The following is a 72,089-nucleotide window of genomic DNA, read 5'->3' on the forward strand; positions in this document are numbered from 1 at the left end:
CCTTTTTCTCCCATTTTTTACGTCTATTCTGTTATTTCAGGATTTTAAATGGCACGACATAAAGTTTTCTATGTTATAAATTAATGAGAATAAATGAAATTATAAGAATTTTGCATGCATTGAGGATTGTCCTTACCATTGTGGTACGTCATTACCATTGAGAATTGTCCTTACCATCATGGTACGTCATTACCACTTCCTACAACACCACCACTATCTCAAATACAGCCATTCTCACACTCACTACTCGTATAATACATCCCCAAAAATTCTCCTATAAAATTTTGATCCCTTCTGTTTTTTACTTATTTCCTCAGCTACTCTCTTCTTTTTTTTTTCATCACTGTGTTACTATATATTGAATACAAAAACCTACAAAAAATATTGGGAACGATTTTGATTTTCACAAAAGTTAATTTAAAATTAAAAATTATTATTAAAAAATTTTCTATTTAACTCAAATTTTTATGTGTAGAACAGCAGAAGAAATTTATATAATTTTTATTTTATTTTTGTCTTTGAAGGATTGTATTTATCCTTTTATTGGCGGCTACAAGATAAAAAGTGATAATACATATAAAAGATTGGAATTGCATAAACGTAGAACGTGCCCTTACTTCCTCGTTCCCCCTCCACTTTTTCTCCCCTTTTGTACGTCTATTCTGTTATTTCAGGATTTTAAATGGTACGACATAAAGTTTGCTATGTTATAAAGTAATAAGAATAATAAAAATTATAAGAATTTTGCATGTATTGAAGATTGTCCTTACCACCGTAGTACGTCATTACCATTGAGGATTGTCCTTACCACCGTAGTATGTCATTACCACTTCCTACAACAGCACCACTATCTCAAATACAGCCACACTCACATACTCATACAATACATCCCCAAAAATTTTCCTATAAAATTTTGATCCCTTCTATATATTTAAAACGTTGGAATTCCATAAACGTAGAACGTGCCCTTGCTTCCTCATTTCCTTCCCCTTTTTCTCCCCTTTTTTACGTCTATTCTGTTTTTTCAGGATTTTAAATGGCACGACATAAAGTTTGCTATGTTATAAATTAATAAGAATAAATGTAATTATAAGAATTTTGCATGCATTAAGGATTGTCCTTACCATCGTGGTACGTCATTACCATTGAGAATTGTCCTTACAATCATGGTACGTCATTATCACTTCCTACAACACCACCACTATCTCAAATACAGCCACTCTCACACTCACTACTCGTACAATACATCCCCAAAAATTCCCCTATAAAATTTTGATCCCTTCTATTTTTTACTTATTTCCTCAGCTACTCTCTTCTTTATTTTTCTCATCACTGTGTTACTACATATTGAATATAAAAACCTACAAAAAATCTTGGGAACAATTTTGATTTTTAGAAAAATCAATTTAAAATTAAAAATTAATATTAATAGATTTTCTATTTAACTCAAATTTTTATGTGTTGAACAGTAGAAAGAATTTATATAATTTTTATTTTATTTTTGTCTTTGAAGGATTGTATTTATCCTTTTATTGGCGGCTACAAGATAAAAAGTAATAGTACATCTAAAACATTAGAATTCCATAAACGTGGAACGTGCCCTTACTTCCTCATTCTCTCTCCCCTTTTTATTCCCTTTTGTACGTCTATTCTGTTATTTCAGAATTTTAAATGGCACGACATAAAGTTTGCTATGTTATAAAGTAATAAGAATAACAGAAATTATAAGAATTTTGCATGCGTTGAGGATTGTCCTTACCACCGTGGTACGACACTACCATTGAGAATTATCCTTACCACTGTGGTACGTCATTACCACTTCCTACAACACCACCACTATCTCAAATACAGCCACTCTCACACTCACTACTCGTACAATACATCCCCAAAAATTCCCCTATAAAATTTTGATCTCTTTTATTTTTTACTTATTTCCTCAGCTACTCTCTTCTTTATTTTTCTCATCACTGTGTTACTATATATTGAATACAAAAACCTACAAAAAAAATCTTGGAAACGATTTTGATTTTCACAAAAATTCATTTAAAATTAAAAATTATTATTAAAAGATTTTCTTTTTAACTCAAATTTTTATGTGTAGAACAGTAGAAGGAATTTATATAATTTTTATTTTATTTTTGTCTTTCAGAGATTGTATTTATCCTTTTATTGGCGGCTACAAGATAAAAAGTAATAGTACATATAAAACATTGGAATTCCATAAACGTTGAACATGGCCTTGCTTCCTCATTCCCCCTCCTCTTTTTCTCCCCTTTTGTACGTCTATTCTGTTATTTCAGGATTTTAAATGGCAATACATAAAGTTTGCTATGTTATAAAGTAATAAGAATAACAGAAATTATAAGAATTCTGCATGCATTGAGGATTGTCCTTACCACCGTGGTACGTCATTACCACTTCCTACAACACCACCACTATCTCAAATACAGCCACACTCACATACTCGTATAATATATCCCCAAAAATTCTTCTATAAAATTTTGATCCCTTCTGTACATATAAAACATTGAAATTCTGTAAACGTAGAGCGTGCCCTTGCTTTCTCATTCTCCCTCCCCTTTTTCTCCCCCTTTGTACGTCTATTCTGTTATTTCAGGATTTTAAATGGCACGACATAAAGTTTGCTATGTTATAAAGTAATAAGAATAACAGAAATTATAACAATTTTGCATGCATTGAGGATTGTCCTTACCATCGTGGTACGTCATTACCATTGAGAATTGTCCTTATCACCGTGGTACGTCATTACCACTTCCTACAACACCACCATTATTTCAAATACAGTCACTCTCACACTCACTACTAGGGGTGTAAGTTACCGAATCAAACCGAAATTTATCGCAAAACCGAACCGAAATTTACAACAACCGAATAAAAACCGAAAAAAATCGGTTTTTTTGGTTTTTTTCGATGTAAACCGATCGGTTCGGTTCGGTTTTCGGTTGGCTCGGCAAAAACCGAACCGAACCGCATAAGTGGTTTAGTAATACATTGAATGGAAATTTTAGACTTAATAAATGTGTTTGTTTTATGTTTAGTTGTTGGAATGAGTTGAAATTGTGTTGAATTTGAATGTAATATAATATTATTTCAGTTTATTGATTGTTTTGAACATCATTTTACTAAAATTAATTTTTTATTAGTTAGAATTTAAAAACCGAAAAAACCGACCGAACCAAACTGCTTTTGGTTCGGTTCGGTTCGGTTCGGTTGTTGCGCAGATAGCAAACCGATTGGTTGGTATTATGTAAAAACCGAACAGATCGGTTCGGTTGGTTTTTGGTCCAAAACCGAACAAAACCGAACCGATAACACCCCTACTCACTACTCGTACAATATATCCTCAAAAATTCCCCTATAAAATTTTGATCCCTTCTGTTTTTTACTTATTTCCTCAGCTACTCTCTTCTTTATTTTTCTCATCACTGTGTTACTACATATTGAATACAAAAATCTACAAAAAAAATCTTGGGAACAATTTTGATTTTCACAAAAATTAATTTAAAATTAAAAATTATTATTAAAAGATTTTCTATTTAACTCAAATTTTTATGTGTAGAACAGTAGAAGGAATTTATATAATTTTTATTTTAATTTTGTCTTAGAAAGATTGTATTTATCCTTTTATTGGCGGCTACAAGATAAAAAGTAATAGTACATATAAAACATTAGAATTCTATAAACGTAGAACGTGCCCTTACTTTCTCAATCCCCCTTCCCCTTTTTCTCCCTTTTGTACGTCTATTCTGTTATTTCATGATTTTAAATGGCACGACATAAAGTTTGCTATGTTATAAAGTAATAAGAATAACAGAAATTATAAGAATTTTGCTTGTATTGAGAATTGTCCTTACCATCGTGGTAAGTCATTACCACTTCCTACAACACCGTCACTATCTCAAATACAGCCACACTCACATACTCGTACAATACATCCCTAAAAATTTTTCGATAAAATTTTGATCCCTTCTGTACGTATAAAACATTGAAATTCCATAAATGTAGAACGTGCCCTTGCTTCCTCGTTTCCCCTTCCCTTTTTCTCCCCTTTTATACGTCTATTCTGTTATTTCAGGATTTTAAATGGCACGACCTAAAGTTTGCTATGTTATAAAGTAATAAGAATAACAGAAGTTATAAGAATTTTGCATGCATTGAGGATTGTCCTTACCATCGTGGTACGTCATTACCATTGAGAATTGTCCTTACCACCGTGGTACGTCATTACCACTTCCTACAACACCACCACTATCTCAAATACAGCCACTCTCACACTCACTACTCGTACAATACATCTCCAAAAATTTTCCTATAAAATTTTGATCCCTTCTGTTTTTTACTTATTTCCTCAGCTACTCTCTTCTTTATTTTTCTTATCATTGTGTTACTACATATTGAATACAAAAATTTACAAAAAAATCTTGGGAACGATTTTGATTTTCACAAAAATTAATTTAAAATTAAAAATTATTATTAAAAAATTTTTTATTTAACTCAAATTTTTATGTGTAGAACAGTAGAAGGAATTTATATAATTTTTATTTTATTTTTGTCTATGAATGATTGTATTTATCCTTTTATTGGCGACTACAAGATAAAAAATAATAGTACATATAAAACATTGGAATTCCATAAACGTAGAACGTATCCTTGCTTCTTCCTTTTTCCTCCCCTTTTTCTCCCCTTTTGTACGTCTATTCTGTTATTTCAGGATTTTAAATGGCACGACATAAAGTTTGCTATATTATAAAGTAATAAGAATAGCAGAAATTATAAGAATTTTGCATGCATTGAGGATTGTCCTTACCACCGTGGTACGTCATTACCACTTCCTACAACACCACCATTATCTCAAATACAGCCACACTCACACTCACTACTCGTACAATACATCCCCAAAAATTTCTCTATAAAATTTTGATCCCTTCTATACATATAAAATATTGGAATTTCATAAACGTAGAACGTGCCCTTGCTTCCTCATTCCTCCCTTTTTTTTCTCCCCTTTTGTACGTCTATTCTGTTATTTCAGGATTTTAAATGGCACGACATAAAATTTGCTATGTTATAAAGTAATAAGAATAACAGAAATTATAAGAATTTTGCATGCATTGAGGATTGTCCTTACCACCGTGGTACGTTATTACCATTGAGGATTGTCCTTACTACCGTGGTACATCATTACCACTTCCTACAACACCACCACTATCTCAAATACAGCCACACTCACACTCACTACTCGTACAATACATTTCCAAAAATTCTCCTATCAAATGCGTCTGAAACTTTGCCACTGAGATAAACAATCTTCTTTGTAAATTATAGGCTAATAATAAAATATATAATAACAAAGTTCACATGAGAATGCTTAAACCTACGACCATACACTAGTTCATATGTGTAAGATTAATTTTATTTATATGTAACTTTTTTTTAGATTAAACCCATTAAATTAAAGACTAATAATTTATATGATATATATATATATATATATATATATATATAAATTTATATATAATTTATTTAAATTTAAATAATATTTTATTTTTTAAAAATATTGTATTATAATTTTATATATTTATTTAATTATTACCGAGTTAAACGGTTTGATCACTGACCTATCGGTTGAACCACTAATCCAGTGACCCAGTAACTTCACCGGGTCAATTACCGATTCGGTTTTGATAACTATGCCTAAAAATAACAATTAACAAAAGAATTATAATATACAATATATATGTTCATCTAGCATTTTTTATTGTGTTTATGTAATTTAAACTAGTAGCCAATAAGTCAAAATTATAAGAATTTTGCATGCTAATTTCACAAATTTTATGCAAAATTAATTATTTTATTTTATAATTATATACTTTTTTAGGAAGGATTTTATTCTAGCACTAAAAAAAATTAACTATGATCCACGAACACAGGACACGACATGACACGAGACACGCTGACACACCATATTAAAAATCTTATGTGACATGGGGATACGATATATATAAAAAATATAAAGTATTTTTTAGATAAATTATAATGATATTTTGATATTTTATTGATATTAACATATATATAAATTAATTTTTTAACTATTTTTAATATGTTTTTTCAATTGTATAAAGTATTTAAATAATTTTGTTTTAATAAATAATAATAGATAATATTTTTAAACTCATTTCAAGAAAACATATTAAAAATAAGACTGGATACGCTGACATGTGATAATATTTAGGTGTGTTCAAGTATGTTTGAAAAATATTTTTTTATTTTTTATTAATACATGTTGGACATAACAAACACGTGTGTTGAACGAGTATCGATAAGTGTCGTGTTCGAAATGTGTCTGACACGAGAACTCAGCAACTCAACGAAATGTCTGTTTCATAAATAGGATGTACATAGAATCATAGATAACAAATAAAAAAATGAGACAATTGAATACATAAAAAATACATGTAGAAACGAAAATAATACACAACATACTAGAGTCTAAGAATAGTAACGGTAAAAATAAACAAAAATGTTTGGGAGCATATATTGAAAAATATAAAAAGTTATAACTTGTCTTTTTTAATCTTTTTTTTAATATATTTGATTTTTTATTTTTGTATTACTTAAATATTATTGAAATAAATAGATTATTTTAAATATAATAAATATATAATTATAAATATTAAATATATAAAATTACACATATTAAATTAAATAAGATAATTTTATCCTATTATCTCTCTAGTATTATTCTAAATAAAATCTCTCTTAATCCAACTAAGAATCAAGGTTACGAGAACTGGACCCGTCAATGAACTGATAAGATAATTGGTTTATTGGTTTAATAGTTCGATCGGAGTTTAACCGGTTCAATGGTAAAGGTACCAGACATGTGAAGATACCATACTCAAGATAATGGTGAACAAGGAGCTCAGTGATCAGTGAACAAGAAGGTCAGTGACTACAATAGATTAGGCTAAGCTAATTGAGCAAGGGATAACTAATATCTTAAAATTCAGTTTTGTAGTGCAGGGTATTCACATCATTTATAATTTTACTTAAAGAAACTTAGGTGAATGTTCACCTCATTGATTATTTTGTTATGGTATTGGTGTAGTTTATATGGATTTTTTTTATTTTTGTTCTCTTCGAGTTTGACATAATACCTGAAAATTTTGAGGCCATCTCTAAAGTTGAGAGTCTTGCTTCTAACGGTGTTAATCTCTATTTAGTTTTTATGTTATCTCTTAATGTGATTGCTTCATATATAAGATAGAATTCGAACTTTCTACAGTTATTTAAGTAGATGAGTGATTTAACCATTCGATCAATCTGAGTTGGTTAATTTGTTTCTTTGAAAATTATAATGAGATGAATTTGTTATGGAAAGAATAAATTTAAATATAGTTTTTAATTTGTTAATCATGAGAGAAATATTGGTCAAATTTCAAATTTATCCTATAAAGATGTAGTCATGTAGATGCTGACTTTAAAATTACCTCTTTAGAGTAATTTGTTCTGAATATTATACATATGGTTCAAAATCTATTTATAATTCTTAAGTTTGATATTTGCAATTATTCAATCTGCTTAATTAAGCGATTTGACCCGTAATTTACCGATTGAACCAATGATCCAGTAGATTAACCGATTCAATCACTGATTCAGCTTGTGCCATCCATTACGAATCCTAATTAAAAAATCCGGCGTCCACTTTCCCGCTGCCCACTTTCCAGGAAAGTTAGTGATCTAGCAGTAATAATCCGAACAAAAATACAATCAACCATCTATATGTTATGCTTTGTCACAGTATTATTTTATATTAATTGCTGTGTGTAAAGGGCCATTTTTTAGGTGCCACATAATTTCCATGGTGCTGCTGACAATTGGCCAAAAGGCTAAACAATAGATAGCGGCTGGTGCAAACAATATTCGCCTCACTACCTCAACCTGTGAGAAACAAGAAAAGTAAACGAAAACAGAGGAAAAAAAGAAAACGTTGTTGTTGCCGCAGGACGCAGAGAGCCAAAGGAAAAGAGTCCTCTTATCCTGGATGAAACTACAGAAGACAATACAATCAATAGCCATTCTTGGGGGGAAAAATCAATAAATTAATAATCAATGTCTAAATGAAATTTCATGTTACAGAAATTACAAATTGTATAAACATCAGATGGGTCATGAATTACAACGTGAATTATACAAAATTCCATTGTTAAGCTTCATCAGTAAGGCTTACTCTGCTTGTTGTCCCTCTTAAGCTGGACCTTTAATTTCTTACCTCCTAATTGGCACCCATTCATCATACTAATGGCTGATTGAGCAGCTTCTGGGGAATCATAACTAACAAACCCTGCAGGAAATGGAGCTCATCAGGCACAAGCTCCATAGGAAACTACCTATCAAATTCATCAGTAAATGGGGCAAGGGCTTACCAAAACATTTGCTAACACCGGTTGCTTTATCGACAAAAACTTTAGCACTCAAAACTCTACCAAATGGTTGAAAAGCAGTGGCAAGCTCTTGATCTCCAAATTCTTGAGGTATGTGATAAATAAACAGGTTGGCACCGGGTGGTCCTAATACATTAATTAAAACGATACCAAAATAGTCACCACCTAAACTCTCTATAATGAAGAGACGTAAGAAACCAGCAACATAAATATGCATGTACCAACATTTATAAGATATAGATATAACAACCTTCAACTTGACCCCCAGAACTCTTGCTAGCACTTGAAGATGATGTACCAGAGTTGCCATTACCACCTGCAGGTGAAATAGAACCAGGAGAACTACTCATAGGCCTTGGACTAATCATGCCTCCTGCGTATGCGATTGGATGTTGTAGGCCTGGAACAGCAGGATAAGAGCCAACATAACTTGCAGGAGGCACATGATAATTCCTTGGGTTCATATTGGGGCCAAGTTCGGGCCGTAGTGCATTTGCTTGATTCATGTGCGGCATCATGTTATGGTAACCAGGTTGATTCTGCATCGGTGGCATCCGGTATGGCATGATCCCATAACCTCCAGGAGCCTAAGAAGAAACAGAATTATCATCAAATATATCAAAATGCTATTAAATATTAGTATACGGTATAAAGAAATATTAACCTGGTAACCGTATCCATTATACGGAGGAACATAACCCATTGGCAAGGCTCCAAACAATGATGGGTGCTGAGAATCAGCATGTGGCGCATTGGAAGCTTGGGACTGTGCTCTCTGAGCTCGTCGGGCTTGTCTTTCCTTTTCAGTATCAGCCCATTTGACTACCAAAGGAACACTCGAACCCTATAGAAAGCAAAACAAATCAGGTCGTGGATGTCCAAACTAGTGTAGTTCTCAAATTTGCAATATCACCAACAGTTTTTATCATGAGTTGACAACATATCAGCCAAACAAAAGTTGAGGTATGCAAACATATCAATATGTTTAGATTAGCTGCCACTGGTATTTGATGAGTCATACTCATCCCACTGGTAGATTAGCTGCCAAAAGAAAATGTAATATTTTGGTGAATGCCAATCTAATTGGACAATTGGTTATGAATGTATGACATGGAATAGTAAGGCACCATTTTTAATCTGCTTTCATTTATAGTTATTATATAATAATTATGATGACTAATACAGTGCATGAGCAACAATCCCAAGCACGAACTGTTCAACTTTCTTTTGGCACAACATAAGATAAGCCTCACAGGCCAGAGACAGAGTTTCCGTTTGAAAGCATGGATCCAATTTGATCCTGTCAAAACTGATAGATTCTGAGCCTGTAATATTATCTTATGCCATCCAGTGTAGGAATTAGGAAACAAAAAGCTAATCTTAGATTTCTAAAGCATCACATGAATAGGAAGTCAGAATAACAAGTATTTGTGCATCTACATTGAATCCAAGGCACATGGTTAAATGTTCATGTCTCTCACCACCTGGATTTTGTGGCTGAATGCCGCTTGAAGGTCCAAAATACTGCAAACACCATTTACAACTAAAATTGTAATTGAGTTTAAAAGCATTCACTTTTCATTCTACCACAGACTAGGAACCAAAAACATTTTATACAATTTAAAACAGTCCATATGTGCTTGAATGACTAATCATGCCATCTAAATCGGTCTGGGTTTCAGTCTGCATCAGAAAAAATATCACATCACAACTGAATTGGCAAATAGTATCAATCAGCTAACCACATGTTATTTGTATCCTTCCTCCATCAATAACATACGAAAAAAATTGATTATATCACACATCCAGATCCATTACTAGCAGATTTAAATTAGTGGGATAAAATGAGGTGCAATTTTAATAACCACCAACCTCCATTTTATGCTTTCCATTGATTGCCTCTAAAGCAGCAAGGGCTTGTTCTTTGGTTTCATACTTCAAAAATGCACAGCCTACCACGAAAGAGAACTATGAATAATGTTTTGCGGTTAAAAAATCCAAAGCCCTACTAAAAGAATAAAGGATGCAGTAAGCTGTAAAAAAAAAGTACCTTTACTTGTTTGCTGAGAACCTCTTAAAATTTGTAAATCTTTTATAGTTCCGAACTTGGAGAAAAGTGCAGAGACCTCAACTTCAGAAACATTCTTTGGAAGCATTCCGATGAAGAGTTTGTGTTCTGGAATCATGGGGGGGAAATTTGTCAATACAACAAAGTAACCCTGCTACATGAATGAAAATCAACCAGAACCGCAGATATATTTAACTAAATTAAACATATGCACACCTAATCTTTCCAACTCGCCATCAGCATACTTTACTTGCAATGGACTAGAAGCCTGGATTGGATACAGAAAACACATGATGCTTTCCAATTAAAATGAGAAAAAATTATCAAATTGTACAGCTATTAAAACAATAATATTCATACAATAATCACTTCAGTGCTCTGTGAAAAGCTCTGGATTATCAAGAAATCCAAATTTTCAACAAACCACGTGTATAGTGTGTTTGATTACAGGGCAAAACTAATGGTATGTCTGGTTGAAGGTTTATGGGGAATAAATTCTCATAAATGAGCTCTATGCACAAAATTTCATGAATGATCTCCCATGAAAATTGATCTCCTAGCCAAACACATCACAACGTTGAAAAAAAGATGATAATACACAAACAAAAAGGGCCCCCCGCAGAGAGAGAGGGGGGGGGGGGGGGGATCACACGATGCATGAGTATTCAAGCTGTCTGTGAAATTATAGCCACAGAAACAATTAGATATATCAGAATTATAAAAAATTAAAGAATAAAACCTATACTATACTTGTCCTTTAACTTACATTTCTGCTATATTTCTTAATGCTAATAAAGGTTCAGGGATAATAATTAAATTTTAAAGAGATATTAGAGATTAAGATTTGGAATTAACTAAAAATCAAATCATATTATATATCTTAAAATATATTATCCCAAACCCGTGATGCCTAAGAAGCTGGGCATCTAACAGAATTTTTAAGCATGGTCGTACTTATAATATGCTATTAGCCACAAACTCCGTCTTAGAGGAAATGATAGCAAGAAAATTCTGTCCAGCTTGAACAAGAAATAGAAACCCATTATACATAATATTTCCCACCCAGCATATTGGTGCTAATATCATGAAGCTGATCGCATTCATGCATACTAAAATTACTAAGTTCATTAGACACTTCCCAATGACCAACATTAATAGTTTAAGATAAAGACCGAACAAAACACAACACAGTATGGAACACGACGTAGTGGGACAAAAGACACACTCGAAGAGAGTTGCGTCCGTTACCTAAATATGGTAAACACCATCACATAAATTCCTAAAATTAGACACATGTTCTTGCCCAATTAAGACCCTCATCATCATTACTACTAGGTAGTCGTCAGCATCCCCAAACTATATATTAGCCCCCATTTATAGCGTTATACGCCTATCATATCATTCAATCAAGACGGATCACCTTTAACGGTATCATGTACAGTAGAAAACAATAAATCAACCACCAAAAAAAAAAAAAAATACAGCGCAGTGCATAGTGTAGCATTAAAAAATTTGACCAACCCCTGGCAGCGTTTTCTTATTGTGACACGCATTGACGGCCTTATCAGCCTCTTCCCTCGACGGACAAATCACGAAGCAACAACCTGTGGCGAAAAAAAAAACGGTAAAAAAAAGCCGCGAAATTAGGGTTGGAAGTTACTGCAACGTGACTGAAAACGAATCTGAGGAATCTTGGAAACGAAGTGAAGAGAGAAAGCGGGGAATGCGAGATTCGGAATCGGAGGGAGTGAAGGAGCGTAGGAAGCGCGTAAGAGAGAGAAAGAGAAATGAGAAGTTAGGCACTGACCTCGAGAGGAGCGCGTGGCTTTGTCCTTGATGATGTTGACCTCGTCGACCAACGCGAACTCCTTGAACATTGCCAGCAGTTCCGATTCCGTCATGTGCTTCGGAACTTGACCTACGAACAGCTTCACACTCTCCTCGCTAGATTTGCTCTCTTCCTTCGCTTCCGCCATTAATGCCTCAGATTAAGCGCTCTCTCTCTCTCTCTCTAAAATCTCGCGCTGTTTCTTCTTCTGTTATGTCTGCGTGTTCTTCTCTCTCCTTCTTCTTGTTGTTGTTCTTCTTCTGCTGCTGCTTCTGCTTCTGTTTCTGTGAGATTTGGATTTGGAGTCGTCGGAGTGGGAAATTGGGGATGGCGAAAACTTTTGGATCTTCAATTCAATGCCTAAATATAAAATTTGGCAGATAATTTTTTAATTATTAAAGTGTTAGAAATAGGGAAGGGTTTTGGGGTTTAATTACGAGAGGGCCACTGCGGTACAGCTGGTAGTGGCGCCCTCCGTGTGCTGGCTGGATTTGCACTTTCGTCTTCTCACTCACTGCGCTAACTACTCATTAGCCAGTTTGGCAGTTATGTTTTCTTTTTCTTTTAATAATTCTCTAATTTTTTTTAAAGAATAATTTCTATTTCTACTAATCATTGGGATGGATAATCATACAGCATAATTGGATTGGATATTTTATTATTTTCTGAATCTTTATTGGCTGCTACAATATTAACTTTTTTTTAATTCTTGGTGTTTAAAAACTAATTAATAGTCCTATGACCTATCATCAATGACAATCAATATTTGACACTATATTTAACATTTATTATCAAAGTATATCAAATCTTAAGATCAAAGTTTATACGTTACCACCAATATATCAAAAGAAAACCATTAAAATAAGATAGTAAGGATAAATTAACTAGAACGTTGACAAAATTCATAGAAATAGTTGGATAATACGAACTGATGGTTTAGGCTTTTTTTTTTTTTTTTTAAAGAAAAGAAATTAGTGGGGATGATTGGTTAGCGAGGAATTTATAATGTAACGCTGACTCTTTAAATGGTATGATGGTATCCCTAAGATGCTACTTTTTACTGCTTGTTGTAATGTGTTGTGGTTTAAAAAAAATAAGGTGACATTTGAATATGAGATAAGTCATGATAATTTGTTTCAAAAATTTGTTGGAAGTTTGTAACTTGGAGATCCTGTGATATGAATTTGTATCAACTCAATATAACCTAATTCAGGATAGGAGAGAGAGCTCATAAAAATAATTACGTTTAATTTTTTTTTTATCATATGAATTTTTTTCTTAAAAATTTACGTTAATTGAAAAAAACATATAGATTATTATATTTCTAGGCCAGTTTAGATAAATAATGTAATTAAGCTCTTTTAATAAAAAAATTTAAAATATAAGGACCTATATTAAAAAAAGAGAAAGTCTATGGGCCAGCAATTTTTGTGTTTTGCGGTCAGTACTTAACCATCAAAAGAAGAGTGAGTGATCTCCCACCAAATCTCACACAATTAAAAACACTATTGATAGTATGGTTACAAAACACAAAAGTTGCTAGCCACTAGCACTCTTCTTAAAAATAACATACAAATAAATTATTTTGTATTTGATTTTTTAATTTTAAAAGTATTTATTTTAAAAGAAAAATAATAAAAAATTTATTATAAAAAAAGTTTTTTTTATTTTCTATAAATACTTAAATAATTTTTTAAAAGGTTATAAGTTGGTCTTAAAATTTGCACCAAATATTAGTACTATAACATTTTATAAATTAAAAGTGTAAAAAAAATAACTTACAAACAGGGACGGACCCAAGTATTAGATGAGGGGGGCACTTGCCCCCACTAGGTTTAAGAAAAAAAAATAATTTTATATAAATTAATATATTTGTTTCAATATATTTTATTTTGTCCCACAAAAATTTATAAAATTTTATTTTGAGATTCATGTTAAAAATAATTTTTTATTAAATTTAACGTATAATAATATTTATTTTGTTAAATTTAATTTAATATCAAAATTAAAAATAAGTAAATAAATTAACTTAAAAAAATTAATAAACAGTGATAATATAATTTTTTAAATTCAATCAACTCGTTAATTACCAAACTAAATCTTTGTTTTTTAAATATAAGTAAAATTATCAGTAATTTTTTTTGTCTTAAAAAATTAGTTGAGATAAAATAAATAATATTTATCTATTAATTAATATCCTTTATTTTAAAATGATATAATATTTTTTAATTTTATCTTTTAAATAATCTTGCTTGTAATAACTATTTTAGATTAAAAAGTATCTTATGTCATAAGTATTATAAAAAATAAACTTCCTAATTCAATGTGAGGTCATTAATATTTAAAAATTATAATGAGTAGTAGAACAATTATTTAAAAGTATGAAAGTTAATTTTGATATATTAAAATATGTATATTTTTTTACATAGTTATTTGATTATATTTATTCTTTTAGATAATTATTTACGTGATAAATGTAAAAAATATTTTTAAATTACAATACATAATTAAATATATAATTAAATATATGTATAAATGTTTTAATCTAACAGTATATCAAAATTAAATTAAAAAATATATAAAAAATAATTATTTCAAAAAGAAAAAAAATAATTGTAAATTAAGTTTTTATTATTTGATATAAACATATTTTTCATATATAGTTTTATTTTTTTATGGTATTTATATACAATTATAGTTTCAAATTATAAATGCTAGTGTATTAATAGGCGCTAACGTGGCAATTGATTCAGTCTTTTATTAGTAAATATATATAAAAATACATAAGAATAAAATTAGTTATGATGAAAAATTATTTATAATTTAATTAAAATATTTTAAGTTTAAATTTTAGAAATAAAAACATATTTTTTATAAATTATATATAATAAATAGTATTTTAAGAATAAAAGTGTTCATTAAGTCTTTTTAAATTTTATATCTCTATTATATTTTTAATATAATTAACAATGTTCAACGAAATTTATTTTAAGATACATTTTTGCCCCCACTTTTAAAATTTTCTGGGTCCGTCACTGCTTACAAACCTATTAAATTGATTCATTTTTTGTTTACCAAACTCTTTTAAGTTAAAGGTAAATGATTCTGTGCTTGATTATTCTAATTAGAAGCGATAATGTCAGATTTCTCAACATGAATATCAAAACTACTAATAATACCGAATTGTAGATTATTATTGTAGGTCTAAAGGTGACTTTGAAAATATTAGATATTTTTGGGTAGAAACTAATTCTACATGTTTGCGAGGAGAATTATTTTTTATTTGGAGAAGCTTTTTTTAGTATGAAATTTAGGACAAAAATATATTATATGTGAGATAAATAGTGTAGAGATTTTTATTATTGTCAATAATTTATAGAATTGTTCTGATTTTATTGATTGTTTGATGTTAAAAATTTGAGATATAATGTCTTAAAAATGGTGTGTTGATCTTCAGTTGATCTTAAAAAAAATAAGTATAGTAACAGACATCATAACAAAGACTACAATAAAAACTCTTTCTCCTCAAATGGAACTTTCTTTGCCCTTAAAAGAAGTTTGAAAATAATATTCAAAGAAACTACTTTTTTTTAAGCAATTTTTTATTTATTTTTATTTCTTTTTTTGTTGTTTGTTTTTTTTTTTAAATTGCCAAAAAAATTCTACATGTACTTTTACTACCATCATCTACTAGAGTGCTCCTAGAAGTCATGTCTCATTTTTTTTTGGTGGACTAGACTCTTTAGGAGGATGCATAACTTTGATTTTATAAATTTCTCTCACATTTACGGGAGCAGATCCGCTGGCTAAGCTAGGTCACTTTGCCTTACTTAATTAGCATCTTTGTGCTAATTCTCGAGGTATTACTGATCCTAGATTTCTGTCATTTTTTCCTTTCACTCTAAGACTTAGTTTAGACGGAAGAAAATAATAGTAGAGAAGTACATGAAAATAAGAAAGAGAAAATAAACGAAGTGAAATTTTAATTCTTTATAGTTATTTAGATGAAAAAAAAATATATACAACCAAAAAAATATATACGTGGAAAAGAAATTCTTATTTAGGTGGGTCTCCTTATTTTTTTTTTCTTCTATACTTCTCTTCTATTTTTCCTCTTTAGCTAATTTTCTTCCTACTTCACCTCAAATAAACAAAGTTTAAGACCCATTGCTTATTAAAAAAGAAAAACAAAAAACGAAGTGATGATCCCATTTATTCATCTAAGAATCAATAATATTATCATATCATTCTAACAAGCAAAGTCTTGCAAAAATTTTAATCGATAATAATTTTCTTCAAAATAATTTGTTTCATTAGTGAGAAAATGTGATAGCAGACAATACTTAACTTTCTTTCAAGACCACGAGATTCCAATAAAATACTTATTTGGGGGTTATTAAATCAATAAAATATATTTTTTTTAGTGTGTTTGACAAATTTTTAATAGTAAAAATAAAAACATTAGAAAAAAATATCTTTTTTAAAAAACTATAATTTATATCTTTTTTTTAAAAGATTTTTTTTTCTAAAAAGAAAAAGATGTTTTTCACCTAATAAATGAATAAAAAAATATTTTTATCTTATTTTACCAAAACATAATTGATAGATAAAAAAAATTCTTTTTAAATGAGTTATCCAAACATAAAATCACCTTTACTTTTATAAAAGATCTTTTAAAAAATTATCATTAAAATTTTTTTTTCGAAAATGGCGCCCAAACAAGCAAAAAAAAAAAATATTTTGGATCTTTGATATTTAACTCCATAAAATTGATTAGTCTATTTATTAATGATCTCTCTTGAATTAAAGGAATATGTCTATGTAGCATGTTAATAAGAATAACTGTTCCTTAAGTATCATTTAGATTTGACAGATTTTGTTATTAGGAGATTTCGTTGTCTTTTAGAATAATTGTTAGGAGTCATTTAAATTTTTCTATTTTTTGTTTTTTTTTTTATATACATTGACTAAATTTATTACGTAAAAATTGAAAAATATTAGTAATTTTAATTTTTTTTTTTGCATTCAATAGAGGTTATACATATTAATAAAAATAATATTGTTAATTATTATTATCATTCTTATCTATTTGTTAATTGTTACTAATTATTTTAAAATATTAAAATTTAAATCTTTGATGTTATATCTATGTAAATAGTTGACATAAACATTCTTATTTCTTATATTTATTTTAGATAAAATATTGTGTTAATTTTTTATTATTTATTATAAAATAGAATATACACTTCTTCTGATAATAATGAATTTATGTGAATTATGATGATTAATTTAAATTGAGTACACCCCAAACTTAATATAATTATAATAATATAATATCTTAATAATTTTTTCAAACAACAATGAAAATATTAAAAAAATTATATGATCTATTAATTTTTATAAGTTAAAAAATTAAAAATTATTAATATTTTTTAGTTCTTTTATAATAAATTTAACAAATATATATGAAAAAGGTAACCAAAAAAAAAACTCTCAATAATTTAGACAATTATCTCTAGAAAACAACAAGATCTCCACTAAAAAAATTTATTAATCCTAGTTGGTACTTAACGAACAAATCATTAGTTTAATGCGTCATATAAAATTTTTTGATAATCCAAAAAAAATATTGATAAATTATCAGTCTCATAAAAATAAAAATTAATAATAAAAAAATTATTAAAATAATTATCAAAGACTATTTAAGTATTTATGATTTTTTCTTCTTAATTTTTAGATATGGAAGTTTTTGCAATTTTGTAATTTGCTGAATTTCTAAAAGGCAGAAAAGTAAATAATTAAATGTTTACGTTAAATACGAAATAAAATAGCAATTAAATAAGAAAAAGTCTAGGGAGTCAACAAATTTGTTAAAATTTGGCCAGTACTTAGCCAGCAAAATAAAAATGAGTAATTTTTTACTATTAGATAAAATTTCACACCATTAAATACACTATTAATAACTAATTAATGACTACAACTCATAAAATTTGCTGCCCCTAACTCTCACCATAACCAGAAAATGTAACTTGCAGAACGTAGCTTGTTATTTGACCTTTGCTATTCAGACATTATTGTTTGACCATAATTAAAAAAAATTGTGCTATTAATTTAATGTAGCTTGAAAAAAAAAAATATTCAAAACCAGTTATGATGTCTGTCCAGTGTCCAATCTGATCTTTCATATGAGCATACACGAAGCTCCACAAATCACTATTTTATTTTATTTTAGCATTTGCCAACCACGGTGATCGATTTTCACCAATTTTCACGAGCAGTTGTTTTCTATATTCCAAGTCTAAGTTTCTAACCATGAAAGTGAAAATAAACATTTGTATTTGTTCAGTAAGGATGAGTTAGGCACCTTAGCAATAGCTACTGCCGCGTTTTTTTCCATTTTTTTAAAGAAGAAAATTAATTCAAGTTCAGCTGCTTAAGGATAACTGTGAATTTCTGATACCTTAAATAGTTAAATTCAAATTTGGTCGCACTTTCTTTTTCCTTCCTATTATAATATTGATTAAAATAAAAATATTAAAAAATTACTATTTTTTATCAATATTAATTAATATTTTATTTTTAAACTATTAAGATTTAAAATTTATAATTTAATACTTAAAAAAATATTAACAAAATATTGGCTAAAATTGTTGGTCATATTCTTTAAATTTTTTTATATTCGCTTGAATTTTTTCAAAAGGGTATTTTGACCCGATTATAATATATTATTGTTTATGTTTAAACTTTAAAGATTAATCTCTCTTTTTGTCTTGTAGTTTGGTTTACACTTAGTATAGTTTACAAAAATTAAAATTCTATATCTTCACTAAAATTTAAGGATCAAGATTCTTTAAAAATGAGAAGTTTGATAAAATAGTAAAATAAAAAAAAATTGAACACTTTTAAATTAAGATAATAAAATACACATTTCATAAAAAATATAAAATTAATGATAATTAATATTTTATTTTATTATTTTATCAACTTTCTCATTTTAAAGATCTAAATTTAAAATTTAACTACTAAAAATTATTATATATATTTATATATTATTTTATATATTTTTAATATACAATTTATATTACTAATTTTTAATGTACATATTATATGTTAATTTGTTTATTATATATATTACATATATATAAAAAATAATTACTGAATTAATCATATATATAAAATATATATTAAAATGTAAAATAAATATTAAAAATATAAAATAACATATATATTTATATATAACTAATAAATAATTTGTTTTTACTATATATAAAATATTTTTTTATTATTTATTCTTTACACAACTCCTTCTACTTATGAAAACGGAACTGGTGTCAATTCAGCCGTTATTATCTGACATTCTTAAATTCTCTTCAATCTAAAAAAAAAAAATAAAAATAGATTTTCTGAGAAAGGTGAAGAAAAGACCAAACAGAATCGGTGAAAAATTAAAGAATGTCCATTGTCCCATCATTGCCTTGCTGATCATAGTTAGCTTCTTCAGCTATTACAATTTATTAGTAGTTGAATTCAACACTTCTAATATTCACTTAAATATTTAAGCTGAGTTTTATGGTATTTTTGTTATGGTATTTAAATTATTTTTTTTAAAATAAAAAATAAAATATTTAAAATAAAAAATAAATTATATAAAATTTATTAAATATTATTTATTTTTTTTTTAAATAACTTAAATATAAAGTGATAAGCACCATAACATCTACCAATATTTAAATAATAGAGGACTATATAAGAAAACTTTAAAAATGAAAACATAAAATAAACTATACCTTACCAATCAAAACACATGGCTTTGCGTGCATGTTACCTTATTATGAAAGTAAACAATGCAGTGCTAGTACATACTCCACAATGTGATAAAAATGGTGTTCTAGTAACTTATAGCTACAAGCAATGTGAATGAAATTATAAATGTGTGAATGTGGTTGCTTATTGTATTTAAAATTTTAAATAAACTAAAATAAAATTGGAGAAAAATTAAGGAGGAGGGTAGGGAAGTAAATAAACAGAAAAGGGTAGAATGGTAGTAAGCGAGAAAAACGAGGTACAAAGATAAGTACGCCAGACTGTCCCGCCAAGACAGCGCAAATGGTTGATGGATGTTGCCATCTTCCTCTCTCTACCAAGTGCCAAATCAAGACAACGAACACACCATTCAAATTTCTTTTACCCTAGTTTATTTATTTACTCTCTTTTTTTCCTCTGATTAATCATAGTGCTTTTTGAGTTGGTTCATTGTAAGATAATAAAGCTTTTAGCATTATTTTGTATTTTCAAATTGAACTTTATATTTATTAAATATCTCCAATCTCCAAATCGAATACTATCAAATTGATATTTATCTATTCAAAAATATTACTTGTAAATAAAAATTAATTATCACTAAATTAATTATTATATACTTGTATATGAATATAAAATTAAATTTTGATATATTATTAGTATAAAATAATTTTATACATATATCTAATTATGTAATATCATATTAATATAAATAATTATATTTTATATTTATTATGTAATTGATCATCTAAAAAAAAATATGATTGGATAATTGTGTAAAATATTTTAATCAATGTATTAAAACTAAATTTTTTCTAATTCATATTCAATGTATATATTTTGATATATATTCTATAGTTTTAAACGATTTAGTAATTAATTTTTAAGGTAATTGTTATCCATTTTACTGTTCCCATAACAACGGCACCAATCCAGGCCACTTATTTTATTTTATTTTATTCTCTCCACAATCTAGTTTTGCTTTTGACAATTATACGACACAACTTCATGCAATGACTAATGGCTTTAATAGTCATTGGCCTCAATTTGGTTTCTTATTAATGTTGTTTTTGGGTCGTAATCTTTCTTGCATGTTAGTTAATTTTCATTTGTAGTAATCTTTTATTAAAATACCACAAGCGACAATATTATATTATTTTTATATACAAAAAGTAAATTACTTCCACTAACACGAATGTTTTTTTCCCGCTTTATCTTTTTAGATTTTGGAATCTACACTGCTCATAGGCTCATTAGGTGTGTGAATATATAGTATGAATAGTAAATTTCCTAACATGTGAGATTTGTATTAATTGTCTACATATGTCGAAAGTAAATTCCTCGTATGGTCAAAGATGCATGCATTCTAGATTTAAATTAGAAATGTCATTGTGTCACGAATTGATTAATTGAACAATCAAACAAAGAACATTCGTTATCCGTTAAGTTTAATTGTATATTTCTTTAGTCAATAATATTAATAATTTGTCTATAAGATGAATAAGTGGAAGAAGACCCTAATCAAAATCAATCACACTAAAACTAAAGATAGGTGACAGCTCCTTTTCACTTTATTTTAATTTCACTATCAAGTCAAATATAAAGATTGTCAAATGGTTGTGTAAAGGACGCTTACCTTTTTGGTGGTGAGGGATGGAAGAATGAGATTGGATATTTATCGAGTCTCGTGGCCGCATGATAACAAGGGATATATATAAATGATATTAAAAACTAAAAAGGACAGTGAGTGAGTGAGTATTGAGTAAACTGCAAATTAAAAGGGCCATTGCTTTCAACTTTGAAGCAAAAAGAGCAACTACAGCCATCGACCCAATATTGCAATATGGAAGCTGCATTCATCATTCACCAAAAGGTAAATAAAATTGCTACCAAGTCCAATTGGACCAACCAAGCTAGCTCAAATCAACATCTAGTAGGCACCTTTTTTCATTCATTTATTTTTAGCTCACAAGCACACATATTATACATATATATAAGTGCATGCTATGTGTATAATACAAAAAAGTGCATGCTATGTTATCTATATATATATATATATATCTTCGTGGGGAATGAAATCTCATGGAGTTTATAAACGATAGTGACGGTTGAGATACATGCAAAGAGATGAGTGTGATGGAACATCATTCTTGGGTTGGGCCACTTCCTAAACAAGAAACAACAAAAATAAAATTCAGATTTTTCGTGCGCCTCTCTTTTGGGATCTTGCTGTATGATGCAGTTTGATACTTGAATAATATTGTTGGACCGAAAAAAGTACTTCAACATATTTATGAAAATTGAAAAAATAAAGCTTAAATATTCAATTGTTTTTCAAACTTGTTTCTTGTCCTTTTTTTTTTTTTCCCATGGACGGCTGGAAAGTGGAAACCCCAATCACTACAATGAAATATTACAATTACATAATTAACTGATAGCTAGTAGCTACTTAGCTCTAAAATTTGTCATATCCAAAAATAATAATAATAATAAAAAAGCAATGTTTCATGATGTGTAACTTTACACAAATGTTTACCTATTTTTTACACCTATCAAACATATACTCAGCTATTTTTACACCAAACAAACATTTCACCCTATATCCTATACAACCAAACATAGCCTTGGTATAGTCTATTTAGACATAGAAAAGAAATTAAATCTCATTGATATATATCAATGAATTTTACTTACGAAGAAAAAGATCAAACAAAATAAAAAACGAGTCAAGCAAAGTTTTTGAATTGCCAATATATTCAAAGTTGAGGAAGAAAAAAACTTTTCACCATTAAAAATCTTAAGTATTATGCAGAGTATCGGTTAGCACAAACCCAAAACTAAATCTTTCTCATTTCCAGATTAATTATACCTCCTTTATAAAAATTAAAAAAAAAAGAGTTACGAATTGAAGAAAGTCCGCAGCTTGGTTGAGGCATTAATGACAAAAGCCATAGCAGGAAGCAAGCAACTTCTAATATTTGTTCTGTGGTGAATGAATCCCCTACGGTTTGTTTTAACTCTCTTTTTCACCTCTTCAACGACATCGACACATAACCACCAAAAGAAAATACATATACTTTATTTACATAGGAATAGGATAGGCCAATTTGTTAGAATCATTGTACACTATTGCCTCAGCAAACTTACATTGTCCCTCCCCTACACTAACCTTAACCTATGCATGCAGGATGCAGCTATGCTTTGTCTGTCATCAGTTGGATTCTCTAAGTAGAACATGCCCAAAATGGAGAGACAGAATAAGCGTTAGTACCCAACAAAAGAACATGTCCATTGGTTAATGTGAGTCTTACTTTGGAACATAATAGCACTATCTCAATTATCAACTATGATGCAGATATGGGTCTCGAATGCCTTCTGTAATATACCTTCCCAAATCGATTAGACATACCTGGCCTTTTTCCTGTAGCTTGATTCACAAAGAGTTGATGTCTGTCAAAGTTCAAAAATTAATGTTAGAATGTTGCAGGAGCTATTGAGATGATGCATCATCACTAAATATTGGGAAGGAAATTGTTTTCCCCCTTAAGTATATGCTTGAGGTTATGTAAAATAAGAAAACCAGGGGAAAAAGAGGGAATAAGGTTGAAGTTGAGGAAGAATGACTTCCAAATTTTATCATACCTCTCAGGTTCCAATTTCTGGATAATAATGCCATTCAGAAGAAGCTCTGAACTGTAGACAGCAGTTCCTGCAAGTTGAAGTAATTCCATAGGACGAATGAATGAAAATTCGATAAATAATAACTGCCTCATCAAGGAACGGAAGGAGCCAATACCTCTACTAAGGAAATGGTGGCATATTGCATAGTCCTCTTCACAAGAAAGAATCAACAGATCATCTAAGAATTTATCATCCTTCTCTGCACATACCTGACTTTCATCAACTACCTAAAGAGTTGAGACATTTTACAAGTGAACCAATTTATCAAATTATACTCAGAAAGAAGCATAACCCATTAAATTAGTAGAAAACACCAAATATTGGAACCACAAGTGTGCTGCAGTTCTAGAGCATTAAACAAAGGTGAATATGCATACCTGGCCTTGAACAGCTTTGACCAAGGTTGCAACCACTTTCTTATCAGGTTTAACTTGAGGTGTGATGTAGACTCTTTTACCCTGTGGAGGCATGCAACATTACAACCACATTTTAAGGCAGAAAGTGATGAGTACACAAATTTGAGCACAGGAACATTTGCATCAATACCTTCAGGAGTGGTGTTTGTCTTGCTTGAGCCAGAGACACAGGCATGCTAAAGCCTATCTCCTTTTCTTTTTTCACATCCCTCAGAATGTAATTTTTCTCATCAATAAAACAGTTTGCTTGCCCACAACTCTCAAGCCATAAGTGTGTCACCACTAATTTACCAAGAGCCATAATTTCCAACATATTCTTTGTGCGTATAAATTTGTCTGCTATGAAATGTGTGGCATCCATTGAGCTTGATGCAGTAGATATATTGAGCCTTGCCACGACCTGTCAGAGAAAGATGAAACAATCACCACTAGGAACTGGTTATATTTCACATCCGTGACAAGCATAAATCAACAGCTACCTTTTTTTGCCTCTTGACAACATTGTTATCCAAATGCTGGCTAAACAGAACTCGAACAAATGTCATATCTCTTCGCTGTCTTGGATCTTTCCCTATTGAAGCTGATGTGGGCTCAGAAACTCCTAATCTAATAAGCTCCTTCAGAAGGGGAGACTTTCGAAGGCATTTGTTGCATGGCTTGTTGTGCTGCTCATCGCATGTGCGTTTGTTATTTGACATTATTAAGTCTTTACTGGAGGAGACTGTTGTTGGAATTTCTGGACTGGATTGTGCACTGCTCTTATTAGCTGATATTTCAACACGTGCCAACGAGGATCGCTTATCAAGTGAGCTTTCAAATTTCATCGTATCGTCAGCTGAACCAGGTTGAACAGAATTCCCCTGTGACAAGCATCTGCTATTGTCAACGCATGACTTATCCTCATCATTTTGGCGTTCTATACTGTTAATGGACCAGACATTGCTTTCATTTCCATCAATGCACAAAATAGTAGGTGCATCAAGATTGTCTTGCACATTAGCCTTCTTTCTTTTCCCCCTTGCTCTTTTAGGATAAAGCCAAGAAGGAGAATCATTTATTAAAAAACTGCTGGATCCAGATAGCTGTGGACTAACTTCAACCTGGTGATTCAGGCTGTTTTTCACAGTCTTTCGAGACAAATTGGTAGGTAAATTGAGACGTTTTGTCCTAATTCCCAACTTCAATGGATCAGCCTCTATATCAGCCCCCTTCCTCTTGCACCTAATAGTGTCATCCGCCTTGACATTATTGTTCCTCTCTGTATGATGGATTGATTGATTTTTCTTTCTTGGCCTTCTGCTCTTGTTCTTATTTTTGGATTCTGTGGTGGCTGGTTGAAAACTAGTATACTCTCCTGTTGAGCAAACCTCTTCAATTGAGACAAGTTCACTGTGTATTGGTGAAGTGGTATTATTTTCAGACTGTCCCTTAATAGTTGACTTGCTTTTCATCATTTTTCGTGTTTCCACCAACACAGTATTTGGCTCCTGATTCTCAGTGTGCTTTCTCTTCTTTGATTTCTTTGTTATGGACTGTAAACCAGAATTCTGTTTATGCAACAAGTTTTTCAAGTGACCTTTATTCTCTATCAAATCACTCAAAGAGCCATCAGGTGCTTTCTCAGGTTGGTGAGCATCATGGAAATGGCAGCCAGTTGTGGGCATAAATGCTAATGCCTCCATAGCTTCAGCAGCTATTTGAGTATCTAAACCAATACCAAACATGTCTTCTGTATGTATCACACTGGAATAAGGAGTCTCGTTCTCTCTCATTAAACTTGACTGAACATCCAACTCCTTGAGAGAGTTACTTTCATTTTTTGTTTCAATTCCATGTCTTTGGACCATGTTCTCAATCTCATCATCACATCTAACACCTGCACACCGTATTCCTTGGCTCTGAAGATGTCCACCTTCTTTCTGGTTTTCACTTCCAATATTTGAAGCTGTGTTAACCTTTCTACACCAGATACCAGCTCCTTTGTCATCTTGATCACCGCCATCCCATCTGAAGGGTTCTTTTTCTCTATTCTGGGTTTGAGTTTTAATTTTTCTAGCCAAACTTAGTGATCCTCTTGCACTCAGGACATGAAGTGATTTCTCTCTAGTGGGTTTTATGTGATAAATTCCTTGAAGCAAGTCCATATCACTAGATGACAAGTACTCATCCACAAACCCAAGAGCAGCTTGGGTTGAATCCCCAGGCTCTGGTGAGTGAATGTTATTTAACATCTTGGTATCAACTGAAATTCCTTTCTCCCCTGCAAGCATGTGGTGTTTGTTCTTTACTTCAGTATACCATTATCAACAATAACTTTGACATTTAATAGGAAGAACTATACATATAAAAAAGAAACGTTGAACTCATTCTTATATTGTTCATAACAAAAACATACCAATAGCAGCTTTACTAAAAGCAGTGCCATTTGAATCTGCTTGTTTGAAAGGTGGCTTTACAGGTCTCTTCTGGAAGTGCATTGAAGGAATTCTTGCAGCTGGACTGGTTCCATCATCAGCCAACCCTCTCACAGCAGATGCTGCCCTTCCATTGTCCATTTCATCATCTTCGCTATCAAGCACAACTTCTTGTCCATTCTCGCATGTTGGACCACTTTCCACATTCTCCGAAGGGTCAGAATCCTCCACAAGCTCAGTGTTCAGATTGAGATTTTCCAGTTGGGGTTCAGTGAAGGGGCTATTGAGCACTAAGGTGTCATTGACGAGTTCAGTTTCTTGAAACTGAGCATCTTCATCAGCATCTTTGAATTTACCTCCTAATTATAAACATAACAACACAATCATCAGGCTAAGATACTTTTATCTATAATATTCTTTACACTTACAATCAGAAGTGACAACTTCCACAAATGCTTTTTAATTCCTACAAGAACACTCATAAGCAGTCCCACTATCGAAGATCACGAATGAGATTTGTTTGCGTTATTTTCACTACAATCAGCTTTAATCCGTACACAGCTTGCATAGTTTGGTATAAAATTTCATGTGCATGGAAAACTCATTATGATCAGTGAATTTCTTTTGTTATTTTTCCATTTCAACGAGAAGCGGAATGATCAACGTAAATGACAAACAAGTTAACAACAAAATCAGAACAAAAATAAGCACTAATGAGGAATGAAAAGGTACCAGGTGGTGACGAAGAACAAATGACGTAGGAGGCATCAGCCATTGGAGTATTTTGAACAGTGTTAGCGTTGATCAAGGGTTAGGCACATGTAAATGAGAAATTTGATTAGCGTCAAACTGAACTGAAACCCTAAAACAATGATCATAGAAGAATGTAGCTGAAGAAGAAGAAGAAGAACATGATGATGATGATGATGATGAGTTTCGGAAATCAGCGCAACGAGTTCATGAAGGAACCCCTTAATCTGTGGATTTTGGAGCGGAAATGAGAGAGAAACAAAAATGAAGCATAAATTTTTCATTTCAATCTTTTGGAGGGAAACAACTACAATTTTCTTTTTTATATAAATTAATTTTGACAGTAAGTGACAAATGGGCATTTGGTCTAGTGGTATGATTCTCGCTTAGGGTGCGAGAGGTCCCGAGTTCAATTCTCGGAATGCCCCTAAATTTTCTTTGGATTTAGCATAATGCACATATTTTTCTGTGTGTTTTTTATTATGAGTCCATGTGATTTGACCTTTTTATATCAATAGATCTTACATGTACCAATGATATATTCAGATTCATGTTATTTATGTCAGAGTCTTGGAGCTGATTCCGCCATGCATTTAGAAAAGGTAATTCAACCTTCAATCATATGCATATTATAAGATATAGATAGATTCGTTATCCACATTTACCATATTACCCTTGACTCGGTTTGTATGATGCTTAGAAAGTTCCACATATCATAATCTCTCTCTAGCTGGAAACAAAGCAAGGTTCTCCTACAAAGCTAAAGGTCAAACTAGAACACTAGCCTTTCTGTGAATTGCATCACAGCCATCTATTTTTAGCAAAAAAATCATGCTGAGAATTGGTTTAAGGTTTGTTTTATTTCAAACTTCACCTTACTGCCTTCACTTGCCTTTGTGTTTTTATTCATAGAAATTTTATCTGTTTTTGCCGTTTGATGATTTGAAAACATAAAGCATCTCTCTTGACTTGCCACTTTCATCTACTATTGAATCTCTTTAATTACTCAGCTTAATTTCTGTTACTAGAAGCATCTTGAACTACGAAAATGGCTATGAGACACATATTTTCTTTATTTAATTGTTTACCTTTGATCTTACATGTGGATTTTCCTTTCAGTTCTTTCTTTGATTAAAGTAACCTTAAACCATAGCTTACTGTGTTTATTAATAATTTGTGGTGATTATTGAAACAGTGAAAACGGTTCCTATTCAAGGGCTTTGTTTGGAGAGAGTTTCCACAGGTTGTTGTCTACTCACACTGGAAGGTACTAAGGCAACTTACCTTTCAGCTAATTTTCTCTCTGTTTTACTTTTCTTTGCCATAGTTAGGGATGGAAGGTAGAGAAGAAGCAAAGGGAATAAATAAATGAAGAAATGAATGTTCATAATGTATCAATATCTAGACACAATACAACTATTCAACTAGGCATGCTTCATGAATTCCATATCTTTAGTTCATTTCATTTCCACCTTTGTCCTTCCAATTTCACTGTAAATAATTAGACACTGAATTTTGATCTATATTTTAATAACATAGGTTGTTGAGATATCAAGTATGAGAGATGATACATCGGTAGACTGGCTGTATACTTTTTTTTTTTCCTTGAAGATTTGGATTAGGATGTGACATTTAACCTCTTATTATGGTTTGTCACTTAGTTTGGATTCCTCTCCAAAAGTTGTTTACTTCTAAACAGAATATATATTTGGAAGCCTTTTAAATATTTCAAAAATATTGGTGTTTCAATGGTTTTAGCCTATATATATTTTATGATTGAGATCAATGGCTAAAACTAGTATTTTTGAAAATTTTCCTATTTTTTTTGCTTTGTGTTAGAGTAAGATTAGGATAAATTAGATCAATTAGTATTATTTAGCATATTTGAATATTTATGATAGGATATTACGTCTTTATTATGTCAAAAAAAAATATATATTGTGGTTAACCTTATGTACTCTTAATTATCATCAACATTAAACTAATAAAAAATAATCTAAGTAAATTCAAATGAATGAAAACAGAAAACTTAAAAAAATGTTTTGTAGTTAACTTTATGTACTCCTTATCATAATTAATTACTATCAATATTAAACTAATAAAAAGTAATTTAAGTAACACTTTGAGTTGGTGCACTTGCTTTCTTAATGAGAAGTGGATTTGCTTCTTTACAGCACTTTCAGACTTTCTCCTTGAAATGAACGATAAAAAGTCACATAAGCCGACGTACACTCTACAATAAACTTTAATATCATTTAATAAGCGCCTAAATAGACGCCAAAATTTTGTTGGCAAATAATGTTATTGTACAGAAGATGCCATGTAACTTTTACTGGTTGCTTTCAATTCAAATTTGTTGTGGTGGTCCAGGAAACTACAAGATAAGGTAGCACTGATAACTGGGGCAGCTAGTGGAATAGGAAAAGCTACAGCAACCAAATTTATCAATAATGGTGCCAGAGTTATTATTGCAGATATCCAACAAAAACTTGGTCAAGAAACCGCAAATAAACTAGGGCCTAATGCCAGTTTTATAACATGTGATGTCACAAAAGAATCAGACATATCCAATGCTGTTGATTTTGCAATTTCTGAACACAAACAGCTTGATATCATGTTCAACAATGCAGGGATAGCATGTAGAACTCCTCCAAGTATTGTGGACTTAGACATGACAGTGTTTGACAAAGTCATGAAGATAAATGTTGGCGGGCTTGTGGCTGGTATCAAGCATGCAGCACGAGTTATGATCCCGCATGGAACGGGATCGATTCTCTGCACAGCAAGTATCACTGGTGTGATGGGAGGGATGTCACAACACACATATTCAATATCGAAGTGTGCTGTTATAGGCACTGTTAAATCCATGGCTTCAGAACTATGCAGGCATGGAATAAGAGTGAACTGCATATCACCTTTTGCAATTCCTACTACTTTTGTTATGGAAGAGATGAGTCTGTTGTATCCAAATGTTGATGCTCAGAGACATATGAAAATTGTTCATAATGCTGGTGTTCTGAAGGGAGCAAATTGTGAACCAAATGATATTGCTAATGCTGCCCTTTTTCTTGTATCTGATGATGCTAAGTATGTTAGTGGTCATAATTTGGTTGTGGATGGAGGTTTTACATCCTTCAAGAATTTGGATTTTCCTGCACCAGATCAAGTGCAGTAGAAGTTTGTGCAATTTATATTTATAGAGAAAAAAGTCATCACAATGATGAAAAGAACCTGCCAATTTCAAATTTTAGATTATTTTTCAGAAAGCCAAATTCACTTTCTCATTACTTATCTCACTATGATTACAGAGAGAATGACTTTTCAAAAAGCATGTATAGAAACTAGGCAGTGATAGTACTATCATAGAATATGATCAGAAAACAAGATCATAGACTTTCCATAACCTAAACTTTTAGCCCACATATGATGAATTTTACGGGATAATCTACTTTATTTGGAGAATGCATACAACATTTACGGGAGTAATGCACTTTTTGTTGGATCAAATATCATTGTGAGCAACTCATCAAGTCATTCCTTTCCGTCCATTCTCTCCAATACCACAATTCACAAACTCAACCTTAGAATTTTGAATATATAGCTGCAGTTAAAAACAACAACTCAACTTGCTTTTTGCATGGAAGGGAAGTTCTCCCTTCTGACATCTTTTGCTTCAACAAACAGAACTATTCACCCTGCAACTTATCTCCCTATTTAGTTCAGCCAAACAGATGTTACTTTTTCACTATCAAGAACATTGAAGTTCAAGATATTTTTTTCTAATTACTTTTCCTACGGTTCTGTTTGAACAATTTCATAGAATGAGAAATCAGCAATCACTTTTCAATTGGAATGAGCCAGAAAAGTTTCCCCACTTTCTGAATAGACATTTGATAATCTTCTCTAGACCACAGTCATTTCGTGTCATTCATTACCTTCTCTTTGATACAATAATTGGATCCTCTTGTTTACTTTATAATGTATAGAAAAAATACTTATATGCTTAGAGTCTACTCACCCATGAAAAGATGTAAAATAACTTTGACAGAAATCTCACTATCAATAATGAAACCAATCAACTTTTCATCAGTAGGCCTCCTCATGATAACACTTACAGCTGCCTCCCATAAATTACTTGACGAAGGGAACCACACTTAAAAAAGATTCATATACAAATATAGCTTACATTACCCCGAACTTTGTCTAATGATTGGAAGTTAAAACTTGAAACTTGAACCTAATTGTTTGTTTATGAAGTGTTGTTCTTGAGGGGAAAGGGAGGGAGAAAAGAATTTTGAAGAGTAAAAAATAAACTTTAAGGCCCCATTTGGTAACTATTGTAGGATAAAATTTGCACAATTTTCGGTCCATCCAAAATATATTTGATTTATATACATCATGAACTTAATTCACTTGAGCTTGTAAGGAAAATCTATGCAACAACTTTGGCTTCAATGGATTTTGTCATATTAGTCTTTTTTTTTTTTTTTTTCTCAACTAACCTAGCTGAGTATGCAGACAAAGATTTCTTTGCATAATTTTGGTTCATTTATTGGCTGCTATAAGAAATAAGCATCATAATATTCCTAAAACAGTAGTCTAAGATCACAAGATCACATATAGAAATTAGCAAGACCAGATTTATATCATCATTTAACTACAAATTAACAAAAACAAGTTGAGCAAAAACAAATTCAAGTAATTTCAAAGTTGCTCTATTCTTTCTGCAATCAAGTTAACAGCAGCATTAGCTGAAGAGAAAGCCCCATGAAAACTTTCTTTATAAGAGATAGATTCTAATTGAAGAGCCATCTTCAATAAAATCTCACCAAGATCTGTTTGTTTTTGTAGTAAAGAGTTGTAGTATGATTGTGCAGCAACCCGGCTAATCTCAACATTTGTTTCCTCTGGACAGTACTCATCATCCAACCATTTATGCAAAGTAATCCTAAGCCATTCTGATTCCTAACCAAATTCAAAGAAAAAAAAGGTAAAAATCTCAACTAACTTTTCGGTCCATTAGCCATAATTATTTAAAAAAGAGTACCTGCAAGGCCATGGTTGGCTCTAACCAATGATCTGGAATACATAGGTCTTCAACTTGGTCATCAGATTCAGGTATTGGATGAGAATAGGACTTCACAAGTGTTGAGGAATGAATATGAGTACGATGAAACGCTGCTAAAAAAGGTAGAGGATGTTGGTGACTGACGGTAAGATAGGAGGGCGAGAATGAGATGAACCGGGTGACATTGGAAAACAGAATCATGAACTGACCGGAATTTGGTTTCAAAGTTGTCATGGTTTTCATCGTAGAATGGTGGTTGTGCTGTATTGTCTAGTTTTTACCGAGTCCCTGACTGCACATGCAACGGCTACCAATATGGACCACACAGAATGCAAGCTTTTAGGATAAGGTCGGCACCATAGAGCTAGGGGCAGTGCAACTATCCTCGTTAACTATATCTTTTTGGGGTTTAAAAGTCCCTTCTTAGGCTTTGGATCTTTATAAAATTACCAAAGAATCAATTGTTATACACTTTGATGATTTTTTACATTAAAATAGTTACGATGGATCACTGATTAAATCCATAAAAATTACTTAGTTAATTAGATTATAAATAAAAACTATTACTATTGGCCAATGAGTTATAACTCAAATGGCATGGTCTTCCCATACTCACCTAAGAGACTGCAAATTCAAGTCTTCCTATCTTTAGTAAAAAAAAAAACTATTACTATTGAAAAAAATTAATAAATTAAATATTAAATTTGGTTCAATTTAGAGTTTTTTTAGGGAGTACTCCTTCTTCAAGTCAAGAAAAAAAATAAATTAAATATAAAATTGAGTTTAATTTAAAGGTTTTTTTTAACTTGAAGAGGAATGCTTGCACTTATTTAGGGAGTGCTCTCTCTTCAAGTCAAGAAGAAAAATTTTAAATTAAACCAAGTTTAATATTCAATTAATTAATTTCTTTTCCAATGCAATAATAATAATTTCTATTTATAATTCTAACTAATTTTCATTGGTTTAAGGTTTAACCAACGGGGTCGTAACAAAATCACTGTATCACCAAGAAATTTGCTTTGATTTTTAAAGCACTGGAAAATCTGGCCATTGCTATGACTATATCACCAAAAAATTTGCTTTGATTTTTAAAGCACTGGAAATTCTGGCCATTGCTATGACTATAAATAGAAAGGCCATAGAGATATATGGTCATACATTCAATATTATAACAACACAACCATGATTTCTAACAAGTTTCCACAAGTATCTGGAAAATTTTATTTCTTAAAATACAAGCAAAATTTTCAGCTTTTAACACTGAATTTTGCTATTATTGCAAAGTTTTTGCTATATATCAATAAAGCCAGCATTCACATAATTTTGAGAGAGAACAAGCATAGATGCACAACTACCGCAGCATAGGACTTTCCTGGTGCCCGCAAAGTCAGGGAATGAGAGATCAGACACCCACTAAATGCTTGCAGGATATGCAGAGGAGCTTGGACTAGGATTGTTAATTGCATCCTTTGGACGTATTATCATCTTTTGCACCATGGATCGAAAGTCCCTACACATGTTAAGATTAAGATTAAAACACAATAGTTAGGGGCAAACCAAATTACTTTACCAAACCAAGACATTTAATTTTTCCAAGACTTGCTGAACTAGCTAATAAGTAAATTAAAATTCGAAGAGAGTTTATTTTTGCCTTTTGGTAATTTTCAAATATATTTGTCTCGGAAAGAAAGAAAACAGTGGTTTCTTTCCAGGTTCATAGTTTAGTGATGACAATATATATTTGTTATTCATAATGTGTAGAAACATCTGCAAAGAAATAACATTGAACTGCATAATATTTGTTGTTTTCATATGATATATTACTTTTGATAAATTATTACTTAACTGCCATGGGAAATCTCCCAGGAGCATAATATCTCCATCCTCGTCTATGCAGGTCACATGCCATCCACTGCTTCCATTAATTAAGCCTCCGCCAAAATCAAACATCCAGTCAAGTTCAGAAATGAGTTCGTCATATCCAGCAAAACGAGTGAGATCAATTGCTCTGCCAAGAGCAGTTCCTTGCTTAAGAACCTGAAATAAATGAATGGTCGCCTTAGCTCAGATTTCCAAAAGCCTATAGATTGTTCCAGCTTCAGCTAAGCATTACATTATTTCAGTCACAATGTAGTAAAACAGGTTGAATGAATCAGTCCGTCAAACTAACAAAATGCTTTGACAGTTAGGCATGAAGGTCCCCCTTTGGAGAGATTTAGATCCTGCCATGCAGTTTTTTCACATGACAGGGTCATCTGGAAAGTATACAATGAAACAAAGACCATGCACAGTGCTGTACGTATTTTTTCACATGGCCTTGCCAAGTGGAAAAAAGTTTCACATGAAAGTTATCCCATCCTTTTCCAAGCACCCAAGGAAAAAGGGGATCCTACCCATATTTTAGTTAGAAGCCTAGAAACAATAAATAAGTGCACTTCAATGAGTAAAATTCTATAATATTCATTATAAACAAATCATTCATGGAATCATGGTTAGATCATAAATGTGACTCTCTACCTTTGTGCAACTTCTACTATTATCAGAGCGACACTTCTTGCATCTTTTCTCTGAGGAAACACCTTGAATATTTCCGCACTGTTTTGCTGCCTGGATTGTTGCATAAATACTTGAGTGAGACATTGGAGGAATAGAAATGGTACTTGGAATCTTGCTGTAAGCAGAAAATTGTGGTGAAGGGAGCTCCGATTGGCAATCAGTTAAGTAAATCCCAAAAAGCTTGTATGTAGTACAACTGCTATGTGGGCCAAAAGGAACATCATTTTCATCTTTAGATTCAGAAGAAGGCCATCCTTGGGATTCAGATCCCGGACAGTACGCATTTGAACTGGAAGTTGACAAGTCTTCATGTGGAAACGACATTGAGCTTCCAGTACACTGGTGAACAGGGTCTTGAATCGGAATTAGAAGCTGATTCTCAATCCCAAGGTTTGAGTTACAAATAACCTTTGATGATGGTTGTTTTAGCACAGCCTGTGGAGAAGCTACATCATTGTAGTCTTGACCTTGCAAGTCCCTTTCCAGTCTCTGAGCTGCAGGCTTAGCGGAATACCGAATTATCTCTGATGACAAGAAGAGGATTTAATTAGTCACATTCTCATTGGGAAAGCTACACATTGTAACAAAAACATGAAAATTTAGAGAATTTTATAGCTTCATTGAAAAATTGCATTTGAGGGGGAGAAAAAAAAATGGTTAAGAGCTGACCATCCTTGACAAAGCCACTTGATTCAGGCAACGGCAGGTTATTTGGACGGGCTTTCTTTGGTGCGGGGAGAATAGGAATGTGTTTCTGCTTGGCACAGTCCAAGGCCTCAATCCACCAAGGACAAACTCTTTCTGGATGCATATCTGCATGCGGTGTAGCATCCCATTGGACCTAACAGGAGAAACAAAATAAATTGAATCAGGGTAAAATAAAACAAAATATGTATTATAATCTCTCAAGGAAATAAATTTATAGATTCGGAAAGGATCTGATCTGATTACCTTGAGGCTTCTCCATTCAGAACCAGGCCACCTAATGCCATCAAAATCTTCAATACTGATTACTGTACCTGCATATCTGGATAATCAAACAAACAAAAGGACATGTTTATACATCGTTTTCTCGTAGATACCATTATTACAAACTTTGAGACCAGCACCTTTTTCTAGGTTCTTCAACATCAAGCAGCAATTGTACTCTCATACCAGTTGCATAGCTCATTTGAGTTGACTTCATGTAGCGTTGCAAAGGAACGATAAATTCAAAGGGATTCGTCCTGCAAGAGATGTGTATATCAGGCTAACGGCTCTTTCTAGGAATTCATAGAAAAACTTTATACAAGAAAAGTAGGCAGTATGTGCATTTGAGTTTCAATGAAATCCAAAGCACTCACCGAGGGTAGTGGTATACAGTAAACATGGATCCTGTGGCAACAGCATGGGAAGCACTAGTCAGTATTCCTAGTTGCATGCTCTGAGCTGATATCAGAGAAGCAGATGGGGATGCAATATTTTGCCGTTTCATAGCTCGACGAACCCCAATTCGGAGTTCTCCATTTTCTCCCCTGCAATGGCATAAATATTGCCCTGGTTACTCACACTTTCATTATCACTGGTCTAATACTATCATGGTTGACTTAACAACCCCAATTGTTTAGATTTTACAGGGTTCCTCGTATAAAAATTTGTATCTTAAAATCAAAATAGCATGAATCTTATGAATTTTGAGCCCCTCTCCTCCATGAAATCAAATGAGTGACATCTATTTTTTAGAGTTCAGACCCCGTGAATCATGGATACAGCAATTGTCAATTGAAAAAGATATTGGAGGTGTCCAAACAATTCAACAAGTTGTTTGCAAATGCAACAAAAAGTTTTAGAATACCTGAAGAATATGCATGTATCTCCAGCAGCAAGTTTTTTGGAGTTTAAAAATGTGCTCCAACCGCTAGTAAGTAAGTTTCGTCTTGGCTGACCTGCATTGCAGTTTACATTATTATGTTAATCCAACTCTAAATTAACTAATCATTTTAAACGAGCATTTCATTTCTTACTAAACAGAAAGATGCTACATGCCCATATATATTACTTTTGATTTCAAAACGTTCAATCAAACAAATATTTTACCAAAATGATGCATAAGACTGCTGCCATTGAATGTGGATGATTTGTAGCTAAAGAACAAAGTATAATTCCCAAAGCAGTTGCAAAATTTCGGTGTCATGGACTGATCAAAATCACAAGGATCCAAAATTTTGTTACAGTTATGGCTACATTATTGCAACTGGCTCAGGAATGTTTGACATAAAATAAAATAACTTACCACGAAATATATGTCGGAAGCGCCAGTCGTACCCATGCAAGTCCCTTGCAACAAGCTCTTGTGCTGGGGGTTTAAGAGTCATGTCCTGCAATATCGAAGGCATAAAATAAGGCAAATTCTTTCCAAAACCATAGTTATTGTGAAACAGATAGAATAATAAACATAGGTTCCTAGTGCAGATGCCTATTGGCATCAAGGAAAAAAAATTAAACGTGCTAAAATAGTGCTCGAGAATTTTGAGAGGGAAGCACATAACAAAAGTATCGTGTGGCTCAAGATAAAATGAGTAAACTACACAACAAGAAATAATTTAGTGCTTCCATGAATTCCGGCTACCTGTTCTCTGTATGAAATTGATATTGGAAAAACATTATGACTTGGTAAAAAAGTCACGACTAAAAACTTAAATCAACCAAAATATTCCTTTGTTATACACAAAAATACACAATGCATTCTGTAAATTAGAAAGGTTGTTTAAGTTGATATATAACTCAAGATAAGGATTACAACCAGAGGGGGGAAGCATTCATAAGCATGCTTCTTGGGAATAGAGAATCCGCCATGAGCACCAGAGTCTGATGAAGTAAGTATCTTGCTAAAGGAGTATACAGAAGATCTGCTGGGTATCTGAGCTGTGTCTGTGTCCTTCGAACTAAGTTCATCTTGCTGCAAATAAGCCAGAGCAAAAACCAGTTCCGTTAAAAGTTAAAACATCAACATGTCTGAATATAAACACTGGCAACTGCATTTCGTTGTTCATGATCAAACTCAAAATAGACAAAGCATATAGAAATAGCAACATAAAATTACATCAACAGTGAAAGTTCAAACCAATGAGCAGAAGTAATAAGCAATTATGGGCCCAGTACCATAAACCAGGAGAAAACGAAATATGAAGAATATAAATATTAGAAGAGAATTAAGTATTAACTAACTGACCTTGGACTCTGGAAGTAGAGTAACTTGAGCAAAAACCTCGTCTGTGGAAGCTTCAGTCTGTAAATCAAGTTAATAATAATATATAATTTCTAAGGGGTATTAAACATGTTTAACTTGTGTAAAAAGATGATAATACCTTTAACTGAACAGACACAACCCGGCACAGGATCTTAGAAGGTTGATTATGCACGGGAATATCCACGTGACCATCTTGCTGATGCTGAGTGAATGAAGCAACCTATTCCATATTTCAATAACAAACCATGAAACACTGGTTAGAGAAATATGGATCTACTACCATGTAAAAAAATTTTTTACAACTATGGAATCACACCATAAACAATAATGCGTATCAACAATCAACAACCTAATTAGGTAACTACTTAAAAACTACACACACATACACGCAAAGGAATTAAAAGAGGTGTATCTGTACAGGAAAGGGTGTATTAAAGTTGATGGAATAGTTAGTGCCTGCTACCTGTGATGAAAAGTAATTGTTTAATTGTATTGTTGGTGTAACGGCAAATCATAAATCACATATTATCATAATTACAAGTGTTTGGTTCTTGCATTAACTGCCTTAAAAGTCATGTATAATGCTATCTAATTTATTAAAGTCATATCAAGCAAAGAGCTGGTTTTCCGCCTCCCCCCCTTTTTTCTTTTTTTTTTCCCCTCTTTTCTGATTAACACAAATTTGTCTGATATAAGTATACACCACTCTGGATTCCATAACATTAAATTTGGAGGATCAAAAACTGCTTAAGAAATCATAGGTCAATGATCATAAAATAATTTATAGATCAGTAAATTTTAGACTCAATATACGTTGATATTTTTTAGCAGCCTCTAGTTTAATATTTGATTCTTTAAAAAGAAAAACATAATATTATTTTATTTTCTGTAAATTCGTAGATTTATTTAATAAATCATATACATTTTTAAGAATCAAAATGATGTCATATATATATATATATATATATATATATATATATATATATATATATATATTAAAAACTTTGTTAGAACTTAGAACCAAACTAATGTATGTCACACATTTTAAAAAAACAAATTAATACCATGGACGAATAATCTTTAAGTTATATTTGTCTGCCAGTAACCTTATTAGCGAAGAAGGTATATTATTTTTCATTTGTTCATAACGCGTGTTATATATCAAAAAGGCAATTTGCGAGAGGCGATCGGAAAAATATAAAATCATCTTCAAATATTCTCCGGTACTTCAGCAATACATGTAATAATAATAAATAAAACGGATAACAAACAACATATATGTATATTTGTATTGAGGAGTCTTAACTCTTAAATGATTAAAAAAATATTACACATATAAAAATATTATATTTGCATCACCTCACCTATATAACATGTATAACATATGGTCAAAATCACTTACAATTATGTTTATGTAAAATTAATAATTAAAAATTATTTGACAATAATTAAATTAAGCTTATTAAATTATTTAATTAATCTCAAATAAATATTAACTTTAAAAATAATATTTGCATATACATTTTACGGTAACATATATATCACTATAAATTCGAAATAAATAAATATAATCAGTAAGGATGAAGACCCCCGCTCTATGTTATGCCAAGCGCCATGGTAACAATTTTGATTGAATTTAGTGATAAACTCCTTCAAATATCATTTTACTAATTATGAATCAGATAAAAAAAACATTAAAACTTAAAAAGAAAAAGAAAATTGTAATAACAGTACCTTAGTAATATTAAATTTATAGAAGTAGTTACAAAAGATAGAAATAGAACAGAGAGTGTGAAGAAGAAGGAAGAAACGTGAAGGAACCTGTTCTAAGTAGCCCTGAGGGAAGTACAGCACCTTATCTCCGGCACGGGGGATATATACACATTCTCCCGCGCATGCTCGCCACACTCTCTCATACAACTCATCACCATCTTTTTTATAATTATTCACACCTATAAGATCGATAGATAGATGAACATCATTCAGCATGGATAGAATGATAGATTAATCATTTCCATAAGCAGTTATATAATCAGATCGAAATTGTTGGAATACTCGGAAAGATTAGACGGCGTCGTACTGTATACCTTCGTCAGCAGCGTTTGGAGAGGAAGAGGCGGTGACTCCATCAGCGTCCATCGATCTTCTCCGTCTAACAAACTTTTAAATGGTAGAGTGTTCTTTTGTGGAGATGGAGCAGATCGGAATACGAATTAGGAAGCAGCTGAAACGTTTCTTCACCACGACAAGTAGTAGTAGTATCTCTTTAAGGTAGCTTGTGTTTCGTCAGGTTTCTCTCTCTCTCTCTCTCGGTTACCGATGAAGGATGCAGTGCATTCGAGTACACGCACGCGGGTGGAGCAGTTGTAACAGAACACGTATAAAGTGAGAGAGAGAGAGAGAGATGGGGTTTAGCTAGCAGTAGTAGCTAGGAAGAGAGAGAGAGAGAGAGAGAGAGTACGACGACTGCAACTGAAAAATGCAAAGCGAGGGGCGCGTTTCTCTTTCCTTTTTATTTTCATTATTTATTCTCATATGTTGTTGGTGTTGGTGTTAAGACGAATTCCGTTTTCGCATCGCAGCTTCTCAATACCTCATTCTTATATTCTCTCCGGTATCACCATCCCTTTATCCCCGTAGCTTCACAAAGGAAAATAACGTAAAATAAAATAAATATTACTACTGAACTACTGTATGCTTAGTTAAATATAATTTCAACCCCATTTAAATCATATCCGATCACACTGTATGTTTAAAAAGAGATACATATCATATCATGACTCTTGATCACGTACTCCTCCGATTCACTCTTCTCTCGTATTATATATATTCTTAATTAATTAGTGAAGATTTTTGTTCACAAGTTATTGTTCTTATTATTATTACTGTTATTATATTATCAAGAAAACGTATAGTAGAAAAAGGAACTGAACAATGGTGGCGATGTTTTCTAATTTGCGACGATACGAACGAAGCTGCACTGCATGCCAAGAAAATCCGTCATGAATCGCATCGCCATTTTGCCGTCTCCTTCTCCTTTTCCCTTTCCTTTTCCCTTCCCCTTATTATTAGTATTATCATTCTTATCTAATCCAGGCCATTCACTCAAATTAGTATTACAAAAGATAAAAAAAAAACTATAAAAAAATTGTAATAATTTGAATAATAATTAATAATAATGTTAATTGTTAATGGTAAGGTAATGACTAATGAGAGAGATTATGTTGGAGAGAGAGAGAGAAAGAGAGAATTAATGGGGATGCATGCATGCAGTATATATATGGATGCAGGTGTAGAGGGGGGGTGGGGGGATGGTCAGTGATTGCAGAAACAGAAAGCTAAGGCTGGCACTCTGGTACGGCGCTCTTCGCTTTCACCCGATGCAATCATTCATCATACCATTACCATACACCATCCCTTTTCACTTCATATTATTTGCTACTATATCTATATCCCCCCTTTTAATCCAATCACACTAGTTAAATTCCAAAAACATCCTTTAAAACAAAGAAATATAAACTATAAATTGATAAAATAAAAATTAATTATTATTAAATTTATAATGTCTATCATGTGTGAGTTCTGCTGTCTTAATTTAAAATAATTAGACTTTATTTTTTTATTTTATCAACTTTTTTATTTTAGATAATTTTGATCTATTAAATTCAAACACTAATTTTTTTTCCAAAGCAAATAATAAAATCATTTACTAACATATTTTTATGTATGAAAGAATTGATAAAGTAAAAAATTAATCATATTATAATTGTTTTCAAATTACAATAATAAAATTCACACCTAATAAAAATTATAAATTTAATAGTGATTTAGTTTTCACTTTTTTACTTTAGTCATTTTCTTACTTTAAGAGTTTTTTTTTTTTTAACATCATATTATATTTTTCCTTCACAAGATGAAATACGAACCCTCGACACTTGTTTAAGCGGACGAGTGAGTCGAGCACTCGAGCAACCAAATTGATTTTTTCCTTCACAAAGTTGTATAAAAGAGTTGCTTGTTTGGATTTGGTCCCTTTATTATTTTGTTTTTTGTTAACTTGTAGTGTGTTGTTTGGTAGTGTCAATGGAGCTGCTGTATGTTCAACTAGGTAGGCCCAAATTAAATTTTATAAGCCCATTTAGGTTGTTACCCCATTTAACCCCAATTCACTTGCATGACAAAAACACAAAGTCAATTCACTTGCGGTTTTTGGTATATCAGTATTGTGAACTGTGAAGTCCAAATGTCCAATTACTGTAGGGTCTGGAGTTTTTACTTATTATATAATTTTTGTTGGTAAAATAAAATTGTAAGTTTAATTTTACAATTTTTAATTTTTATGTATCAATTAAATGACAGTTGTATATACAAGACTAACCTGCTTTAGATTTCAAATTTAAGAATAATGATTAGAAATATAATCATTCATGGTACCTCTTTTTTATTAATTTAAATTATTAGAAAAAATGATATTATAATATAGTATTAAACTCTTATGATTAAAAGATCTAGAGTTTGATTATTTGATCTTTGTTGAATCCAAAAAAATAATAGCATAGCATAAATAATATTATTATATCTAACTTAAAGAAAAAGTAGAACATATTATTACATTGAAAAAGTTTACGGGCCAGCAATTTTTGTGTTTTTTTGCCAGCACTTAACTATCAAAACAAAAGTGGATGATCTCCCACCATTAGATGTAATCTCACACCATTAAAAACACTATTGATGGCCAATTGATGATTACAAAACACCAAAATTGCTGGCCCTAGCATTCCTCTTATTACATTAGCTTACAATTTCTTGTGAATTCAACATCATACTAGTAATATGATTTATTCACAACTAAACTATAAACACCCCATTATTTTTCCTATCTTATTTATTTGGAGAATTATAAGCATAGTACGTACTAGTGCCAGTTCACAATGTGTCTGTGTTGTGTTGTAATAATTATACATAATTAAAGTTGGATGAGGAGCGAGCTTATATCATTTGCTATATTCTCAGCATCATACCTAGCTCCATAGAAGCCTTTCCTGGAAAGCCCAACGCAATACAAACCATTCTTTCCCTTCCAATGGTCCGGGTAACTGGGCTTTGGAATCCCGTCCTCGTTCAGAAGATAATCATCCCCCTACGCCCATAAACTTAATTGTTACATGGATTTAATTATCTAATACAAAATAGAAGAATATTTCTAAGTATTTTATATTTATTAGTTAAACTTTGACTGATACCCAGGTATATTCTTTAGCCTTTTAGTAAAAGAAAATACTCACATACATATCGAAGTTATACATAAAATATAAAGACACGCACTCATTGTCAAAATAAAAAAGAAAAAAAAGGGATCCATGTGATTTTTTTTTTCTTTTTCTGTATCTTTGTATTGTTCCGCTACGTATAAGAGAAGAGAGCATCTTTAGCAAAATCTTATTTTATATAATAATACTATAAAAAGTTGTCAGGTGTTCTAAGAATATTAATATTTTAATAATTTTAATCATTAATTTTTATTATAAAAAAATATAATTATAGTAAGTGTATACTAAAATCTATTATTAATATAAAATATATATTAAATAATATATATATTTATATATAAATATTATAGTGTCTGATTTATTTTAATATTTAATTTTAATATATAAATAATATTTTTATAAAAATATATAATTAAAATCAACTACTAAAACTAATTGAATTATTAATATTTTTGGAATAATTGATAATTTCCAATACTGTATACATGTTATTGAAGTTTGATAGCTATCTAGCTGGTTTATGTATTTTTTTTATTTGACTTAATTGGTTATTTACATGAAAACGTGTAAAGTAGATTTTATAGGAAAAAGATAAACAAAATGTAAAAGTATGATATGTTAAATAATTTAATCAATATAATAAATGAAAAATGTTTGAAAGATATTAAAATTTATTATTTTTAATTATTATTTTTAATTATTAATTTAATTATTTAGTTTAATAATCTAATAATATAATTTATCTATATTTTTAAATATTAATAATTAATTAATAATTAAAAATAATAAATTATGATGATTGTTTAAAATTTTTTATAGTAAAATATCTGATGATGTGTCATGTTGAACTATCATGTCATATTTACGTAAAAACTACTCTAGCTATCTTTGTTTTTGTGTTTCCGTGACTAATTAATACCTTTGACTTGTTAACGCGGATGGGATAAAAGTAATAGAGAGACAATAAGTCAATTAACTTTTAGTATTTACAAACCTTAAGCCACTTGTGCGTTGATCTTTTGAAACCAGTGCAGAAAATAATGGAGTCAAAGGGGTGCGATTGGCCATCCTTGAACATAACGTCCTTGCCTCTTACGCTTTCAATTTCCGCTGGCAACACCTAAGTAAACACCAATAGAATCATTCCTTCTTCGTCATCACGTTAACACTTTAACATAACGAAACATAAGGTAATATGCTAATATTTCAATTAGGTGTCAACTGCACACTCCTAGCTTATGACATCGGCGCATTGCTATTTGCTGGGTATCCAACTAAAGAGTGTTGTTTAAGGAGATCCGGGCCGAAAGATGCACGAATTTCAGACCAAAAATCTGAGAATGGATAGTTTCTAAAGGCAATTCTTAAGTTTTTGGATAGAAAACGTAAAAGATCTAGGATTTGAAATCGAAAAGAGTACTAACGTTTGAAATAATAAGTATTTTTCTATCTTTGTCGATAATTTTCTTAAAGATATTTCGAAAAATGAATTATTCTATCTTGTTCAAATGGACTGGACACATTAATAACATTTATCTATCATAAAAACAAAAAGATGATAATATGTATGTTTCTGCGTTCATCTGTTACACAACGAAAGGTGAGACTCTGAAGACTATAATTGAAAAAAATCATATGAGATTGAGAGTGTAGATTGTGTATGCGAAAAAAGCAAAGTATAGAAGGATAACTGAGACAAAGGTCCGAAAGACAGTTCAGGAAGAAGGTGATAATCGGAACAAGACAAATTTTCAGTCTCAAAGAGGAGATAACCAAAGACAGGCAGAAAAACTAACGAGGCACCAAAAAGAACCAGACCCACATGGAAATAGGTGGACGAAGAAAGTGGAAGTATCGGCGGTGAAAGAGAATTTGGACTGGCTACAGAGAAGTTTGGTCGGCGGTACGACGAAACCAATTGATTTTAGTTCCTTGAAGGAGATGATTGGAAAAAACTTGCCTCAAGTTGTTCAAGTACGGGAACTAGAAGCGTATAAAGTTCTTTTGACTTTTGATTCTGTATTGAATGCAGAAGAAGCATATACGTTTACAATGAATAGTCTCTTACATTTCTTCCATAGTGTATGGAGATGGGATGAGACGAAGCGATGTGAAATTCGAAGAGTGTGGTTAAAATGCTACAGAGTTTCGTTACATGCGTGGTCAGCGGATACCTTTAGTATGTTAGGAGGCCAATGGAAAAAGTAATCGGTTATGACAAAGTGACAGAATTGCGCATGTCTTTTAGTGTTGGACGAATGCAAATTCGATGTGCTAGTGAAAGAAGTGGGACGGAAGGCTTTTGGATTAAATTGTTATGAAGAAGCTAATGAAAAAAGGTACTATAGTTGTGAACAACGAAGAACAATTAAGGAAAAGAAGTGTGCGGGTACGAGCTTAAGGAGTGCACGGATTACAAAACCGGCGATTTTCAACGACCAGACAGCCGATGTGGTGATGAGAGAGCTAAGAAAAGACGGAAAAGATAAAGGTAGGTTGGTAATTCCTGAAATTATTTTGAATGAATGGATTAATGATCATTCAAAATAAAATCAGGTAAAAACGATAACATATCAACCAATTTATAAGGAATTGAAGAAAAAACAGATTGTGTGGGATGTGGTTACATTAATTGTGAAGCTAACTCTGAAAATACAATTACATGGGTTTATGAAGGTAACTTTAATGGGTTGGAAAGAAGGGACAAAATGAATTAAAAAAAAAAAGAAGGTTCTTTGTAGGCTTGGTGTTAGGCCCAACAACTCAAGGATATCCAACAAAGGTAGGGAGAGATCCTTAGGCCTGGTTTTCTCAATCAACCGGTTCGGTGATGTTGGGTTGGGTCTAGAATCCGGGTCAGGCTTGATGGAAATGGAGCATAGTTTTCACGATAGGGATGGGCACGTTAGAGAAGGGTCTACGGCAAGTGTGTAGGATGCTGCATCTGTAACACTTGCGCTGGAGACCGGCGCGGAGGTGATCGAAGGAGGCCAAATCGATGTTGAAGGAGGGAAGCTAAAGGCTGGCCGCGGCAGAGGAGGCTCAACGTGGCAAGGAAGATACGCAACCCTGACGCCGCCTATGTTGGGTCGTAAGATCGAGGAGGAGTTGGTGGCGGAGAACCAAGCCGCTACTCTCTCGGCGGTGACATTGAATGGAGGGACAGGTGGGCTGGGTGTGTATGTTAATGATGATGGTGCGAAAAATGTTGATGAAGGAATGAGTGATAGGGATGACATTTTGAATGATAGTGGCATGGGTTCTGGCACAAAGGGAACAACTTTGACAAAGGGAGAGGGGGAGCTGTCAGAACACAATGAAGAAGTAGCTAGGAAGAGAGTTGTTGATGATGGTGGTTCGGACAAGAATAAAGAAATCAAGAAAAACAAAGATAGTATTTTGGAGGAGCAGATGCTTGAAAATAGAAAAATTTGGGACTTCGCATTGGAATCAGGTACAATTTTATACAATAAAGAAGATGACATCATGACTATTCTTCAAGCGCAGAATGAAAAAATTGTTCAGAAAAGAATATTGGAAAAATAGAAAAAAAAAAAGCAAGTAGTGACGAAGAGGGTTGAGGGATGATGGAAATTTGAGCATAGTAAAAAACTTGAAGAAAAAATTAATTTGAATATGTTAGGTTTGTTTGAGACTAAGAGGCAGGTAGTGACAAAATTTGATGTAATAAGAATTTGAAAGAGTGTTGCTGTGGGTTGAAAATTTGTTAGGTCAGGGCTGTTTCGGGTAGTTTGCTGTTAATTTGGGATGAAATAATATTTAAAATGAGTCGCTGTCATAAAGGAGAGCATTAGTTATGTGTTGAAGGGGTCTTATTAAAAATAATTTCAATTGTGCTTTTTTTAGTGTACAAGACTCATATAAGAGAAGAGAAACTTGCTGTATGAAAGGAATCGAGTTGTATAGCAGAATTATGTCCGTTTCTATTTTATTATATGGGAGGCTTCAACGAAATTGTGCAGGTGGAGGAGAGAAAGGATGCCGCCAGATTAACAACGACTACGATGATTCTAAGAATTGGATACAAGATATGCAATCAGTAGACTTCCGCTTCAAAAGTTTACATCGTTTACAGGTCGATCTTGCAGTCAGATTGATAGAGTTTTAGTACACTATAAAAAGGAGAAACACAAAAAATAATTGATGAATTTCTTTGTTATTTTTTTTGTTTTTTTTTTGTTTTGTTTTTAAATTTTCTGTTGGTTTATTATTATTTTTACTCTATTTATTGTATTGATCTCTCTTATTAAAAAAAAAAAATACACGGCACATGCAAGAAAGTTGAAATTCTCTTGCACTTTCTTTTAGATAGTTTATAACAATTTGACCCACACAACAAAAGAGAGAAAGACAACAAAGCAACTCTCAAAAATAATTAGCTATCTCCTTTAACATTATCATTAAAGATTATTAAATACTCATGAGAATTACGGTCAAGAAAGAAGAAAGCAAATTAACCAAGAAAACAACTATCATCCTTATTACATATGTTAGAAAGGATTATCTATTAATTTGATATTTAAAAAATTAAATTGTTAATAAATTTTTTTTTTAAAAGATATTATCGATACAACAATCTCCAAATGATTTGAAAATACGACAAAAATAATTAATAAATATGAATTTGGATTCTCTAAAGTTTGAATTTCACTTTAGAGAGTAAAGTGTGATCTTCCACCCTTGAATAGTTTCTCTTTCATATTTATTATTGGTCCCACCAATGAAATCAATGGTGAGAGATCACACTTTACTCTCTAAAGTGAAATTCAAACTTTAGAGGATCCAAATCCAATAAATATTATATTTTTTATAAATAATAAAAAATTTTATATTTAACAAACAATTTATTCATTAGATCTAAATTTTTGTGATAACATTTAAACAAATATTTAGAATGTATAAAAAAAGTTTAAAACAAAATTTAATCTTTAAATTTTTTATCTTTCAAAATATGTGATAATTCACAATAATTTTTTTAAAATTTTATCTGACAAAAAATTATCAAATTTTAAGAATAAAAATATTTTATTTTTTAACTCGTGATTATAAAAATTTGCATTAAAATTTAATTTTTAAAATTATTTTTTAGAATATATTTAATATATAATTCTTTTATCACTTTTTTAAATATTTCAAAAATTTATTTGTTAGTTAGTATTTTTTAGAATTTGTTTTGTCAGTAATGCAAATTTTTGGATATTATTTTATTAGTTTACTCTATAAACTAGCACCATTCCTCTACTATTATAATTCTCCATTCTTTAATTATTGTGGCTTCGGTTGTTAGCTCCCCCATTGAACCCATTTGCTCCCTTACACTTTTGTGTTACGTTGAATGATCAAATAAATATATAGGTCAACAATACCGTAATACATATGATGAGAAACAATATACTTATTTTTGTTACACTTTTGTGTTACGTTGAATGATCAAATAAATATATAGGTCAACAATACCGTAATACATATGATGAGAAACAATATACTTATTTTTGTTACTCCGATCCTTAATATTCCGATTCTTTAAGCCAGTGACTTCCTAGTATGGCCAAAATAATTAAATACTAATTGACCCAGTTGTTATAACTAATAATAATATATAACATACATACCAGGATTATGTAAACAAAAAATATATTAACAAATACTACTGATTATTGTTTTCACGTTGGAATCAAATATTTATTTTAAATTTTCTAATATTAGGTACCTAGCTCTCATGATGATACGACATATTATAGAAATTAACAATATAATGCTATCTTTCATAAAATGAAGCATGATTAGCATGTTATGATAATGAGGCGACGGACGGAGAAGGCCTAACAGATAGTTGAGGATTAATTAAATTATTGGTAATATTAGAGAAAAAAAAACTAAAATTTATTTTATTTAATATTTATTAATAATCATAATTAATAAATATTAAATAAGATAAATTTTAATTATTTTTTATTAATTTTTTTGTTATTAAATATTTTTGTTAAATTATAATGGTAGATGATAGGATTAATTATGTGGAAATTGTCCGAATTACCGTGAGCAAGAAATATAAGAAGGGAGAAGACCGAGGATCACAGTGAGTTTATTCATGCATTGATCAAATGTGTGAATCAATTTTCTCAACCTTCTTTTGGGAGGAGGAGAAAACTTATATTCCAGTGGTGATCTTAGATAAACCAGAATTAGATGGAAAACGATGAATTAGTTGTATTGGTTTTGCTGAAAGGAGATTTATATACGAGTTACATTAGTGAGGTAATTAATTATTTAATTTAGAAAAAATTATAAAAGTATACATGAATTTTTATACGTGAATAGATGTATATTCTAATTTTTTAATGAGTTATTTGTATACATCAATATGATATTTCATTGTCATTTCTAATTTTTTATCGTCGTCCGAGTAATTTTTTTGATGATGATAAAAGCTAGGTGGCACGTTATTGTGTGATGTGGTTGTTTTAGATGACATAGTAAAAAATAAATTTATTAAATTTATTAAAATAAAATTATTCTCAATGTTACTCTTCCATTTTCAGTTTCATCCTTATCTTTTCATGTTGCCATTGTCGCCACCAGCACGACATCATTCTCGAGCAAACACCCAACATCATGGCATCAACACTACCTTTCACGGGTACCACCTCAAAACTCAATTCCAACTTTTTCACTATCACTCCAGCCATGTCACCCTCCCAAACTTTCAACCTCTCATTGTTGCCACCTACCCTCCCAAATTCCTAATTTATCAATTCCATCCTATCCCATCTTTATATCATCTCCAATTTCTGCCACCACAATTCTATTAGTACCATCACATTTTTTAATTCCAACAATAACAACTTTTCATTTTTTTAATAATAAAAAGAAGTTTGAGAGAAGAAAGATATCAAAATTCAGAAAAATAGAAAAATGAAGCAACAAATCCAGAGACAATGATGTGGAGAGAGGGGTATGAAGTCAAGGTCGTGGAGTTTGGATGGAGGTGTGAGGGTGGTGGTTGCGGTGATGGAGGTGAGGAATGAAAATGGAGGAGTGGCAGTGAGAATAATTTTATTTTAACAAATTTAATAATTTTATTTTTACTGTGTCATCCAAAATGGTCACATCACACAATAACGTGCCATCTGGCTTCCATTACTGTCAAAAAAATTATTCAGGCGACAGAAGGTTAGAAATGACAACGAAATTTTATATTGGTGTGTACAAATGACTCATTAAAAATTGGGGTGTACATCTGTCTATCGTATAAAAATTCATGTGTACTTTTGTCTATTTTTCTTTGATTTAACTAATTATTTACTAACTGATTAATTCAGTGACTTAATTAATTACAATTAACTAATTTAATATAGTAGTGGCAAATATTTCCATTCAAGTTGGAGCATATAAATTATATGTGCCTAACTTAGACATGAAAAACTGAAATTGAGGATCTGGAAGAGCTTTCGTGAAGATGTCTGCTAATTGACATCGACTCAAAACATGCATCAGTTTAACAATTCTAGCTTCCACCTTTTTTCCTAATAAAATGACAATTAATTTCAACATGTTTGGAGCGTTCATGCATGGCTGGGTTTCTAGCCATATGAATGGCAGACAAATTATCACATAACACACATGATTAAGTTGATGTTGGCATTCATGAACTTCAATAAAGTCATGATGGACACAATTTCACATGCTGCATTGGCTAGAACCATGTATTCCGCTTGGGTCGAACTTCGCAAAACCACATCTTGCTTCTTACTTTTCCAGGATACCAAGGAGTTCCCAAGAAAGGTGCAATAGCCAGTGATTGAACGACGTGACGAGAAGAACAGACCCTGACCAGGTGAGGCTTTGATATATCTAAACACATGCACAACATTCAATGTGGGATTCGAGGGTCAGACATGTATTGTGCGAGTTTCACAATCGCAAATATGATGTCTAGACACAAGATTGTCAAATACATTAAGCGCCTAATGAGTCGTCAATAGCATTTAGGATCTAAGACAGGTTTAGCTTCACTAGCCTTGAGTTTATAATTGGCCTCCATGGGGTGTTGGCAGGCTTGCAATCTAAGTAACCAGTGTCCTCCAAGAGAGAGAAAGCATACTTACGTTGTGAGAGAATAATGCCTTTCTTGGATTTTGCTAACTTCAGGCTAAGAAAAAATTTGAGATTCCCCAATATTTTTAACTTGAAAATTGACTAAAGTCTTTGGTTAATATGGTCCACCATTTCATCTTTGGATCTAGCAATGATGATATCGTCTACATATAGAATAAAGAATGTACTAGACTCACCTTCACCCAACAAAAAAAAAGTTGTCTTGCTTGCACTGTTTGAAACCATGTACAGTGAGAGTTAAGCAGAACTTAGTGAACCTTTGGCAAGAGGCTTGACATAGGCCATAGAGTGAACGAGTTATAAGTTTACACACGAGACTTTGGTTTCGTTGTGGATGGCCAAGAGGTAAGTTCAAATAGACTTTCTCATTGAGCTCACCATTGAAGAACGCATTACTGATATCTAACTAGAGTAAACTCCAATTCTTCACTGTATCTATTGTTAAGAGAGCTCTCATTGTTGTAATTTTGGCAATAGGGCTAAAAGTGTCACGAAAATCCACACCTGCTTGTTGTGTGTAGCCTTTGGCGACAAAGCGTGCTTTGTACCATTCGAGACTGCCATCTATGTTCATTTTAGCTTTATAAACCCAACGACATCCAATTACATGCTTGTTTGTGGGATAAAGGAACTAATTGCCAAGTCTGAATGGCCTCAAGTGCATCGAGCTCCTCCTTCATGGCATCCCTCCATTTTTAAAATTTAACAACTTGGTGGTAGAATTGAGGTTTGGGTATGGCATTGGCGTTGGGGATGGTGTGATAGTAGGTAAGGATTTACTGATGGTGACTAATGTAGTTATAGAAGAGATAGGAAGATGTAGTGTGGTGAACATAATCATGTAGATAAGCAGGGATTTGAATTTGCCTAAAAGATCTCCTAAGTTGGTTTGGGGGATGTATGGTTGTGGTGTTGGGCAGGAAAGGTTCATATTGAGAGGAATGAGTGGTCGGAGAGGATATAGAGTGTGGCACTTGTGGAGTGAGGTCCTAAGCAGGTTTGAGGAGGACAAAATCTACAAATAGATCTTCACTAGTCTCTAGATGAGGTGATGAAGCAAATGGCACAATGTTTTAATGAAAAATGACATTTCTCGAGATAAAAATATGCTTGCTTTACAGGTTGTATAGTTTGTATCTCTTATATCTAGTTGAATATCCAATGAAGACAGAAGGATCAGGTTGTATAGTGGCTGCATAGAGAAGGCATCCAAAACTTCTCAAATTTATATAGAAGGGTGCTTTCTTGAAGAGCAATTCAAATTGTGTCTTGAATTTCAGGACTGAACTTTGAGTTTTATTGATTAGAAACATAGCAGTAGCTACACACTCACCCCAGTAATTAATGAGCGCCTTAGACTAAAAGTACAAGGCTCTTGCAACATTCAATAAATGCCAGTGCTTCCTTTTGACAACAACATTTTGTTGAGGTTGATATGGGTAAGAAGATTGATACAGAGTTTCCTTTTATTATAGAAAATCAGCCAGAGCAAGCTCCTTAGCATTATCATATCTGAAGCATTTTATCTAGTGCCAAATTGAGTCTCAATTAGAGAGTAAATTCTTTAAGCAAATAGTAGCATCAGATATGTTAGTAAACAAATAGATCCAACAAAAACGAGTAACATCATCAACAATTATAAAGAAAAATATCTTTCTATTGTAAGTTGGGACATGGTAAGATCCTCATATATCACAACAAGATCAAAAATCTGTGAAGACATATTATTGTGTGACTCAAATGGAAGTTTTCTGAATTTAGCTAGTGAATAAACTTCACAGTTACTATAATTTAATTTATTTGTCAAATGCAAAGTGTCATCTAAGTGATGCAAAAGCCTAGAAGGAATATGACCTAAACGAGTGTGCCACAATTGTGAATTAACATGTTTATTGAAGAAGAAAAAATAGGTAATAGAGGATATTGATTAGACACTAAACGAGCTTATGTATTTGGTAACAAAACATTGATTTGGGATTCTACTTTCAGGATATATAGTCCTTGTTGTAAATTATCCATCCGAATCTTTTTCAATGAGTTTCTGTCCCAAATAGTGAAATAATCAGAACCAACTATGACTGTGAATGTAAAATTCGATAAAAAAAGTTGATACCGAAAGAAAATTTACATGAAAATCAGGGACAAAAAGAACATGTGTAAGAGTGATATGTTTATTGATTAAGACTGTGCCTATAAAATTGGCATGAAAGGTGTCACCATTAGGCAAAGCAACTGAATAATTTTGTGAAGTGTGAATTGAATTGAACAAAAACAAGTCACATGTGACGTGGATGGTGGTTCCATTGTCTAAAATCCAAGAAGTATTTGGTAATTTTGATCTTATCACTGATGTATTGAGGACAATACCTATTGGAGGTGCAACTTCTATCAACTTATTGGAGATAACTTCATGAATTTGGTGATTGTTTAGCAAATTCAGCAATTGTTGAATTTGTGTTTGAGTCAAACTCTGAGTTGAAAGTGCTTTTTGATCTTGATTCAATTGAGAAGCAACAACATTATGAGCAGATGTCTTTATCCTTCAACTTCTATCATACTTGGGTTGAAACCCATGAATCTTGTAGCATTTGTCAATCGAATGGCCAAGAATTCCACAATGAATCCGACATTGCACTCAGCGCTCATCGCTTTCCTCATGGCTCGAATCCAGGAGTTATAGTTGTCTTCAGTGAACTGCTGAGTGATGAGCACAAGTCCTAGTTGATTGGCCAAGGATAGAGAATAAGGATCAATCGCCATTGAAGAAGCAGAAGAGGAAGTAGAGTTCTACATGAATTAAAAGAAAATGAGGCAGCACAGAGATAAATAAGAAGTGGATGAATCTTCTTCTCAAAACTCATTGATCGGAACTGCAACTTCTACAGATGAGGAATTTGTGAAATTGATATATTCTCGTCAAACTCTATCGTGTGAGTTGACAGAAGAAAAAGAAGAATGGGGTAGAAGATGAAAGACGAAGATGGGGAAGAAAAGATGAAGGAGCAGAAGGTTCATGAAAGAGAGCAGAAGGTTCAAGAAAGAAGAATATCTTCAGATACCATCTTAGATAAATCAAAATTAGATGAAAAATGATAAATTAGTTGCATTTATCTTGCGTGCTGAAAGGGAGTTTATATACAAGCTACATTAGTGCGGTAACAAACTACTTAGTGTAACTAACTATTTACTATCTGACTAGTTTAGTGGCTTAAATAACAATTAACTAATCTAATAATATAGTAGTGGATAACAGATACCTCTTCACATCACATGCAGCTAACTATTTTCATAAGTGTCTAACTAATTTAGTGCTGCTGTAACTAACTATATCAGTAACAAATTAAGTTAGAGTAAAGTATCATTTTTGTTCCCAACATTTGGGGTAAGTCTCAAATTTGTCCTTAACATTTTAATCATCTTATTTAATCCCTAACGTTTTAAAATCGTATCAATGTTATCCTTCCGTCAATTTTGTGAAAATCCTTTAACCTCTTTTTTTTTTTTTGGACATTGTCCGGGTCGGACCGGACCAATCCGACTCAGACCCCAAAGAACCCAACCTAATCTGAGACTAGAACCTATTCACTACATAATGCCAAGTTTGAAACTTCCATCTTCTTCCCTTGTTCAGCTGCATATGAGCATCGTCAACATCAATTGTCCGTGACCGTCCCGCCAAGCCCATGGTGCCCAAGACAATTATCACTTATCGTTGCTAAGGTAGCTGCGATACCCAATCCTCAAGTCAATTCCAACGCCATACTCCCATTGCCCAAAAACGTGATCCTGAGAGACGCTTCCACAGCAGAGCTCCCCAGACCCAACCCCAGCAATTCTCACAAGCACAAATCCTCAAAATTAAAGATTCCTCGCTGGCCAAATTGAAGAGTCGCCTGCCCAGTGACCTCCTTCTTCCAATCCGCTGAAGAGGAAACTCAGTCCCCACTGGATCTTCTGATTCCGGTGTTAGGGTACTTCACTGTTTGGATTTTTAGGTTTTAACTGCAGCAAGTAGTGCTTCAGAGGCTTTTTTTTGTTTTTCTTATTCTTGTTCTTATTCTCCTTGATGATGAGCTTCGCGGCCTCTGCCGCATGGTGGTGTTCGAGGAACCTCTTTCCCAATGAGGGAGTGGCGTCGCCAGTTCTATATGGTTTCGCGGACAAACACACTTTTAGAAACGCAATTTAGGAATCGGAAGAGGATGAGGGTTCGTGATTTGGGATTTTGGAGAGGGAGCCTCATGCAGTTCTAAAGGAAGACGAGTATGAGACAGAGATTGGAGCGAAGCATGGTCACCTTCTTTCGCTTCCGCGAGCTCAACCACGCATGCACCATCGTCTCCCATGCATTTTTGTTGCCACTGGTCGCTATTCTGCTATTGCCGCTGCGGCGGCGCTGCTTCACTGGTGGGATTGTACATTTTGTATGGTGATGATGTGACGGTGGAGTGCAAGTGATGAAGAAAGAATTTTTCATTTTTTTTTTGTATTTTCTCTTTTGAGAGAGGTTTCGTTATTATTAATTTATTTTTAAAATTTTTAACAGAATTAACGGTAGCATAAGATTGATACGATTTTAAAATATTAGAAATATAAATATGATATTAAAACATGAAGAATAAATTTGGAATTTAATCCAAACGTTAGAAAAAAAATATTTTACTCATTAAATTATAATAGTGTTCGTGTATTTTCTATTTTGACATGCATGCAGCTAGCAGAGAGATAATATCTTCATCATTGTTTTGAGTTTTGAATGTGATAAAAGAAAGATATTTTCGTAAAGAATATCTGTAACCAAGTATTAGTAGAGTAGTAGTATTAATTTAATTGTACATTAAAATTAATTATTAGTATAAAATATATATTAAAATATAAATATATTGTAAATAAATTAAATCACATATATTTATGCACAAATATATTGGTGGCTAATTTTATTATACGAATAGTATTTTTATTAATTTAATATTTACACATATATGTTAAAGTGACGAGAAAGAAAAAAATATGCAATCTGTAGCTTTAAATTGAAGTTGCAATTATGAAAGGAAGGAATTAAAAGTGTCCCAAGCATAGCACACAACCCAACACCCCCAGAGAGAGAGAGAGAGAGAGAGAGAGAGAGAGAGAGAGAGAGAGAGAGAGAGAGAGAGAGAGAGAGAGAGAGAGAGAGAGAGAGAGAGAGAGAGAGAGAGAGAGAGAGAGAGAGAGAGAGAGAGAGAGAGAGAGAGAGAGGGGCAATGTATTTGATCTAACTATAACGTAAACAATGTTAATAGACTTGGATGAGTGATATTCTTATACACGTGCATGAGCATCTGATATCTACCTATAGTTTTAGAGAAAAGATATATGTACTATTTTATATATAAATTTTGTATATTTTTTTAGTATTAAACATAATTAATATAAAATGAAAAAATCAAAAATATTTTTTATACCATAAGAAAATTAAATAATATAAATATAATTAATTATCTAGAAGTGCATGTAACATAGGTATAAAGAAAAAATATAAAAAATTAACTTTTAATTAATCTTAGTTTATCTTTTAATTTTAAATTTTTTAAAATTAAAATTTATTTATAATTAAAAATGTTTAAAATAAATAAAATTATTTTTTTTTTAAATTAAATAGTATTAATAAAAGATGTTTGTTATAATATCTAGAAATTAATGTCTAGTTAAAAAAAAGTTAAATAATTAATATTTAATTCAAAAATATAGAAATTAATAAATTTAAATTTTATTATAAAAAATAAGTTAAATAAAAATTAGACGATAAATAAAAAACAGCATAAAATTGGCCTATCACTCTCTCTAGTCTCTACCATATTTAGTTACAAAATTTAGGCACACGGAGTCATTGATAATATTAGAGAAATTAAAAAAATCTAACTTTATTTTATTTAACATTTATTATAAAATACATTAAATAAAGTCAAAAGTGATAAATTTTGGCTAAAAATGTTTATTTTCAGAAACTTTTTGTAGAGCATAGACATACCTTGAGCTCTCCAGACTTGATCTTTTGAGAGGTTCCAACATCAATGATGGGATACTTGCCGTACTTGACCTTCATATAAAAGGGACCCTCATTAGGCCTGGCTATCCCATACTTGCTCATGTCTCCGTACATCAACCTGCTCAACATCACCACCAACTTGTCTACCTTGTTTACTCCCACATAATTCAACAGAAACAGCCCCATATTCGCTATCTCCCGGGACACAATATGAACCTAACCATAATTAATAATCATTAACAACAAGCATTAATTACTATTCATATATTGCGTTGTGCAATGCAACTATAATAATAATAATAATAATAATAATAATAATAATAATAATAATAATAATCGCTACTTGCTAATGAGTTATAACTCAAATAACATAGTCTCTTATACTCATTTAAAGATTATGGGTTGGAATATCTTTATCTTTGGTAAAAAAATAAAAAATAAAAAATCGCCACTTATCATTAATTGATTGAACGTAACATGCAAAACGTTCAACGATTTCAAGATCGAATCAATCATTGCAATATACTACAACTAACCAATAATGGAGTAATGTTAGGTAGACAAAAAAAAGTGGAAACTTAAGTGCAGACGACTTCATGTGAAGTTGATTTGACTGATTTGATTAAATTTTTATCTAACAGCTCTGAGATATCAACTTCACATAAAGTCGACTTCACCTGAATTTTTACCTAAAAAAAATAGTCAGAACTTATCTTATTTAACATTAATTAATTATTACGATAATTATTTAATGCTAAATAAGACAAGTTCGGACTGTTTTTGGTTGATTTTATTTAGTTACCAAACATTTTCGTAATGAAAATCTATCCTAGATATATACACGCTCTTATAAGTAAAATGCAAGCTATCATTGTATAATAAGTAAGTAATACGCTTCTAGTTTATTAAGATGTTCCTTCGTACAAAAAAAAAAGTGTCTTTAATAAGTTTCTCTCCAATTAAATAGCTCTACAATTTTTACTTTAATATTTGTTAACAACAGTAACATTAAATGATCTAAAACAAAAATGGCAGATGATTATTATTATTAGCCACCCAACGCCATCAATATAAAAAAAAATTTAAGTTAATAATTTAAAAATATTATTCATACGCTAAAAAATAATTACTAAATTAACTATTATTATATCTTTGTATTATAAATTTCATGTATTATTTTGAATTATTTCATGTATTATTTTATAAATACCCTTTTTATAAAAGACAACGACTGAATTTTAGTACACACCTGAAAATTTTGACTGCTCACAATAACATACAATTTTAAATTAAAAAATATTAAAAAAATTTTATAATTTATTATTTTTTGTCATTATAATTGACTATTAACTTATTTTTTTAATTTGATAATTTAATCATATATTTTAGTCTACAATTATATTAATAGTTAATTTTTTTTATCAAAGATAGGAGACTCGAACTCACAACCTCTTAATTGAGTATAGAGAGAATGACATTTAAACTATAACTCATTGGCAATATTAATAGTTAATTAATAATAAAAAATAATAAATTTTAATAATTCTCTTATATATTTTTTTTTAAATTACCGGGCTTCGAACAACAATGGAAGTTATGGCACCGTGGTTGATAAGGTCAAGTGAGATCTCCATGCCGGAATTGCCAGAACCCACAACAAGAACATGCTGAGCCTCAAATCCCTTACCAGATTTATACTCAGTGGAATGAATAACCTTCCCAGGAAAACTACCCATCCCTTCAATTTGAGGGACAAAAGGGTCAGTTGTCTCCCCCGTAGCCACCACCAAGAACCCCCCTAGATACTCCTCAACCTCACCGGAATCCTCGTTCCTGGCCTTCACCCTCCAGCTCTTGGCTTCCTGATCGTATGCCGCAAACTCCACGGTCCTCCGGTACAACGGAGAGATCGCGAAGTGAGCGGCGTAGTGGTCGAGGTAAGCCAAGAACTGGTTGCGGGGAACGTAGGAAGGGGAAGAAGGGGGGAATGGCATGTGAGGGAGGTGGCAGAGGTGCTTCTTGAGATGGAGATGGAGACGGTCGTAGGTGTGTTTCTTCCAAAGAGAAGCTGAACAGTCTTCTCTCTCGAGGAGTATGTACGGAATTGATTTCTTGGTTAAGCATGCAGCCATGGAGAGACCCGAAGGCCCTGCTCCAACCACTATCACTCTTCTTCTCTCATCCTCCATTCTTGTGTGTGTTTCTTTGTGTACTGTGGCAATGGAAGAAAGGTAGCTAACAGGTATAGTAACTATTAATAAGGGAAATGCTTAGGGTAATAATATTTTCAAAAAATTTAGAAAATTAAGTTGTATTAATCTAAATATAAAATAAAAATATTAATTATCAAACTTTTTTCATTAATATATGCTACATTAACATATGGTAGTCAGTTTGGATCACAACATAACTTATTCATTTTGTTTAAAAAATACAAAGAATCGACTAATAATTAAATAAATAATTTTTTATAATAACATAATAAAAAATTGTAAATACATATAGTTAATTTTTTTTTTTTACACACATAATTTGATATTCTAATAAATGAAAACGAGTTGATTGGAATCTTATATTATACTCATTAAATAAATAAATAAATAAATAAAAGATGAGCTGAAATCCTGGCCAGTAGGGTGGGACAGGATATACATACAGATTCCTATAGACGCTTCCCTGTGCATGTAAAAACTCTGGTATTTAAAGTCTTAAATTTGTACACGTATTAATTAAATTTAAAAATGAAAAGAAAAATATAAAAAGTAAAACTATATAGGAAATATTTAATGAAAATAAAATACTTATCGGATATACAAATATAATTTCTCTAATTAAGACTATATATCGGTGAATACTCTCTATATAATATTTATTTAATAAAAAAAATTGACAAGAGATATGAATACTTTACTAAATTAATGTGCCATGTTTGGTACGACGGTATTAAATCCAATGATGCTATGACGTAATCTGTATTATTTTGTAATTTTGTACATATATATCTTCTAGTAGGAGGATTGCTTCCTCGCCTAGTCGTTAGTATGTATGAAAATAGAACGAGTCGAATTGAACCTTGATTTTGACGAGTGTGATTTATATTATAGATGGATGTTTAAATTTAAATTTGTTATTTTTTATAAGTTTTTTTTAAATTTGAGTCTAATCTATTTAAAATTCGATAAATTTATGAGCTTTTAAAAAGTCTATTTTATAAATTAGAATTTAAAATAATAAATTTAAAATATATAAATTAATACTAAATATATTTTAAAATTTATAATTCAAAATTATAAAGCATAATTATTTATATATCATACTATACTTATAATTATTCATAAAAAAATTTTAACTAAAAAATTACAATTTTAAGTAATTTTTAGTATCTATTTTTTTTTGTTTTATTTTATATTTAATATATAAGTAAATAGTTAAAATTTAAACTAAGAATAACATTTTTATAAAAACATTATTTTAACGAATTGGTCCAACAAATTTTATAGGCTTTTTAAAGTTTATGTTCTAACCTTTTTAACTAATAAACATTTTAAAAAGTCTAAACATGATTTATTTAATAAAACAAATCAAATTGAGTCGAGTCTAAAACGAATTAAGCCACGAATTTTTATCAGATAGTCCGATCCACTTCCACTTCTACTTATTTATATATAATTACATCTATGTTAGATATATATTAAAATTATCCACTAAAATAAGTTATTAATATAAAATATATATTAAAATAAAAATATATATTAAAAATAAATTAAATAATATATATATATTAATAACTGATTTTAATATATAAATAATATTTTTTATTTAATTATGTATTTGTATTTTTTTTTCTCTTTTTATTTATGTATAACTACTAAGATTCGTATATAATTTGGTTGGTGTGACTCAGCATTACAGTATTAAATAAATAAAATATCTCTACGGGACCATTTGATACCTAACTTATTATTAAGGTATATCTATTTCTTTTCTCCAGATCCTTTTACGTAGCAATGAATATAATGGAAACTAACAAGTTTTCGAAATAATGATGATAATAACATCAAAATGTTAATGTATATCTATCCATATACTATATATGTATGTCCTTTTTAATTTAATGGTGTTCTATCGGATGATGATGAGTTTTTCAGCGATGATCAGGAGAACTACGATTTACGCGTTCTTATTGGTTAATGCATTCACATTGAGAAAGCGAATTCAAGTGTTTGTGATGAAAACATAAAATTATTTGAAGAATTTTGGTCACCTAAGCATCTCTATAGTGGCTGTCTTTCAACTGGGAAAGCAAAAAATCATGAGAGATATGACCAATAATATATTTTTTTATTAATTTAAATTTTAAAAATAATAATTTTATAATATAATATTAAAATTTTTATAATTAAAATATTTAAAATTTAATTTTTATTATTTGTAAAAGACATAAAACAAATAAAAAAATTTAAAAGAAATTTTTATTTGAAGAAATATATTATAAAGATACAGTATTAGTTTTGATTGATTTAAGAAATTTTTATTTGAAATATATTATTTTTATTAAATTTTAAATGCGTTTGGATACATATTTTAAGAAAAATATTTTTATTAAAAAATAAATTACTTCAATTTTTTAAAATAAAGCCAACACTATCTTATTTTTTTAAGAAGATAAAAATAAAATATTTTTAATATTTAAATTTTCTTTTAAAAATATATTCAAATATAAAATAATTTTTATCTATTAATTCCTCTTATTTTTTGGATAATGGCAGTTTATTTAGTGTCAGTTTAAATTGGTTTATTTGAATAAAAAAATATTTTTTATAAAAAATAAAATATTTTTTTTAAGTTTTATATATATTTAGATATATTTTTTAGAAAAAATATTTTTAATAAAAAATAAATTATTTATTTTTTTAAAAGCCAATAATATCTTACTTTTCAAAAAAGTAGAAATAAAAAATGTTTTTAATATTTTTTTAAAATTTATCTACATATAAAATAATTTTTTTCTATTAAAAAGGTCTTGTAAAAAATAAATAATTTTTTAAAAAATCAATTCAAACATAGCCTTTATTAAGATTTCTTTAGTTACTAATATACTTGGAATTTCCTTATCGATGGAGATACGGGTGCATGGGATCTAGCATATAATTAGTAGGTTGATAAAGAAGTTATACACTTATGCGTGCTTGGAGTAAATAATATCGGCGGCTAGAATTAGATTATTACGATTTCTTTATTTTAAAAAAAGAAGCCCTGCACTCTTTTACGTTTATTCATAAATTGGGGCTTTTTTGGACATGTTGCGTTTTAATATAAAATTAATTAATAAAAAAATGAACAGCATATTATACCATATTAATTTCACAGTAAACTACACCGTACCAATCGAGTTAGCTTACGTGTGGTTAAAAATTAAGTGGACCTAATTCATTTTAAAACTAATTTTAAAGGCGAGAGTTATTTTGTATTTATAAATATTATCAGAATATTAAAATTTTAAATAATGTGAGATTTGATAACAAGTTTGTGGAGTTGAAACTCATTTTGGCCCTTGAAATTTTTGACCGGCCTCAATTTCGATCTCCAAATTTATAGTTACTTAATTAACACCTTCAAATATTATATTATGACCCATGTTTGCTCTTGTAGTTATCTTTATTAACGGAGATCTGATATGGCATGTTAAGTTGACAGAATGTGTATCCACGTAGTACCCAACTTGCTAGAATAGATGTATGATGAATGAATGACGTGACAAAAGTTGAATGAACTCAATTTCTCTGGCAAAGTCTCAAACATATTGGAAAAAGAGGGTTGTAAATTAAGTTCATTCAACTTTTGCCACGTCATTCACTCATTACACATCCATTCTAGCAAGTTGGGTGCCACGTGGATACATATTCTGTCAACTTAACGTGTCATATCAGATCTCCGTTAATGAAGATAGCTACGGGACAAACGTGGATTGGAGAATGTTAATTGGATAACTATAAATTTAGGGGTCGAAATTGAGACCAATAAAAAATTTTAGAGGCCAAAATAGATTTCAACTCCAAGTTTGTGATATACATAATACATTATTAAAGTCAATTGCAACTTTACATTTTATTTTGGTTTACTTTTTTCTTTAATTTAGTGTCATTTTTTTACTTTATAAATAAAGTTAGACAATCATTTATTTGCAATCAGAATGAGTTGACTTACATTTTAAGCTTTGAATAAATAACTTGGCAGTTCTTATTAATTATTATCACTATTCAATAATAGATACAGCTAGCTACAATTAATCTAAATAAATCTGTATTTAAATTAATTTAAATTGGTCAATAATTAACTCACTAAATTAAATTAGTATTAGAGTTTGAATCTTGTCTTATGTATATATTAATTTATTAATCAATAATAAATTTTTAAATAAAATTTTGATCCATAATAAATTAATTTTTAACCATTTAAATTTCAAACTAAAAATACCATTAAAAAAACGCCTGTGATTTCAAAATCCTAGGTAAATTAATAATTATTTAACATAATGCTAGTCTTTCTTAATTTATTTCCTCATATGTATAACGCTACTCTTATTATAAGTCTGTGGAATGAATAAGGAGATAGAATGAATATATAAAACTAAGCACAATGAAATAAATAAATCAAGTAAAAGAGGAGGTTCGGATTTTGGGTTTCTTACCTACTAACTTATTTTTGGTCTTCGTCAACAACAACAATAATAACACTACAAAAAAAAATTTGATTTTCGATCTATGCATGATATAAGAAATAATAGCAAATTTATGAAAACTAAATCAGTTATTGAATAGTAGAGGTAAAAGTTTAAAAATTTAACTGGAATTAAATCAAATATAATAAAATAATATTGTGCATAAAATATATAATTTAAAAAAATATGATTTATTATTTAAATTAATTAGCCACTAAAAAAATTATATTTATTCGATTTTTTGACTGATTTTTTTATTTTTTATTTATCTAATAATTCATTGCTAAATAAATTTTTACTTTAAATTGAATCTATTTGGTAGTTGGTTTTGATTAATTAATTGAATCCAATCGGCCGATTCAGTTTAATTGTCAAAACCATGAAAGATAACAATCTAAGAAAAACAAACAAATTAAACCGGTCAATACTGCATGCATTGATTTGATAATTGGTCTTTTTTTTTTCCTTTTACACATTCATTTTCATTCCATCCATCAATAATTGGAAGAGAATAGAAAAAGATTTGTGTGAGTACGACGTGGTGACTCCTTACCCACTCAACATATATATGAACCCAATTGAGGAATCTTCAATTTGGTAGCCATACAGCAACAGTTAATATTTAATTTGTTTGCACACAGATTTATGAATTCAAACCCTTTTAATAATTAGAAAAGATAGCATGAAAGCAAGTATATATATAGTAGTGTGTCTCCTAATAATAATGTAAAGGAAGGTGATATTGCTGGCTAGCTCCTTTATGGCATTGAGGTAATAATAATCTAAGTAAAAAAGTGAATTGAAGCACAGTTGTAATCTTGCATGTGAAGCATTTCTTTCTGTGATCTATGTATGTTAGTAGTAGTTGTTGTCCCGGGTGCATGCAACAACATCAAAGCCCTTAGCTTTCAATTCATTGCAAAGCTGTTCCTCTTTTCATAAATATCAATCATAATCACACTGAAAAAGCCTATTCTTCAGTTTCAATACATTTTTTAAAATTTGGATCTTATAAGTAAAGTGATAAAGTGAAAGATTGATATCACTATTGATTTTGTAAATTTTATAAAATATATGTTCTATTATTTTAATTTAAGAATGATTAATTTTTTACTTTATTATTGTTTTATTTTTTTTTGTCAACTTTGATAAATGGTACCAAAATAAATTTGTATTAAGATATCAAATATCGGAGAACAGATATAATTTTTCTGAAAAAAGAGTCAATTCGATTCAAAAATTGCTTAATTAGTGTCGAAACGATTTATATTTAGATTGCTAATGGTAAACTGACGGTAAACAATAAAGGAATAAATAATTAAATAGAAAAGATGATGAAAGTGTAAAATATTGATTAAACAAAACAATAACAAAATATAAAGGAAATAAATGACAATGAATCAAATAAGCAAAAGAAAATAAGTTAAAAATTGATTTCTGACACTCACATGCACTTGCACTCCATGTTCTTCCGTTACGTCGCGGAGACTGAAAATTTTATGAATTTATATGATAATCTAGTATTTTTCAGTGAAGTCCTGAACTCTTCCAAGTTTCTACTATTTATAAACTATAAGATTGATCGATTATGGAACATGTTGTCCACAATCCTATTTTATCCTTTTTTTTTTTTTTCAACCACGACCTTGCCTTGACCATGAAAAATCTTTATTCTCAAGTGTAGTAAGCCTTTAGTCTTCAAGTCCTAACTTGTTCCTCAAATTTTGCTCCCATATTCTCTTCTTTGATTTGAAGGTGGTGTAGTAAGTCTTGGTGTTCAAGAAAAACCACTAACTACTTTTCAACTTCGATATTTTTTGTTCCTTTTTTCGTCGACTTTGACTTGTAATCGAAATACTATTTTATGGTCGAAATCACTGAGTCGAAAAATCTATTTTTTTTTACCAACCACTTTTTTACCAATTTTTTCACTTTAATTCCATTTTTTAAAAACTTCCATCTTAAAAAGAAAATAATTATATTCTAATTTAAATTCATTGCTATTGTATAATTGGTGTTTTGAATTCCACGACATATAATAACCAGTAAGTGACAGATAAAACAGATAGTAAAATTTTAAAATATAGTCTATAATAAAAACGTAGATTCAAAATTTTAAATCTTTCAACATAATTTTATTATTTTGAGGACTTCTTTGAACATTACTCATGAAAATTGAAAGTATGTTCTTATTTTAGTGGACTATATATCCATAATATAATACTCCAATGAAACCTTTTAATAATATACCATTACTTACAGGACTCTTTATTAAAGATAAAGATTATCTGAAGTGAGGATGATGTCAGTCAAAACAAATAAAAGCTTAATTATCATTAAATGAATATAATGAAACTCACACGTAATTATAATACAAGTTACAAAATTAATGATATATATATTTTTTAATTTTATCAAAATTTTCACCTAAAAAATATCATTTTCCATTTATTAAAAACAAACATCACTAATTAATAGTAAGTAGGTAGGTACATGTATTGCCATAATAACACTAAACGTCTAAACCCATCATGTGGCTTATGTTAATAATGTACTATTCATAATTTAAAATGGTAAAACTAAAACAAATAAGTTTTTGCTAAATTTTACTACTCAGTACACAAGCAGTTATTAAGGCGCTAGCAGAAAGGAAAAGCAACCATTTTAATGTTGCATTTGATATGATGAAATGGTTGAGCTATATTTTCAACTCATTAGTTCTCTCCTTTAATTGGTTACCTTGGTTGGTTTGCCTTCTGTTACGTTTAATCCAACTAAGAAATCAATTAATGCGAATTCAATAATGGAGTTGAATTTGTTTAGACTTTTTTTTTGCTTTCGTAATTTTGTATATCTACACATTCATTTTGCAAATTGTAGCACACTTTTTAGACAACAGTATAAAGAGTCTTGACTAAAATGATGATTTTTTATTCAATACATATTAATTGGTTTAATTTGCATTCATTTAATACATGATATAACTATAGTTCAACTCACTTAAACCATAGATAAATTAAATTAAAGCAAAATATTTTACTATTAATTTCCATATTTATTGCAGTAATTCCTTTCTTTACAATTTCTTAGAGAGCTTAGGAAAGAAGAAAAGCATATAGGAGAATTAAAAAAAGGGTTTTGCTATTTTGTGTGTGTTGAGAACATTGGTTAACCATACTATAAAAGAAAATATTTTAATATTATTTATGACAATTTTTTTTATGTTTTTAATGCATTAAATATATCAAAAATATTAAAATATTTATTTTTATGGTATGCTTAATTAATATCTTTAGGATATATAGGATAAAAAAATATTTAATAAAATAAAAATATTTGATAACAAAAAAATAAATTTAATTTTGATGCATTATTAGTGTAAAATCGTTTTATACATATATTTAATCATATAAGCCACATCATTGACCAATAGTTATTAAAAAAACAATTGTGATTATACGATTTTATATTATCAGTGTATTAAAATTAAACTAAAAAATTATTAATTAAAAATTATCAAAATCTATTATTGTTGATTTTATTTAATATATTTTATAATAAATAAATACTAAATAAAATAATTTTAAATTATTTAAATTAATTATTTTTTTCTCTATTATTACCGTAAAAAAAACACATTAGAGACTGATCTAGATACACATGTTTTACAGAACAAATAAATGTTTTTTAAAGGCTTTAATTTGTCTTAGGTGGGAAAAAAAATATATTGGGATCTTAGTGATCCAAAAAATAAAAAATAAAATAATAAATAACATCATTTACTGCATATATACTTGACTACCTGTCTTTTTTCATAACAATAGCAATCACTACATCATATATTAATTATTATTGTGAAGCCAACATTATTAATAATAGAGTTTAGCGAGTACGTACTTTTAGGTAGCGTTTGGTGGAAAATTGAGAGACAGAGATTAAGAGACAGGGATTGAAATAAATTTCGATATTCTGTTTGGTGCAAAATGGGAGACAGGAATTGAAACAAGAATAAAACTCTAATTTAATTTGCACAAAGGGTAAAATTGAAATTAATTAATTAAAATGAAAGTATTTTAGGTATAAAATGTTATTAAAGTTTCAATTTCTATCTCTAAAAATTTCAGTTCCCTGTGTCCCTACTTTTTGGAGGTACTGAAATACTGAAATTTTAGAGACAGAGACAGAAATTTTAGTACCCGTCTCTAAACTAACAAACACGATACTTAGTCTCTCAATCTCTAGTCTCAGTATCTCAAAATAAACGCTATTAAGGTACATAATAAAATTATTATTGCTAAAAAAATTTAAATTTTTATTTTAATAAATATAAAATAAATAAATTAAAATTTTAAATTTTTTAATAAATATTTTTAATTTATAATTTTAACATATATTCTCAAGTCACAAAATATTAAAATTCTTAATAATATTGTTATTAATTATTAATTCTTATTTTAGTACAAGATTGAAAAACAGTTTTTCAACAAAACTGAAAAAATTGCTGTTTCAGACGCAAGGAATAATCTCCAATTCACTGGAATTGAATTCGAAATTGAAATCAATCTAACAATCAAGAAAGTGCTGAAGTACTCTCTTACCTGCCCATCCGTGAGACCGTGACTGTCCAAGCATAGAAGGAACAAACTCGAAGGAACCAGCTATGGAGCAATAGAAGAAAACGATCATAGTTGATAAGTCTTGTAGATATTTTTTAAATTTCTGTAAAACTTTAAGCCTTATGGAGTAATTATATAGAAGAGAAGAGAGTGAAAATGGATGATGAGATTAGAGGAAACGTATTCAGAAAAAAAAAAATCAAAATTTATAAAACTTAAATAATTAATTTATATTATTATAGTTTTTAATATATAAAATAATTATTTAATCTAGACTATACATCACTATTTTTAATAATTAAAATAAAAGATTCTATTTGAATTATCAAGATCCTAGATCCCAAATATACCTTCTAAGAATTCTCCATTTAAGCGTGCACCTCTCAATTGCATATATCATGCGACATGCGTTAACGTGTCCGAAAGAATAATATACCCTAAATTTTGGAGTTCATCATTTCCGTCATTTCCAAGTAGGTTTTTTTTTTTTTTTTGGTATTAAAAATATATTTTCAATATACATTTGGTGAGAAGAGAATAATGTCATTTGAGTCATTTAACATTTTTTGGGTCTGGACCCCGGCCACATCTAGTTCAGACCCAAAAGCAGAAAACTTGTTTATTACCCGACCCGATATTCAATTCAACGCTCCCCCTCCACAGGTGTTAGCCTTTTTTTTTGGTCTACTGAAGTTCATTGATGGGCCAATCCAAGAAAACAGTTCATATGATGGGCTTCTATACGTTTTTGTTTAAGTAATAACATGCTTCGTATAGTGACAAAAATATTGCTTCATAGCTTTGACCAAAAACATATTCTTCATAGTTTGACACTAACATGTAAAATTTGAATAAAAGTTCAAACTTCAAAGTAACCATACAGGCCAAGAAAACATTAAGAATTACAAGTTAATTGAGAAGTGAGGCAATATCATTTGCTACATTTTGGGCATCACTGCTAGCTCCAAAGAATCCTCTTTGTGCAAGCCCAACGCAGTACAAATTGCTCTTACCCTTCCAGTAATTTGGAAAATTACTTGCCTTGACTAAACCATTCTCATTCAGAAGATCATCACCCCCCTGTAGGTAGTTCATATAACCATGTGATGATTTATATATATATATATAAGTTTAGATATGTTCAATGTGAAGTATTTAATTTGTCCTGTACCTTGAGCCACTTTTGTGTTGATGTATTGAAGCCAGTGCAGAATATGATCGAATCAAATGAGTGGCACTTGCCATCTCTAAACAACACTTCGTTACCTCTAACTTTCTCTATTTCTGCCGATAACACCTGAACGGCAACGTTATATGTCATACAATACAATACACCAAACTAATATAACATACGATGATAATTGATAGATAAAGACAACACACTACTAAATATTGTTATTTAATATAGTATGCCTGGACATTTTGAGTCGTAAGGACCAGACAAAGACCTATACATGTACTTAGATAAATGTGACTAAAAATATGATTTTTAAATAATGTGACTAAAAATATTATTAAAATATAAAAAATATTATTTTAATTTTAACAACACTTATTAATAGGGACCGAAATTACCATAGAAAATATGAATATACCTGAATCTCTCCATGCTTGATTTTCTTGATAGTTCCCAAGTCAATGATAGGAAACTTGCCATACTTGATTTTCATGGTGAAAGGTCCTTCACTTGGCCAAGGTAACCCATACTTGCTCAGATCCCCATACACTATCTTACTCACTATAACAAGCAGCTTCTCCACCGTGCTTAGGGACAAATACTTTAACAACATCCCTGAATAATACATCATATTCCTTGATAGAATATGAACCTACATAATAATACAAACAAGAAACAATAACATTAATCTGCAAAACAGAGCTAGAAATCACAAAATACATCAGAAACTATACAAATATTTCTAAACACATTAATGGCGTAAAAATTAGGTGAAAACAAGTGTTTTTATATGTAGTTAATAGTTAAAAAGATGCAGTAATCTAAAAATTCTTAATTATTAACTTTACAAAGAAATAATTATACTTAAATTTTTATTAAAATAATACTTCATAAATATTAAATATTAGCTATCAAATTATTGAAAAATTATAAAGTATATTAATACACGATATTTTAATAATTTTTAATCATTAATTTTTATTATAATATATATATATATATATATATATATATATATATATATATATATAATCAAACGATTAAAAATTACTTAAATACTAATATAATACCGGTATACTTAAAAACTTTCCCAAATTATTATGTGCGAGAAGGATCGTAGTTAGAGTAATCACACTTGTGGAGATAGTACCAGAAACTACCTACCGGGCTTCGAACAATGATGGAAGGTTTGGCACCGAAATTGGACAAGTCCAAAGCGATCTCCATGCCAGAATTACCAGCACCAACAACAAGAACATGTTCATCTTTGAACTCCTTCCCATTCTTGTATCCTGTGGAGTGCATCACTCTCCCTTTGAAACTCTCCAAACCTTCAACCCGAGGGACACGTGGCTCGGCAGTCTCCCCAGTAGCCACCACCAAGAACCTTCCAGAGTACTCTTCAACCTCACCGGAGCTTCTATTCTTAGCCTTCACCTTCCACTTCCGATCCACCTCATCAAACTCCGCAAGCTCCACAGATCTGTGGTACAAAGGGTTGATGTTGAAGTGCTTCACATATGAGTCTAAATACTCAATGAAGAGCTTCTTAGGAACATAGCGAGGGTAGGAATCAGGGAATGGAAGAAAGGGAAGCTCACACACTTTTTTTCCAAGGTGAAGGTGAAGACGGTCATAGGTGTATTTTTGCCATAAGGAAGCAAAACAATCTTCTCTTTCGAGAAGAGTGAATGGTACTGATTTTTGTGTTAAGCATGCTGCAGCAGCTAAACCTGAAGTTCCAGCACCTACGATTATCACTTCTGCTTTTTCCACCATTCTTCTTTTTCTTCAATTTCTCTATATTCTAACAAGGTGGTTATTTGCTGACTTCGAAAAACCAAGAATTCCACAATTGTGGTT

General features: G+C 30.7%; 7 protein-coding genes and 1 non-coding gene across 11 annotated transcripts in view; 2 read left to right on the forward strand and 6 right to left on the reverse strand.

The window, feature by feature from the left end:
* Positions 1-8,102: 8,102 nt before the first annotated feature.
* On the reverse strand, positions 8,103-12,729 carry LOC107645586 (RNA-binding protein BRN1). 2 transcript variants are annotated; one of them, XM_021103832.2, is made up of 10 exons: positions 12,341-12,723; positions 12,055-12,137; positions 10,750-10,801; positions 10,516-10,641; positions 10,338-10,417; positions 9,906-9,989; positions 9,130-9,309; positions 8,716-9,052; positions 8,448-8,591; positions 8,103-8,365 (listed from the first exon to the last, which is right to left on the reverse strand). In XM_021103832.2, the coding sequence occupies exons 1-10, from the start codon at positions 12,507-12,509 to the stop codon at positions 8,238-8,240; spliced, it is 1,383 nt and encodes a 460-aa protein (XP_020959491.1). In that variant the 5' UTR covers positions 12,510-12,723; the 3' UTR covers positions 8,103-8,237. The 2 variants fall into 2 exon arrangements, with proteins under 2 accessions (XP_020959491.1, XP_016205122.1); XM_016349636.3 differs by lacking the exon at positions 9,906-9,989 and having other exon boundaries at positions 12,341-12,729.
* Positions 12,730-22,928: 10,199 nt separating this feature from the next.
* Positions 22,929-27,653, reverse strand: LOC107646340 (BRCT domain-containing DNA repair protein). Its single transcript, XM_088491632.1, has 8 exons — positions 27,405-27,653; positions 26,654-27,031; positions 24,738-26,518; positions 24,389-24,658; positions 24,220-24,300; positions 23,958-24,069; positions 23,804-23,870; positions 22,929-23,611 (listed from the first exon to the last, which is right to left on the reverse strand). Exons 1-8 carry the CDS (start codon positions 27,445-27,447, stop codon positions 23,506-23,508), a joined length of 2,838 nt encoding a protein of 945 aa, XP_088347758.1. The 5' UTR covers positions 27,448-27,653; the 3' UTR covers positions 22,929-23,505.
* A 125-nt stretch (positions 27,654-27,778) lies between these two features.
* On the forward strand, positions 27,779-27,850 carry TRNAP-AGG (transfer RNA proline (anticodon AGG)). The gene has a single exon. It is a non-coding gene; the product is annotated as a tRNA-Pro (tRNA).
* Positions 27,851-27,913: 63 nt separating this feature from the next.
* Positions 27,914-30,694, forward strand: LOC107645587 (NAD(P)-binding Rossmann-fold superfamily protein). Of its 2 annotated transcripts, XM_016349637.3 has the most exons (4): positions 27,914-28,024; positions 28,123-28,273; positions 28,618-28,689; positions 29,793-30,694. In XM_016349637.3, exons 2-4 carry the CDS (start codon positions 28,254-28,256, stop codon positions 30,595-30,597), a joined length of 897 nt encoding a protein of 298 aa, XP_016205123.1. In that variant the 5' UTR covers positions 27,914-28,024; positions 28,123-28,253; the 3' UTR covers positions 30,598-30,694. The 2 variants fall into 2 exon arrangements, with proteins under 2 accessions (XP_016205123.1, XP_088347703.1); XM_088491577.1 differs by lacking the exon at positions 27,914-28,024 and having other exon boundaries at positions 28,071-28,273.
* Positions 30,695-32,040: 1,346 nt separating this feature from the next.
* On the reverse strand, positions 32,041-32,870 carry LOC107645588 (plant/protein). Its single transcript, XM_016349638.2, has 2 exons — positions 32,470-32,870; positions 32,041-32,387 (listed from the first exon to the last, which is right to left on the reverse strand). The coding sequence occupies exons 1-2, from the start codon at positions 32,731-32,733 to the stop codon at positions 32,127-32,129; spliced, it is 525 nt and encodes a 174-aa protein (XP_016205124.2). The 5' UTR covers positions 32,734-32,870; the 3' UTR covers positions 32,041-32,126.
* A 747-nt stretch (positions 32,871-33,617) lies between these two features.
* LOC107646341 (auxin response factor 11-like) lies at positions 33,618-40,414 on the reverse strand. Its single transcript, XM_016350531.3, has 14 exons — positions 40,363-40,414; positions 40,097-40,227; positions 38,394-38,495; positions 38,258-38,314; positions 37,829-37,984; positions 37,319-37,403; positions 36,881-36,971; positions 36,390-36,560; positions 36,156-36,272; positions 35,998-36,073; positions 35,716-35,887; positions 35,008-35,570; positions 34,337-34,527; positions 33,618-34,000 (listed from the first exon to the last, which is right to left on the reverse strand). Exons 1-14 carry the CDS (start codon positions 40,412-40,414, stop codon positions 33,904-33,906), a joined length of 2,061 nt encoding a protein of 686 aa, XP_016206017.1. The 3' UTR covers positions 33,618-33,903.
* A 2,409-nt stretch (positions 40,415-42,823) lies between these two features.
* LOC107645589 (putative indole-3-pyruvate monooxygenase YUCCA10) lies at positions 42,824-59,948 on the reverse strand. 2 transcript variants are annotated; one of them, XM_088490309.1, is made up of 4 exons: positions 59,284-59,947; positions 57,695-57,928; positions 44,540-44,665; positions 42,824-43,415 (listed from the first exon to the last, which is right to left on the reverse strand). In XM_088490309.1, the coding sequence occupies exons 1-4, from the start codon at positions 59,899-59,901 to the stop codon at positions 43,242-43,244; spliced, it is 1,152 nt and encodes a 383-aa protein (XP_088346435.1). In that variant the 5' UTR covers positions 59,902-59,947; the 3' UTR covers positions 42,824-43,241. The 2 variants fall into 2 exon arrangements, with proteins under 2 accessions (XP_088346435.1, XP_088346436.1); XM_088490310.1 differs by lacking the exon at positions 44,540-44,665 and having other exon boundaries at positions 59,284-59,948.
* Positions 59,949-69,823: 9,875 nt separating this feature from the next.
* LOC107645590 (putative indole-3-pyruvate monooxygenase YUCCA10) overlaps positions 69,824-72,089 on the reverse strand; it is a 2,473-nt gene continuing 207 nt past the window's right edge. The window contains exons 1-4 of the mRNA XM_016349640.3: positions 71,391-72,089; positions 70,645-70,878; positions 70,221-70,346; positions 69,824-70,129 (exon numbers count right to left, since the gene is read on the reverse strand). The exon at positions 71,391-72,089 is cut by the window's right edge and continues 207 nt beyond it. Coding sequence (XP_016205126.1) covers positions 69,959-70,129; positions 70,221-70,346; positions 70,645-70,878; positions 71,391-72,005 — 1,146 coding nt within the window. The 5' untranslated portion in view covers positions 72,006-72,089 and the 3' untranslated portion in view covers positions 69,824-69,958. The remainder of the gene's footprint in view (positions 70,130-70,220; positions 70,347-70,644; positions 70,879-71,390) is intronic.

Source organism: Arachis ipaensis, chromosome B6 (assembly GCF_059453495.1).
Source record: "Arachis ipaensis isolate K30076 ecotype BB chromosome B6, ASM5945349v1, whole genome shotgun sequence".
Taxonomy (NCBI): Eukaryota; Viridiplantae; Streptophyta; class Magnoliopsida; order Fabales; family Fabaceae; genus Arachis; species Arachis ipaensis.

Coding starts and splice junctions, on each gene's coding strand:
- LOC107645586 (XM_021103832.2), bottom strand. CDS start 12,509: ATGGCGGAAGCGAAGGAAGAGAGCAAATCTAGCGAGGAGAGTGTGAAG. Junction 10,642..10,749: donor TGGCGAGTTGGAAAGATTAG/GTGTGCATATGT, acceptor CCATGATTCCAG/AACACAAACTCTTCATCGGA. Junction 9,053..9,129: donor ATAATGGATACGGTTACCAG/GTTAATATTTCT, acceptor GTTTCTTCTTAG/GCTCCTGGAGGTTATGGGAT.
- LOC107646340 (XM_088491632.1), bottom strand. CDS start 27,447: ATGGCTGATGCCTCCTACGTCATTTGTTCTTCGTCACCACCTG. Junction 24,659..24,737: donor TTGTCAAGAGGCAAAAAAAG/GTAGCTGTTGAT, acceptor TTTCTCTGACAG/GTCGTGGCAAGGCTCAATAT. Junction 24,301..24,388: donor GACAAACACCACTCCTGAAG/GTATTGATGCAA, acceptor ATGCCTCCACAG/GGTAAAAGAGTCTACATCAC.
- LOC107645587 (XM_016349637.3), top strand. CDS start 28,254: ATGCTGAGAATTGGTTTAAG. Junction 28,274..28,617: donor ATGCTGAGAATTGGTTTAAG/GTTTGTTTTATT, acceptor TTATTGAAACAG/TGAAAACGGTTCCTATTCAA. Junction 28,690..29,792: donor TTGTCTACTCACACTGGAAG/GTACTAAGGCAA, acceptor GTGGTGGTCCAG/GAAACTACAAGATAAGGTAG.
- LOC107645588 (XM_016349638.2), bottom strand. CDS start 32,733: ATGAAAACCATGACAACTTTGAAACCAAATTCCGGTCAGTTCATGATT. Junction 32,388..32,469: donor AGCCAACCATGGCCTTGCAG/GTACTCTTTTTT, acceptor GAATTTGGTTAG/GAATCAGAATGGCTTAGGAT.
- LOC107646341 (XM_016350531.3), bottom strand. CDS start 40,414: ATGGACGCTGATGGAGTCACCGCCTCTTCCTCTCCAAACGCTGCTGAC. Junction 35,571..35,715: donor AAGTGGCTTTGTCAAGGATG/GTCAGCTCTTAA, acceptor TCTTGTCATCAG/AGATAATTCGGTATTCCGCT. Junction 34,528..35,007: donor ATAGTAGAAGTTGCACAAAG/GTAGAGAGTCAC, acceptor CATTTATTTCAG/GTTCTTAAGCAAGGAACTGC.
- LOC107645589 (XM_088490309.1), bottom strand. CDS start 59,901: ATGGAGGATGAGAGAAGAAGAGTGATAGTGGTTGGAGCAGGGCCTTCG. Junction 57,929..59,283: donor CCATTGTTGTTCGAAGCCCG/GTAATTTAAAAA, acceptor AATTATGGTTAG/GTTCATATTGTGTCCCGGGA. Junction 43,416..44,539: donor CAACGCACAAGTGGCTTAAG/GTTTGTAAATAC, acceptor TTATGGGCGTAG/GGGGATGATTATCTTCTGAA.